At 45.7% G+C, this 56,601-nt stretch overlaps 1 protein-coding gene and 1 pseudogene across 3 annotated transcripts; one reads left to right on the top strand and one right to left on the bottom strand.

Moving 5' to 3' along the window:
- Positions 1-11,246: 11,246 nt before the first annotated feature.
- Positions 11,247-32,415, top strand: LOC143744083 (cadherin-related family member 1a). 3 transcript variants are annotated; one of them, XM_077235474.1, is made up of 17 exons: positions 11,247-11,613; positions 12,020-12,115; positions 12,414-12,559; positions 12,669-12,719; positions 19,094-19,183; positions 19,277-19,363; positions 26,038-26,148; positions 26,323-26,466; positions 26,561-26,639; positions 27,379-27,479; positions 27,577-27,780; positions 29,181-29,333; positions 29,413-29,577; positions 29,795-29,862; positions 30,703-30,931; positions 31,112-31,366; positions 31,622-32,415. In XM_077235474.1, exons 1-17 carry the CDS (start codon positions 11,301-11,303, stop codon positions 32,210-32,212), a joined length of 2,883 nt encoding a protein of 960 aa, XP_077091589.1. In that variant the 5' UTR covers positions 11,247-11,300; the 3' UTR covers positions 32,213-32,415. The 3 variants fall into 3 exon arrangements, with proteins under 3 accessions (XP_077091589.1, XP_077091588.1, XP_077091590.1); XM_077235473.1 differs by having other exon boundaries at positions 11,463-11,613; positions 26,002-26,148; positions 31,622-32,352; XM_077235475.1 differs by lacking the exon at positions 12,669-12,719 and having other exon boundaries at positions 11,463-11,613; positions 26,002-26,148; positions 31,622-32,352.
- A 17,776-nt stretch (positions 32,416-50,191) lies between these two features.
- Positions 50,192-51,912, bottom strand: LOC143744088 (leucine-rich repeat, immunoglobulin-like domain and transmembrane domain-containing protein 2 pseudogene; annotated as a pseudogene).
- Between the last annotated feature and the right edge of the window lie 4,689 nt (positions 51,913-56,601).

Below are 56,601 nucleotides of genomic sequence, written 5' to 3' on the forward strand. Positions count from 1 at the left end.
TCTTCCTCGGGCCCCTCTGCCATGGCCTCTTGCTCCTCTTCCTCGGGCCCCTCTGCCATGGCCTCTTGCTCCTCTTCCTCGGGCCCCTCTGCCATGGCCTCTTGCTCCTCTTCCTCGTGCCCCTCTGCCATGGCCTCTAACTCCTCTTCCTCGGGCCCCTCTGCCATGGCCTCTTACTCCTCTTCCTGGGGCCCCTCTGCCATGGCCTCTTACTCCTCTTCCTCGGGCCCCTCTGCCATGGCCTCTTGCTCCTCTTCCTCGGGCCCCTCTGCCATGGCCTCTTGCTCCTCTTCCTCGGGCCCCTCTGCCATGGCCTCTTACTTCTCTTCCTCGGCCCCCTCTGCAATGGCCTCTTGCTCCTCTTCCTCGGGCTCCTCTGCCATGGCCTCTTACTTCTCTTCCTCGGGCCCCTCTGCCATGGCCTCTTGCTCCTCTTCCTCGGGCCCCTCTGCCATGGCCTCTTACTCCTCTTCCTCGGGCCCCTCTGCCATGGCCTCTTGCTCCTCTTCCTCGGGCCCCTCTGCCATGGCCTCTTGCTCCTCTTCCTCGAGCCCCTCTGCCATGGCCTCTTGCTCCTCTTCCTCGGGCCCCTCTGCCATGGCCTCTTGCTCCTCTTCCTCCGGCCCCTCTGCCATGGCCTCTTACTCCTCTTCCTCGGGCCCCTCTGCCATGGCCTCTTACTCCTCTTCCTCGGGCCCCTCTGCCATGGCCTCTTACTACTCTTCCTCGGGCCCCTCTGCCATGGCCTCTTACTCCTCTTCCTCGGGCCCCTCTGCCATGCCATGGCCTCTTACTCCTCTTCCTCGGGCCCCTCTGCCATGGCCTCTTGCTCCTCTTCCTCGGGCCCCTCTGCCATGGCCTCTTACTTCTCTTCCTCTGGCCCCTCTGCCATGGCCTCTTGCTCCTCTTCCTCGGGCCCCTCTGCCATGGCCTCTTACTCCTCTTCCTCGGACCCCTCTGCCATGCCATGGCCTCTTACTCCTCTTCCTCGGGCCCCTCTGCCATGGCCTCTTACTCCTCTTCCTCGGGCCCCTCTGCCATGGCCTCTTACTCCTCTTCCTCGGGCCCCTCTGCCATGGCCTCTTACTCCTATTCCTCTGGCCCCTCTGCCATGGCCTCTTCTCTTCCTTGGGCCCCTCTGTCATGGCCTCTTCCTCCTCTTCCTCGGGCCTGTCTGCCATGGCCTCTTACTCCTCTTCCTCGGGCCCCTCCGCCATGGCCTCTTACTCCTCTTCCTCGGGCCCCTCTGCCATGGCCTCTTACTCATCTTCCTCGGGCCCCTCTGCCATGGCCTCTTGCACCTCTTCCTCGGGCCCCTCTGCCATGGCCTCTTGCTCCTCTTCCTCTGGCCCCTCTGCCATGGCCTCTTGCTCCTCTTCCTCAGGCCCCTCTGCCATGGCCTCTTGCTCCTCTTCCTCGGGCCCCTCTGCCATGGCCTCTTACTCCTCTTCCTCGGGCCCCTCTGCCATGGCCTCTTGCTCATCTTCCTCGGGCCCCTCTGCCATGGCCTCTTGCTCCTCTTCCTCGGGCCCTTCTGCCATGGCCTCTTGCTCCTCTTCCTCGGGCCCCTCTGCCATGGCCTCTTACTTCTCTTCCTCGGCCCCCTCTGCAATGGCCTCTTGCTCCTCTTCCTCGGGCTCCTCTGCCATGGCCTCTTACTTCTCTTCCTCGGGCCCCTCTGCCATGGCCTCTTGCTCCTCTTCCTCGGGCCCCTCTGCCATGGCCTCTTACTCCTCTTCCTCGGGCCCCTCTGCCATGGCCTCTTGCTCCTCTTCCTCGGGCCCCTCTGCCATGGCCTCTTGCTCCTCTTCCTCGGGCCCCTCTGCCATGGCCTCTTGCTCCTCTTCCTCCGGCCCCTCTGCCATGGCCTCTTACTCCTCTTCCTCGGGCCCCTCTGCCATGGCCTCTTACCCCTCTTCCTCGGGCCCCTCTGCCATGGCCTCTTACTACTCTTCCTCGGGCCCCTCTGCCATGGCCTCTTACTCCTCTTCCTCGGGCCCCTCTGCCATGCCATGGCCTCTTACTCCTCTTCCTCGGGCCCCTCTGCCATGGCCTCTTGCTCCTCTTCCTCGGGCCCCTCTGCCATGGCCTCTTACTTCTCTTCCTCTGGCCCCTCTGCCATGGCCTCTTGCTCCTCTTCCTCGGGCCCCTCTGCCATGGCCTCTTACTCCTCTTCCTCGGGCCCCTCTGCCATGCCATGGCCTCTTACTCCTCTTCCTCGGGCCCCTCTGCCATGCCATGGCCTCTTACTCCTCTTCCTCGGGCCCCTCTGCCATGGCCTCTTACTCCTCTTCCTCGGGCCCCTCTGCCATGGCCTCTTACTCCTATTCCTCTGGCCCCTCTGCCATGGCCTCTTCTCTTCCTTGGGCCCCTCTGTCATGGCCTCTTACTCCTCTTCCTCGGGCCTGTCTGCCATGGCCTCTTACTCCTCTTCCTCGGGCCCCTCCGCCATGGCCTCTTACTCCTCTTCCTCGGGCCCCTCTGCCATGGCCTCTTACTCATCTTCCTCGGGCCCCTCTGCCATGGCCTCTTGCTCCTCTTCCTCGGGCCCCTCTGCCATGGCCTCTTGCTCCTCTTCCTCTGGCCCCTCTGCCATGGCCTCTTGCTCCTCTTCCTCAGGCCCCTCTGCCATGGCCTCTTGCTCCTCTTCCTCGGGCCCCTCTGCCATGGCCTCTTACTCCTCTTCCTCGGGCCCCTCTGCCATGGCCTCTTGCTCATCTTCCTCGGGCCCCTCTGCCATGGCCTCTTGCTCCTCTTCCTCGGGCCCTTCTGCCATGGCCTCTTGCTCCTCTTCCTCGGGCCCCTCTGCCATGGCCTCTTGCTCCTCTACCTCTGGCCCCTCTGCCATGGTCTCTTGCTCCTCTTCCTCGGGCCCCTCTGCCATGGCCTCTTGCTCCTCTTCCTCGGGCCCCTCTGCCATGGCCTCTTACTCCTCTTCCTCGGGCCCCTCTGCCATGGCCTATTACTCCTCTTCCTCGGGCCCCTCTGCCATGGCCTCTTCCTCCTCTTCCTCGGGCCCCTCTGCCATGGCCTCTTGCTCATCTTCCTCGGGCCCCTCTGCCATGGCCTCTTGCTCCTCTTCCTCGGGCCCTTCTGCCATGGCCTCTTGCTCCTCTTCCTCGGGCCCCTCTGCCATGGCCTCTTGCTCCTCTACCTCTGGCCCCTCTGCCATGGTCTCTTGCTCCTCTTCCTCGGGCCCCTCTGCCATGGCCTCTTGCTCCTCTTCCTCGGGCCCCTCTGCCATGGCCTCTTACTCCTCTTCCTCGGGCCCCTCTGCCATGGCCTATTACTCCTCTTCCTCGGGCCCCTCTGCCATGGCCTCTTGCTCCTCTTTCTCGGACCCCTCTGCCATGGCCTCTTGCTCCTCTTCCTCTGGCCCCTCTGCCATGGCCTCTTCCTCCTCTTCCTCAGGCCCCTCTGCCATGGCCTCTTACTCCTCTTCCTCGGGTCCCTCTGCCATGGCCTCCTGCTCCTCTTCCTCAGGCCCCTCTGCCATGACCTCTTGCTGCTCTTCCTCGGGCCCCTCTGCCATGGCATCTTGCTCCTCTTCCTCTGGCCCCTCTGCCATGGCCTCCTGCTCCTCTTCCTCCGGCCCCTCTGCCATGGCCTCTTGCTCCTCTTCCTCAGGCCCTTCTGCCATGGCCTCTTGCTCCTCTTCCTCTGGCCCCTCTGCCATGGCCTCTTGCTCCTCTTCCTCAGGCCCCTCTGCCATGGCCTCTTGCTCCTCTTCCTCGGGCCCCTCTGCCATGGCCTCTTACTCCTCTTCCTCGGGCCCCTCTGCCATGGCCTCTTGCTCATCTTCCTCGGGCCCCTCTGCCATGGCCTCTTGCTCCTCTTCCTCGGGCCCTTCTGCCATGGCCTCTTGCTCCTCTTCCTCGGGCCCCTCTGCCATGGCCTCTTGCTCCTCTACCTCTGGCCCCTCTGTCATGGTCTCTTGCTCCTCTTCCTCGGGCCCCTCTGCCATGGCCTCTTGCTCCTCTTCCTCGGGCCCTTCTGCCATGGCCTCTTGCTCCTCTTCCTCGGGCCCCTCTGCCATGGCCTCTTGCTCCTCTACCTCTGGCCCCTCTGCCATGGCCTATTACTCCTCTTCCTCGGGCCCCTCTGCCATGGCCTCTTGCTCCTCTTTCTCGGACCCCTCTGCCATGGCCTCTTGCTCCTCTTCCTCTGGCCCCTCTGCCATGGCCTCTTCCTCCTCTTCCTCAGGCCCCTCTGCCATGGCCTCTTACTCCTCTTCCTCGGGTCCCTCTGCCATGGCCTCCTGCTCCTCTTCCTCAGGCCCCTCTGCCATGACCTCTTGCTGCTCTTCCTCGGGCCCCTCTGCCATGGCATCTTGCTCCTCTTCCTCTGGCCCCTCTGCCATGGCCTCCTGCTCCTCTTCCTCTGGCCCCTCTGCCATGGCCTCTTGCTCCTCTTCCTCGGGCCCCTCTGCCATGGCCTCTTACTCCTCTTCCTCAGGCCCCTCTGCCATGGCCTCTTACTCCTCTTCCTCGGGCCCCTCTGCCATGGCCTCTTGCTCTCCTTCCGTGCCATGGCCTCTTTGATCCATGCTTGCAAATAGCTACACAGAGGTGGCATCTTTTATAGATGGATGAGGACTGACTGTTGATTGAAGAGTTGTGCAAATGAGTTTCACACAGGTGCATAGAGATTTATAATTATTATAAGTAATTTCTATCAGCTGTGAATAGATGTTTTCCTTTTGTTCAACACAGTGAATCCAATAGAGTTTGGGGTGTTTCAATGAGACCTGCGGTAACTGTTTTGACAAAGGGTATGAAAAATGTATGAAACAAATGAAAAAGTGTTAAAACATTTGCAAGAGAAGACTTCTGCTGTGCAATAATGTGATGATGAAGATCAAGTGGATCCCAGTTTCATTTAGTGTGTCTTAGCAAATGAGAAAAACTGTAATTTAGTTCATTTATCACTCTGGAGAAAACCGTGATGTCATCGTCCAGTTCAGTCTCATATGATCAATGTAGATCAATAATAATGTTGAATATTAAGAAATCGACATATCTCCCCTGTCATGGGTCACCATCTATTTTCTGCACTACAGTCCCCAGAATCCTCTTTGGCGCACCTGCAATCACTTCCCCCTGAATTATCACCTGCACCTGGTTACAATCAATTACCTCATCACCCAGTCCCATAAGAACACTCACCACAGCCTCAGTCTTGGTCAAGCCTCCAACAGGAACAGACCATTTCCCTTGTCTTCCGAAGTCTCTGATATGTCCAGTTCCAGCCAAGTAACGTATACTCACCTGTGAATTACTAACCTCTGCATTCCTGTTCCACTGTCTTCAGAGATCCTGTCCAAATCCGTGTTTCCTGCAATCCTGTCTGGATCCTTGTTCCCCAAAACCCTGTATTCTCTAAATTAGTAGTTTTAGGGGACGTTATCAGGTAAAATAAAGGTCATTGGATAAAGTTAGTACCGCATAACAAACCACGAACAGCCTATTAATGGTTAAACCCGTTTTATTAATGCATGTTTATCCTTTGTTGGATGTTTGTTTAAATTACAGCAAGCCGTGATCTAGATCAAATCACACTAGGCTAAATGGGGTATTATAAATACCATAACTGTATTATATACTAACTACTATATAATTTATCCCGTTTTTGTTTCCTTTATCTCTTTCAACACAAGAAGCACAAAGGGGATTCAGTGGATCCTGAAGACTCCTGCACTGACGCTGTACCCTAACCTTCAGTCTCAGCTCCTTGGATTTTGCAAGACTTTACTTGCTCCTTATTTTTAATAAACATTAAACTTCCCAGTGTTGGTCTTAGGTGTATCTGCACTTTTTCACAAAGTATGATTAGCACAAAATGTTTAGTTCTATTCAAATTGCTCCTGACTCGAGCATATTTTCTGCTCTGTGTCGGACAGTAGGCTACAAGAACAACAAAGAGGAAAGGGCAGGTAACATGCTTGACGTGCAGTTTATTAGACATTTATAAATCCCATTGTGCTAAATCAGTGCAAAAGTCTATATATAAATATATATAGGTCATTGACAAATAAACAAATAAATGTTTTTTTAAAATCTTTTCAAAACTGATGTATATTTTTGTGTCATGAACAATGTATTTAAACAAGTTTCAGTTGTGAACATTTCTAAGTGTTTAAATTCACCTGAAAGTGTACCAACCTGCCCATACTTGAAAGCAGTTTTTACCAGTATTTGATAGAGATCTACAAGGATAATTAAGGCTCCTCTGGACAATGCATTATCATGCACACTGCAATTACCATAATAAGAGAGCCATGTTTGCAGTTGTGCCACTCTGACATGCAAATTGCTAGAAAAAAGGTTTTCAATTATCTCAACAGCTATAAATCTACTGAAATGTATAACATTTGTTTATATGAAAGGGTAACGCATTTATATATGCAATATATGCATATATGCAAACCAACGCATTTATTGACTACAAACTACCAAAAATCCCAGTTCTGCTCTCTAACTCCATCGATTTGAATTGGCGCCGAAGCACTTCCTGGAACTATCTGAGGTCTACGCGAATCACGTGACAACCAAGCATTTCGAACTTCCGTTGTCGCAACTCTCTCTCTATATGGCTCTGAGTAAAACTAAGCAACTTTTCTTCCAGCAGTCACTGCTATTAAACATGCTGAATACTAGCATACTATTATTATCTTTCCTTTATATTTCTATGGCAAAAATGATAAGAATAGTATGTTAGTATGCGGTTCTGAATTCAGAAAGCCTGAAGGGTTTGGTTTCCTCTTTACAGTGTCTAGACTGATGGGGTTTGTAGTCCTACACCAGAGTAATGTAGTCTCTATATTTACTGCCTTCTCCATTACACACAGATTGTTAAATCTCTTAATTCTGACTGGATAAAAACATGAACTCAACCGTGAACAGCCACAGTTTATGAATAATATTACTAGACAGAAGATTAGTGTCATGAAACTGCACATGGAACATGGACAGAGGTGATCCAAACGCGGGCTTTATTAAGAGGAGAATCCAGAGACAGGTACAAGGAAACAGGCAGGGGTCAAAACCAGGTAAGCAGTCCAAACAAACATCAAATCCGTGCAGGGATAAGGCAAACGGGAAACCGGGAACAGGCAGATAATCAAGGAACCGAAACACTAGAATAGAAGGAAACTGGAACAAGGCTAGGTAATGCAGTCAGACACATACAAACACTTACAATACTGAGCCCTGAACAAAGGGAAAACTCAGGCTTAAATCAGGGACGCTCAATCTAAAACAGGTGCAACAAATAAACCATAATCAGTCCAGGGTGAAACATAATGGAAACAATAAACTAGGAAGGAGTGCCCTCCAGAGGCTCAAGCGGGCACTCCAGCCGCAGATCGTCACATAACCCCCCCTCTAAGGAGCGGCTTCCAGACGCTCCTAAGAGCTCCGGAGGGAGGTCGACGGGGGATGGGATGGAGGGCCAGGCCCGTGGAGAGGCAGGGGGCCAGGCCCATGGAGAGACCTGGGGCCTGGAGACCAGAGCAGGGCAAGAGACCACGGGGAGGCACGCTCCGCAAGTAGCCAGGGCGGAGCATGCTTGGCAGGAAGACAGGCTGGAGCATAAGTGACAGGTGAACAGGACAGAGTACACATAACACAGGACCAGGGCAGAGGACACTTAACAGGGGACCAAGACGTGGGGAGCACAGGGCTGGACAGGACCAGTGACATGGTAAACTCAGGCGAAGGTGGTTGTGCAAAGGTCCATGTAGGCACCACCTCCATGACCCTCTCAGGTGTAGGTGGTAGTGCAAGGGTCCACGTAGATGCCACCTCCATGGCCCTCTTAGGGTACCTATTGCCCCCCCCCAAAAAGTTCATGGGGAAATTGAAAGCTAAAGCCTCCGGGCTGGAAACCGCTACTGGAAAAGGCTCCCGAAGCTTGAGAGGCGCAGGTAAGGCGAGGCGCAGAGGCGGGGCCGGCAGGGCGAGGCGCAGAGGCGGGGCCGGCAGGGCGAGGAGTCTGGGAACACCCACCGGAGCCTGGCGAACCAAACGAGTCCTCCTCCTCCTGCGACGGCGAGTCACTGGGCTTGATACACTGACTTGACTGGATTCACTCATTTGGCTCGACTCATTTGATTCACTCGACTTGGTACTAGATTCACTCGACTCGGGACTTGACTCACTTGACTCACTTGACTCGGCGGCACTTGACTCGGCGGCACTTGACTCGGCGGCACTTGACTCGGCGGCACTTGACTCACTTGACTCGGCGGCACTTGACTCACTTGACTCGGCGGCACTTGACTCACTTGACTCGGCGGCACTTGACTCACTTGACTCGGCGGCACTTGACTCACTTGACTCGGCGGCACTTGACTCACTTGACTCGGCGGCACTTGACTCACTTGACTCGGCGGCACTTGACTCACTTGAATCGGCGGCACTTGACTCACTTGAATCGGCGGCACTTGACTCACTTGATTCGGCGGTACTTGACTCGGCAGTTGACTCACTTGACTCGGCACTTGACTCACTTGACTCGGCACTTGACTCACTTGACTCACTTGATTCAGCTGGCACGCGCTCAGACTCAGTAGAAAACTCTTGACGCAGGAATATAACGGAGCTTACGTGAAGTGTTGTAATGTCGGGATTCACATGTTGCGTGGATACGGCGGACCCTTTACGAAGCGCTGGTTCAACTGGGCTTTCATGTAGCGCAAACTCGGCGGAGCACGTGTGATGCGCTGGTTCACCGGGAGACAATTGATGCGTGGATTCAGTGGGTACCTTGTAAAGTGGCGAATCGTCGGGTCCTTTGTGAAGCAAAAGTTTCAAAAAATCCACAGTAAAAGCCGAACCGCTCATGGAAAGGGCCAGGTCAATATATTGGGTTAGAGTCCAGCTTGAACACGGAAATGGTATAGCAGAGCCGAGCGGTTCAGACAGTCCTCCCCGAAAGAGCATCATCAAACAGAAATCATTCAAGTAGGACTGACGAGAGAGCTTCAAAAAATCTGTCACAAAAACCTTGAGAGGACGTTCTCCTTGACGGAGGCTTACGATCGGCGCTGTGGGATCCATATCGAGGTCCGTGTTCCTCTCAGCCGCTGGATCAGTTGTGGCTCAGTATTCTGTCATGAAACTGCACATGGAACATGGACAGAGGTGATCCAAACGCGGGCTTTATTAAGAGGAGAATCCAGAGACAGGTACAAGGAAACAGGCAGGGGTCAAAACCAGGTAAGCAGTCCAAACAAACATCAAATCCGTGCAGGGATAAGGCAAACGGGAAACCGGGAACAGGCAGATAATCAAGGAACCGAAACACTAGAATAGAAGGAAACTGGAACAAGGCTAGGTAATGCAGTCAGACACATACAAACACTTACAATACTGAGCCCTGAACAAAGGGAAAACTCAGGCTTAAATCAGGGACGCTCAATCTAAAACAGGTGCAACAAATAAACCATAATCAGTCCAGGGTGAAACATAATGGAAACAATAAACTAGGAAGGAGTGCCCTCCAGAGGCTCAAGCGGGCACTCCAGCCGCAGATCGTCACAATTAGTTTATTCCAAATATTGATGTTAGTTATTGAATAGTGTTATTGAAAACACATACAGTAACTTCAATGTCCATATTTTCACACAAGTAGGGGCTGGGTTGGCTCAGTATAGACAAAAACTACAAGCTACAGGCAGGGCAGTTAGCAGCATAAACCCTCATTCCCACATCACAATATATAGTACGTAAAGTACTATACATAGATATACATACTATACATAGACACATACCTGCACATAATCCTCGCAGCGCAGATCCTTGACCCTGACACTGTTCCTCTCCAATGGCACCCTGTACAGCGGCTTCATTCTGAAGTTATGTTTCTGTAGGATGCGACTTACTGTAGAAATGCTGACCCTGTTCATATTTTTGAACACATTTCTATTTTCAATTATGCGTTGTTGCAACTCACGAAGTCGGATTGCATTATTTTCTCGCACCATTTCAATAATGGCAAGCTCTTTTTGGTGAGTGAAGAGCCGTTCCGTTCCACCTTGAGGAGGTCGTCCAACCATTCTGTAGAAAATGCCACCACAAGATGTCATTGGTTAGGTTCTTTTTCACATACTGTACTTTCAAACTGTACACAGTACTGTAACATCACAATGGTATCCCTGTGTAGCGACTGAGGTTAGGGTGGACTCTTCGCCCAGCCTCCCTCATGGACAGGCCACGATTTATCCACCACATGGTCCACCAGAGTAGCCCTAATGTCATCTGAAACACGTCTCTCTCTTTGTCCTCCTCTTACTCTGACTCGCATTGCCTCTATGCTTGCAAAGTTCTGAAAATGGCTTACCTGAGGCCTATTTGTAGTGCTAAGGCTCAGACCGATTGGTGTTCTGTTTTCTGTGCAAGTGTTTTCAGGTCTGTATGTAAGCGCCTACAATTGCCAGATGAGTTTTGCATTTTGAACAGAGTGTTTTCCCAATGGTAACAGGTGATTTAATTTTTAAACAAAGTGTCTACTGTAAGAAAACGTGTGTAGTGTTTTGCAATAAGTGTGTTACAGAATTGCAAATAAAGTGTAAAGTTGACAATGTGTTTAAGCTATGGTTACACTGCGTTTAGGGTATGCTACAAGAAGTTTAGGTATTGAGGCTTTGGTCTAAGCATTCGGTTTTAGTGTGTAAGCAATGGGCAAAAACTGTAATAAAGCAATAGTCATTCTGCAGGAGGAACGATGTAAGAACACAGACGCATATAAACTGATCAGACAAAAAACACAATATTCCTCAGTGAGCTTCGAATGATCCGACCCTTTTTCTGAGCTGTTGGGTTGAGAAGAGAAACGGTGACCTGATTATTCTATCATAGTAAACAGAGGCAGCCTTATGTTTTTATATTTTAGAGCATCAAAAAGAAGCTCCATCAATCCAACACTTGAACACACTGAACACACGACTCACTGAAACTGCAAGTTTCATGCAGAAAAGCCATCAGTGTGTTTAGAGTAAAGCTAGAAGTCGTATCTTTCAACTACTCTTCATCAAATAAGAGTTTCGTCTGTGTTTGCCTGCAATGTTTTCATTATAAGCACAAGATTCTGTTCTTCCTGCAACACACTTTATATAGCGGAGCGATTCTCGTGATGTTCTGCGTGACGTGTGTGTGAACACACACCAAACTCTGAAGAACGTCTCCTTCACCCTAGAATAGCTCAGTGACAGATGTGCTTTATCAGGAGCTGATGCTAATGTTCATATAGCAGAATGAGGATGTATTAAAGCTTCTGTCCTTCAGTTTCATTTGGTTCTGATGTTACAGAACAAACTTTCTCAATCAGACCTGTTATATTTCCCGGTGAGGAGCAGGTGTGTGTGTGTGTGTGTGTGTGTGTTGTTCCAGGTCTCAGTCATGAGCTGCAGTGAGTCACAGGATTACTGCGTCTGCTTCTCCTGCGCTCTCACACACACACACACACACACACACACACACACACACACACACGCTCGCGCGTGCGCCTCTAAAGACGTCTTCAGATGGGCAGCGGCTGCTTCTTCACTCTCTCTCTACAGAATGAGGAATAAACAGACTTTACTTCTTCTCCTCTCGCTGTGTGTGTATACAGGTGAGTAACAGTGTTTCTGAGAGACTGTAGTTTAATCACATTCAGATCTCGAGAGTCTCAGTAATCCTTTAAGTATAGTGGACTGAGCAGAGCTGTGCTTCTGGGTTACTTGTCCTTTACTCTACACCTTTAACTTTAAACATGATAATTTACTGTGGAACGCTTGTTTTATTTTTAGAGTAGTTTTCTAAAATACATGTAATTCTCACTTACTAAGAATTGGAACTATTTAGAATTGGTCCAAATGATGATTCTGTGTCACTGATTTCACTGAATGCTGTTTCAATCTGACAAAGACATCACAACCTACACTGTATTTCTTCAAGTTTTTTGTGTGAACATCCAGATGTTCAACATTTGAAGTGTATTTCTGTGTTATTTGATGCTGAGTTTTCTGTGTTTTCAGGCAAATCGGATTTCGCACCGTATTTCTATGATAATGGATCTGGCAGCAACAACGGAAACATGGCGCTTTTCAGCATCGCTGAAGACACAGCTGTGGGTTAGTGTTCACACACACCTCTTTAGTGTTCACACACACCTCCTGCTGTGTCCGAAGAACAGAACATCTCATACTGTATATGCACAGACCACAGAACAGAGATATAATGAGACAAATCTCTGATCATGCTGAATTCATATTTGTTGTGTGCAGAAATTCATTTCTCTAAATCATTTTCATGAAATCAGATATTTAGCTCATTGTAATGGGACACGAGTGGCAGTGGGATTAGGGGTTAGGGGTTAGGGGTTAGGGGTTAGGGGTTAGGCTGTATATGAACACATCTGGTTCTCCACAGGGACTCATGTGTACACGCTGAACGGCTCCGACCCGGAAGGGGAACCCGTGACCTACGGCATGACCTTTGATAAGGGATCCAAAGAGAGTTTCAGCGTTGAGCCCAAATCAGGGAATGTGACGCTCGTGGAAAGTTTGGACAGAGAGGTGAGTATGTGTGTGTGTCATTACAACCGCACAATATAAGGACATTAATCAGATTACCAGCTGAAGTCTGAGATTTGTGTTAATAATAAAACTTGTTTTGATTGTTAAGTTTCAGGATGAGATCGTTGCATGTGTGACCATCACAGACGGAAGAAACAAGGTGAAAAAACACCATTACAATTAGATTTAATTACAGACTAACTTCTTAAAGTGAAGCGTGTCATTGTTTGTATGTTCAGCTGTTAGAGGCGTGTCGGTTTCAGTCGCTTTCAGTCATTGGTCAGTTTGACTGTAAAGAGTGAAACACTGTCAGTGTGTTTGACTTCATGTGCGCAGACCGATCGCCTCTGACCCGAAGAGGTGCATGTTGGGTAGAAATGTGCAGACCGATCGCATCTGACCCGAAGAGGTGCATGTTGGGTAGAAATGCACAGACCGATCGCCTCTGACCCGAAGAGGTGCATGTTGGGTAGAAATGCACAGACCGATCGCCTCTGACCCGAAGAGGTGCATGTTGGGTAGAAATGCGCAGACCGATCGCATCTGACCCGAAGAGGTGCATGTTGGGTAGAAATGTGCAGACCGATCGCATCTGACCCGAAGAGGTGCATGTTGGGTAGAAATGCGCAGACCGATCGCATCTGACCCGAAGAGGTGCATGTTGGGTAGAAATGCGCAGACCGATCGCATCTGACCCGAAGAGGTGCATGTTGGGTAGAAATGCACAGACCGATCGCATCTGACCCAAAGAGGTGCATGTTGGGTAGAAATGCACAGACCGATCGCCTCCGACCCGAAGAGGTGCATGTTGGGTAGAAATGTGCAGACCGATCCGATCTGACCCGAAGAGGTGCATGTTGGGTAGAAATGCGCAGACCGATCGCATCTGACCCGAAGAGGTGCATGTTGGGTAGAAATGCGCAGACCGATCGCATCTGACCCGAAGAGGTGCATGTTGGGTAGAAATGCGCAGACCGATCGCCTCCGACCCGAAGAGGTGCATGTTGGGTAGAAATGCACAGACCGGTCGCATCTGACCCGAAGAGGTGCATGTTGGGTAGAAATGCACAGACCGATCGCCTCCGACCCGAAGAGGTGCATGTTGGGTAGAAATGTGCAGACCGATCCCATCTGACCCGAAGAGGTGCATGTTGGGTAGAAATGCGCAGACCGATCGCATCTGACCCGAAGAGGTGCATGTTGGGTAGAAATGCGCAGACCGATCGCATCTGACCCGAAGAGGTGCATGTTGGGTAGAAATGCGCAGACCGATCGCCTCCGACCCGAAGAGGTGCATGTTGGGTAGAAATGCACAGACCGATCGCATCTGACCCGAAGAGGTGCATGTTGGGTAGAAATGCGCAGACCGATCGCATCTGACCCGAAGAGGTGCATGTTGGGTAGAAATGCGCAGACCGATCGCATCTGACCCGAAGAGGTGCATGTTGGGTAGAAATGCGCAGACCGATCGCATCTGACCCGAAGAGGTGCATGTTGGGTAGAAATGCGCAGACCGATCGCCTCCGACCCGAAGAGGTGCATGTTGGGTAGAAATGCACAGACCGATCGCATCTGACCCGAAGAGGTGCATGTTGGGTAGAAATGCGCAGACCGATCGCATCTGACCCGAAGAGGTGCATGTTGGGTAGAAATGCGCAGACCGATCGCATCTGACCCGAAGAGGTGCATGTTGGGTAGAAATGCACAGACCGATCGCCTCCGACCCGAAGAGGTGCATGTTGGGTAGAAATGCACAGACCGATCGCCTGTGCACTGTGACTGACACTTTCACAACACTGATGTGTTAGCAGGACGGCTTCTGCTTATGTTCATGTTCATGTTTATATTCATGTTTATGTTCATGTTCATGTTCATGTTCATGTTCATGTTCATGTTCATGTTTATGTTTATATTCATGTTTATGTTCATGTTCATGTTTATATTCATGTTTATGTTCATGTTCATGTTCATGTTTATATTCATGTTCATGTTTATGTTCATGTTTATATTCATGTTTATATTCATGTTTATATTCATGTTTATGTTTATATTCATGTTTATATTCATGTTTATGTTTATATTCATGTTCATGTTCATGTTCATGTTTATATTCATGTTCATGTTTATGTTCATGTTCATGTTCATGTTCATGTTCATGTTTATATTCATGTTCATGTTCATGTTCATGTTCATGTTTATATTCATGTTCATGTTTATGTTCATGTTTATATTCATGTTTATATTCATGTTTATGTTTATATTCATGTTTATATTCATGTTTATGTTTATATTCATGTTCATGTTCATGTTCATGTTCATGTTTATATTCATGTTCATGTTTATGTTCATGTTCATGTTCATGTTCATGTTTATATTCATGTTTATATTCATGTTCATGTTCATGTTCATGTTTATGTTTATATTCATGTTCATGTTCATGTTTATATTCATGTTCATGTTTATGTTTATGTTTATATTCATGTTTATATTCATGTTTATGTTTATATTCATGTTCATGTTCATGTTCATGTTCATGTTATATTCATGTTCATGTTTATGTTCATGTTTATATTCATGTTCATGTTTATATTCATGTTCATGTTTATGTTCATGTTTATATTCATGTTCATGTTTATATTCATGTTCATGTTTATATTCATGTTCATGTTTATATTCATGTTTATGTTTATGTTCATGTTTATATTCATGTTCATGTTCATGTTCATGTTTATGTTTATGTTTATATTCATGTTTATATTCATGTTTATATTCATGTTTATGTTTATATTCATGTTCATGTTTATATTCATGTTCATGTTTATGTTCATGTTTATATTCATGTTCATGTTCATGTTCATGTTTATATTCATGTTCATGTTTATGTTCATGTTTATATTCATGTTTATATTCATGTTTATGTTTATATTCATGTTTATATTCATGTTTATGTTTATATTCATGTTCATGTTCATGTTCATGTTCATGTTCATGTTTATATTCATGTTTATATTCATGTTCATGTTCATATTCATGTTCATGTTTATGTTTATATTCATGTTCATGTTCATGTTCATGTTCATGTTCATGTTCATGTTCATGTTCATGTTTATATTCATGTTCATGTTTATGTTCATGTTTATATTCATGTTTATATTCATGTTTATGTTTATATTCATGTTTATATTCATGTTTATGTTTATATTCATGTTCATGTTCATGTTCATGTTCATGTTCATGTTTATATTCATGTTTATATTCATGTTCATGTTTATATTCATGTTCATGTTTATATTCATGTTCATGTTTATGTTCATGTTTATATTCATGTTCATGTTTATGTTCATGTTCATGTTCATGTTCATGTTTATATTCATGTTTATATTCATGTTCATGTTCATATTCATGTTTATGTTTATATTCATGTTCATGTTCATGTTTATATTCATGTTCATGTTTATGTTTATGTTTATATTCATGTTTATATTCATGTTTATGTTTATATTCATGTTCATGTTCATGTTCATGTTATATTCATGTTCATGTTTATGTTCATGTTTATATTCATGTTCATGTTTATATTCATGTTCATGTTTATGTTCATGTTTATATTCATGTTCATGTTTATATTCATGTTCATGTTTATATTCATGTTCATGTTTATATTCATGTTTATGTTTATGTTCATGTTTATATTCATGTTCATGTTCATGTTCATGGTCATGTTCATGTTTATGTTTATGTTTATGTTTATATTCATGTTTATATTCATGTTTATATTCATGTTTATGTTTATATTCATGTTCATGTTCATGTTCATGTTCATGTTATATTCATGTTCATGTTTATGTTCATGTTCATGTTTATGTTCATGTTTATATTCATGTTCATGTTTATATTCATGTTCATGTTTATGTTCATGTTTATATTCATGTTCATGTTCATGTTCATGTTCATGTTTATATTCATGTTCATGTTTATATTCATGTTCATGTTCATGTTCATGTTTATATTCATGTTCATGTTCATGTTCATGTTCATGTTCATGTTCATGTTTATGTTTATGTTTATATTCATGTTTATATTCATGTTTATGTTTATGTTCATGTTCATGTTCATGTTCATGTTCATGTTCATGTTCATGTTCATGTTTATGTTTATGTTCATGTTTATATTCATGTTTATATTCATGTTTATGTTTATGTTCATGTTCATGTTCATGTTCATGTTCATGTTTATATTCATGTTTATGTTCATTTTCATGTTCATGTTTATATTCATGTTCATGTTCATGTTCATGTTCATGTTTATGTTTATGTTCATGTTTATATTCATGTTTATATTCATGTTTATGTTTATGTTCATGTTCATGTTCATGTTCATGTTTATATTCATGTTCATGTTCATGTTTATATTCATGTTTATGTATATATTCATGTTCATGTTTATATTCATGTTCATGTTTATGTTTATGTTTATATTCATGTTCATGTTTATGTTCATGTTTATGTTCATGTTTATATTCATGTTCATGTTCATGTTTATGTTTATGTTCATGTTTATATTCATGTTTATATTCATGTTTATGTTTATGTTCATGTTTATATTCATGTTTATATTCATGTTCATGTTCATGTTTATATTCATGTTTATGTATATATTCATGTTCATGTTTATATTCATGTTCATGTTTATGTTTATGTTTATATTCATGTTCATGTTCATGTTCATGTTTATATTCATGTTTATATTCATGTTCATGTTCATGTTTATATTCATGTTTATGTATATATTCATGTTCATGTTTATATTCATGTTCATGTTTATGTTTATGTTTATATTCATGTTCATGTTTATGTTCATGTTTATGTTCATGTTTATATTCATGTTCATGTTCATGTTTATGTTTATGTTCATGTTTATATTCATGTTTATATTCATGTTTATGTTTATGTTCATGTTCATGTTCATGTTCATGTTCATGTTTATATTCATGTTTATGTTCATTTTCATGTTCATGTTTATATTCATGTTCATGTTCATGTTCATGTTTATGTTTATGTTCATGTTTATATTCATGTTTATATTCATGTTTATGTTTATGTTCATGTTCATGTTCATGTTCATTTTTATATTCATGTTTATGTTCATGTTCATGTTCATGTTTATATTCATGTTTATATTCATGTTCATGTTCATGTTTATATTCATGTTTATGTATATATTCATGTTCATGTTCATGTTTATATTCATGTTCATGTTTATGTTTATGTTTATATTCATGTTCATGTTTATATTCATGTTCATGTTCATGTTCATGTTCATGTTCATGTTTATGTTCATGTTCATGTTCATGCTTATGTTTATGTTTATGTTTATATTCATGTTCATGTTTATATTCATGTTCATGTTCATGTTCATGTTCATGTTCATGTTCATGTTCATGTTTATGTTTATGTTCATGTTCATGTTCATGTTCATGTTATATTCATGTTCATGTTTATGTTCATGTTCATGTTCATGTTCATGTTTATATTCATGTTCATGTTTATATTCATGTTCATGTTTATGTTCATGTTTATATTCATGTTCATGTTTATATTCATGTTCATGTTCATGTTCATGTTTATATTCATGTTTATGTTCATGTTCATGTTTATATTCATGTTCATGTTCATGTTTATATTCATGTTTATATTCATGTTCATGTTCATGTTTATATTCATGTTTATGTTTATGTTCATGTTTATATTCATGTTCATGTTCATGTTCATGTTTATGTTTATGTTTATATTCATGTTTATATTCATGTTTATATTCATGTTTGTTTATATTCATGTTCATGTTCATGTTCATGTTCATGTTTATGTTCATGTTTATATTCATGTTTATATTCATGTTTATGTTTATGTTCATGTTCATGTTCATGTTTATATTCATGTTTATATTCATGTTTATATTCATGTTTATGTTTATGTTCATGTTCATGTTCATGTTCATGTTCATGTTTATATTCATGTTCATGTTCATGTTTATATTCATGTTTATATTCATGTTCATGTTCATGTTTATATTCATGTTTATGTTCATGTTCATGTTCATGTTCATGTTTATATTCATGTTCATGTTCATGTTCATGTTTATATTCATGTTTATATTCATGTTCATGTTTATGTTCATGTTTATATTCATGTTCATGTTCATGTTTATGTTTATGTTTATAATCATGTTTATGTTTATGTTTATAATCATGTTTATGTATATGTTTATCTGCTTCGACTGGAATGTTTGGGAAATAATCGTTCATTTAGGATTTTGTTTAATGCTGTTAGTTGTGCCAAAATTAAAAACTTCACTTCTAAGAAGTGGTATAGCCTTTGACGCTGGATTGCAATTATAATTGTTCATTAATTATTATTTAGTCCCATAGTCCTCTGCATATTATTGTGTTTAAATGTGCTTCAATGTACATTTCTGACGTTTTTGATGCATATGCAATTTTTCAGATCAAATTTACTTTATACCTCGTTTCTCCAGGTGGTAGAAAATGTTCGAGTGTTTATCACAGATGTTAATGACGAAAAGCCTGAGTTTTTAAATCGACCCTTTATAGTGGACGTCCCTGAGGTAAGAGTCAAAATCAGTTTGGAAATTAATATATATATATACATACGTGTGTGAAATAAAACACAGTCCGCATGATTGTGATCTGTGTTGAAGGACGTTCCCTCGGGCAGCAGCTTCTACAGAGTCCAGGCCGTCGACAGAGACATCGGCTCCGGGGGAAGTGTTTCCTACTTCCTGCAGGTGAAGAGAAACTACTTCCTGTGACATCAGTGTCACTCTCAGGGGAATGAGATTAATATAATGACCACTGATGATGAGTTTAATATAATGACCACTGATAATGAGTTTAATATAATGACCACTGATAATGAGTTTAATATAATGACCACTGATGATGGGTTTAATATAATGACCACTGATGATGAGTTTAATATAATGACCACTGATGATGGGTTTAATATAATGACCACTGATGATGAGTTTAATATAATGACCACTGATGATGGGTTTCGATGATGGGTTTCGTCTGTCGAGGACAGTCATGTGGGACGCTGTCGAACAGACACTAAAGTGCCATCAGAAAATGTGCTGCTACTGGATTAAATTTCAATTACATTTATGCAGGTTGAGGTTTAGCCTGGTTTACACACACACACACACACACACACACACACACACACACACACACACACACACACACACACACACACACACACACACACGAGTGTCTGGCCTCTAGTGGAAAAACTAGAAAACTCAATGTCTAATATTCTTCTACTTTTTTTAAACAACCCTTTTCATCATTCCTGATATAATTATTACACACTCAGCTTTTATGAGCTCAAATCAATAGAAAGACTAGAAGGAATATTTGTACTTTTACAAATCCACTTGTCACACAGGGCCGTTTACTACTCATATACTACAGATACACTACTCATATAGATACACTACACATATACTACAGATACACTACTCATATACTACAGATACACTACACATATACTACAGATACACTACACATATGCTACAGATACACTACACATATACTACAGATACACTACACATATACTACAGATACACTACTCATATACTACAGATACACTACTCATATACTACAGATACACTACACATATACTACAGATTCACTACACATATAGATACACTACACATATACTACAGATACACTACACATATACTACAGATACACTACACATATACTACAGATTCACTACACATATAGATACACTACACATATACTACAGATACACTACACATATACTACAGATACACTACACATATACTACAGATACACTACACATATACTACAGATACACTACACATATACTACAGATACACTACACATATACTACAGATACACTACACATATACTACAGATACACTACTCATATACTACAGATACACTACTCATATACTACAGATACACTACACATATACTACAGATACACTACACATATACTACAGATACACTACTCATATACTACAGATACACTACACATATACTACAGATACACTACTCATATACTACAGATACACTACTCATATACTACAGATACACTACACATATACTACAGATACACTACTCATATACTACAGATACACTACTCATATACTACAGATACACTACACATATACTACAGATACACTACTCATATACTACAGATACACTACACATATACTACAGATACACTACACATATACTACAGATACACTACACATATACTACAGATACACTACTCATATACTACAGATACACTACACATATACTACAGATACACTACACATATACTACAGATACACTACTCATATACTACAGATACACTACACATATACTACAGATACACTACTCATATACTACAGATACACTACACATATGCTGCTCATACACTTCACATATACTACACATATACTACAGATACACTACACATATACTACAGATACACTACACATATACTACAGATGCACTACTCATATACTACAGATACACTACTCATATACTACAGATACACTACACATATGCTGCTCATACACTACACATATACTACACATATACTACAGATACACTACTCATATACTACAGATACACTACACATATGCTGCTCATACACTACACATATACTACAGATACACTACACATATACTACAGATACACTACACATATACTACAGATGCACTACTCATATACTACAGATACACTACACATATACTACAGATACACTACTCATATACTACAGATACACTACACATATGCTGTTCATAGACTACACATACACTACACATATACTACAGATACACTACACATATGCTGCTCATACACTACACATACACTGCGCATACATTACTCATACACTGTTCATAGACTACACATACACTACTTATACACTATACATACCCTATTCATACACTACTTAACCTAAAGGACACTCACCTAAAGGATTATTAGGAACACCATACTAATATTGTGTTTGACCCCCTTTCGCCTTCAAAACTGTCTTAATTCTACGTGGCATTGATTCAACAAGGTGCTGAAAGCATTCTTTAGAAATGTTGGCCCATATTGATAGGATAGCATCTTGCAGTTGATGGAGATTTGTGGGATGCACATCCAGGGCACAAAGCTCCCATACCACCACATCCCAAAGATGCTCTATTGGGTTGAGATCTGGTGACTGTGGGGGCCATTTTAGTACAGTGAACTCATTGTCATGTTCAAGAAACCAATTTGAAATGATTTGAGCTTTGTGACATGGTGCATTATCCTGCTGGAAGTAGCCATCAGAGGATGGGTACATGGTGGCCATAAAGGGATGGACATGGTCAGAAACAATGCTCAGGTAGGCCGTGGCATTTAAACGATGCCCAATTGGCACTAAGGGGCCTAAAGTGTGCCAAGAAAACATCCCCACACCATTACACCACCACCACCAGCCTACACAGTGGTAACAAGGCATGATGGATCCATGTTCTCAATCTGTTTACGCCAAATTCTGACTCTACCATCTGAATGTCTCAACAGAAATCGAGACTCATCAGACCAGGCAACATTTTACCAGTCTTCAACTGTCCAATTTTGTTGAGCTCTTGCAAATTATATCCTCTTTTTCCTATTTATAGTGTAGATGAGTGGTACCCGGTGGGGTCTTCTGCTGTTGTAGCCCATCCGCCTCAAGGTTGTGCGGGTTGTGGCTTCACAAATGCTTTGCTGCATACCTTGGTTGTAACGAGTGGTTATTTCAGTCAAAGTTGCTCTTTTATCAGCTTTAATCAGTCGGCCCATTCTCCTCTGACCTCTAGCATCAACAAGGCATTTTCGCCCACAGGACTGCCACATACTGGATGTTTTTCCCTTTTCACACCATTCTTTGTAAACCCTAGAAATGGTTGTGCGTGAAAATCCCAGTAACTGAGCAGATTGTGAAATACTCAGACCGGCCGTCTGGCACCAACAACCATGCCACGCTCAAAATTGCTTAAATCACCTTTCTTTCCCATTCTGACATTCAGTTTGGAGTTCAGGAGATTGTCTTGACCAGGACCACACCCCTAAATGCATTGAAGCAACTGCCATGTGATTGGTTGATTAGATAATTGCATTAATGAGAAATTGAACAGGTGTTCCTAATAATCCTTTAGGTGAGTGTACATACCCTACTCATACAGTACACATACCCTACTCATACACTACACATGCACTGTACAAGTCAAGTCAAGTCATCATCATTTATATAGCGCTTTTAACAATGTAGATTGTTTCAAAGCAGCTTTACAGAGATAAACATATAGTTTAAGGTAACAGAGATTGGTTTGGTTTTATAGTGGTTCTTGAATAATGTTTTTTCCAGCTAAAGTTAGTTTTGATTGATTCACTTCCGTCTAAATGATCATTTGTTATTAAATTAGGGGCCGCTAAGACGACACCGTTCTCTCTAAACAGACTTTAAACGTGAACCTGTGATAGACGCTGATGGCGTTCACATGTGCATTAAGAATTGATTTCATAGTTATGTGCGTTTGAATATATGTGCGCAGGTTTGTAATTCCCTACAAACCATGCCTAAACAAACTACTTGTCTTGCCTATAAATTGCCTATAAATCTTGCCAGAATTTTATTTTATTTTAACAGTTCGGGTAGGTACGCAAACCGAAAAATTCCACAAGGCTTTATCTGTAGAGTGGTATAGGGATCCTCCATAGGGAGAGGCTAGTTGGCACTTCAGCACTGCATTGTCATCCGGTCCAGGCGAAAGTCCTTCGTCAGATCTGGAAACGGCCTGGATCCGGCAGGCTGCGGGAAAACCTTGGGATAAACAAAGACACTAAAATTAGCATAGATGCCATTCTTCTTATGATGTAACGAGTACATCAGGATTTAAGGGAAGTATTCATATACATACACTACTCATACACTACACATACCTTACTCATACACTACTCATATACTACAGATACACTACACATATGCTGCTCATACACTACTCAATTCAAGTCACCTTCATTTATACAGCGCTTTTAACAATATGGACTGTTTCAAAGCAACTTTACAGTGATAATAGGAAATTAAAGTAACAGAGATTGTTTAGGGTTTACAGCTCTAGAATAAAGTTTTTGTCCAGATAAAGTTAGTTTTGATTGATTCACTTCCGTCACAGCGATCACTAGTTTTTAACTTAGCTGCCGCTAACACGACACCGTTCTATCATAAAATTCTTTAATGCGATCCGGCCGCTCATTTGCATAAAACAGTGCCTGGTGGCTCTGAGAATTTTTAGCGCTTCCGCGTAGCCGCGTGAACCGGAATTATCCCAACAATGTTTTATCATTACAGAGGTAAAGGGAAGGAGGCGTTCACAGGGTAGAGACTAGTGGACACTTCAGGACTGCGTTATCGTCGTGTCCGGGTGCAGGTCCTTCATCAGATCCGGATACGGCCTGGATACGGCAGACTGCGGTAAACCTTGGGATAAACCTGCTTCCCGGACAATGTTAGGAAGATTGTTCCAAAGTTTTGGTGCTAAATAGGAAAAGGATCTACCGCCAGCAGTCGATTTAGATATTCTAGGTATTATCAACTGGACAAAATTTTGAGATCGCAATAGACGTGACGGACTATAATGCGTTAAGAGCTCGCTGAAGTACTGCAGAGCTAAACCATTTAGTGCTTTGTAAGTAATCAGCAATATTTTAAAATGTATACAATGTTTAATAGGGAGCCAATGCAGTGTTGACAGAACCGGGCTAATATAGTCATACTTCCTGGTTCTGGTAATTCTCTAGCGGCTGCGTTTTGGACCAGCTGTAGTTTGTTTATTAAGCGTACAGGGCAACCACCCAGTAGAGCATTACAATAATCTAGCCTTGATGTCATGAACACATGAACTAGTTGTTCTGCATTTTTCATTGAGAGCATATGACGTAATTTAGATATATTTTTTAGATGGAAAAATGCGGTTTTACAGATACTATTCACGTGACTTTCAAATTAAAGATTGCTATCAAAGAGCACACCCAGGTTCCTAACCAACGACGTGGACTTGACAGAGCAGCCATCAAGTGTTAGACAGTATTCTAGGTTATTACGTGAGGAAGTTTTTTGTCCAATAATTAGAATCTCTGTTTTTTCAGAATTAAATAGTAGGAAATTACTAGTCATCCATTTTTTATATCAGCTATGCATTCCGTTAATTTGGTGAATTGGAAAGTTTCGTCAGGGCGTGAAGAAATATAGAGCTGAGTATCATCAGCATAACAGTGAAATCTAATGCCATGCTTCCTAATAATATCTCCTAAGGGTAGCATGTACAGAGTGAACAACAGCAGCGGTCCTAGTACTGAGCCTTGTGGTACACCATATTGAACTTTTGACCGATAAGACATCTCTTTATTTACTGCTACAAACTGACAACGGTCAGATAAGTATGATTTAAACCATTTTAATGCAATTCCACTAATGCCAACATAATTTTTGACACTATTATCGTCAATAGTGTCAAATGCAGCACTAAGATCGAGTAACACCAATAGCGAGATACAACCACGATCGGATGATAAGAGCAAATCATTTGTGACTCTAATGAGAGCAGTCTCAGTGCTATGATACGGTCTAAATCCTGACTGAAAATTCTCACAGATACCATTTCTTTCTAAAAAGGATACTGCCGTTTCTAGTATCTTTGACAGAAAAGTAGATTTGATTGTTGGGTTTTTTAACAAGTGGTTTAATCTACACATTAGGGTTAGACTGTGTAGACTACACATGTGAAGACTACACATTACATTTAACCTAACACTACACATACACTATACATACACTACTCATACACTACACATACACTACACATACACTACTCACACACTAACAGCGGCAGTCCGAACCTCCTCATGGTTAAAACTCTAGATATTTGGATCTAAACAATGCATAAAGGGCATCAGTGTTGCTCTGAGAAACCAGATTCTTTATAATGCGTACTTCATGATCATATTGTTTCAGATATCACCTGTGTCACATTCATCGTCACTGTCACCTGAGTTCTCGCTTGTTACCATGGTTTCTAATAAGTTTGGCACCTGTTCCCTCTTCTGCTGGTTATTTAAGCCTTTCTATTTTTTCTCAGTTCAGTGTCCTGCATTAATTGCTGTAGTAGTTATAGTTCTGGGTGTTCATTAAAGCCTCTTGTAAATAGTGACATCTCATTCTTGTTGGATTCCCTACACGCATGCTTGTATCTACTACACGCTTGTAGTGGGGTTCAGCGTGTGCCATTTGATTTTTAGTCATCTGTCAGAATAGATTGGTCTGAAACGGTTGAGTTTAAACACAAACTGACTGTAATCTTGACAGACATGTTATATATTTCAGGAAAGAAATCTTCATCAGTTGTCGTTTCGTTTGCAGTCCAGCAGTAAGTTCACCATCAACGGTCACAGTGGCGTTCTGCGCATCAGACCTGGTGAATCGCTGGATTACGAACTCGCCAGGACTCATTTTATCACTGTTGTTGCAAAGGTGAGCAGAAAAATCCTAGTTTGGGGTGTTTGCTTTGATCTTTCCTAAATGGCTTTATGTTGTAAAAATGAAGTTCAAAGATGAGAAGAATTTCCTCGGAACATCGATTCCCATGTGGTCATTTAATTAAGTATCAGATTATTTGTATGTTTCTGTGCTATATGTCTGTTTCAGGATGGAGGAGGTAAATATCATGGGAAATACCAGGTTATGACCTCGACAGCTATCGTAACCATCAATGTCCTTGATACCCAGGATTCTCCTCCAGTATTTGTTGGGACTCCGTATTTTGGATTTGTCTATGAAGTCTCTGTACCAGTAAGTATGACACTATTTCATATATACATATATATTTCTACAATCCCTGAGCTTTTATGACAATGTTCTGTCTTTTTGTCTGCGTTGTGTCCAGGGTTCAGAGATATTCACTGTTTTTGCCAAAGATGGGGACCAGAACAGCCCCAATCCCATCCATTATTCCATTCTCAATGGTCAGCTGCGTTTATTGCTTCAGCGCTGAACATCTGCATTCATGTTATCTAGTTCATTTTATCTACCAAGTTCTGTCTTAATAATGTTAGATTGTGCTAAATAGTGTCAGGTGTGGGTGGTGAAAGGAGCGAGGACTCAGGTGCAGAGTTGACGGGCTTTTTTAATATTAAAAATAAAACAAAATACAAATAAAAATACCCAGAAGGGGAAAATTGGACCTTGACTTGACGACAGCACAGGACTGAAAACACAAGGAGAATAAATAGGGAGAGCAAACACAGCAGGTAACGATGGAGGACAGGTGGGGCAAATGAATCAATAATCAGGTAACAACATGGGCGGAGTTAGACAATCACAGGAGAGCACATGGCACAAGGAAACGCACAATCCATGTGTTCACACCAAACATGACTAAAACACAAGCACATGGCCAGTAAAACAAATCACAAGCCATGTGCTCAAACAAAACGAGACATGAACACGCAGCTAATAAGAACACTCATAAGCCCCATGTTCACACAAAACATGACAACATGAAAGCACACAGCTAGTGTTAAACAAGCTGTGTGCTACACAGTACAAGACAAAACAAGAGTGTCAGGGCTCTGTCACAAAACCAAGAAATAGACTACACATAAGTGACAGAACCCTGACAAAGAGCTTCATAGTTTCACTAATGCTTTGGAAGTTCATCTAAATCTATCGTACGACGTCTGTCTCTTCTTCTGTTGGCTAAAGGCAGCGACGGCTTCTTCATCATCAACAGCACCAGTGGGAGTATCAGCCTGACATCATTTCCAGTACAGCTGAGGAATGAGTTATATGAGTTAAAAGTCAAGGTTGGCTGTAGTTATAATATGAATATCAGTAAAGATTGAGTATGTTTTTATAAGTAGTGTCATGCATGACATAAGACTTTCTTCATGTTAAATCAAGGCTTCAGAGGTTGGACCTGACAGTGAGTTTGTTGACTTCGCCGTGACCACAGTCACGATTCGTGTGGTGGACCTGAACAACCACCCCCCCACCTTCTACGGCGAGAGCGGGCCACAGAGCCGCTTCGAGCTGACCATGTACGAACACCCGGCGGAGGGAGAGATTCTCCGAGGCCTGAAGATCACGGTCAACGACTCGGACCAGGTGCAACAGTCAACATTAACCATTAAACATAAGTTTAATTGCATTCACTAGGGGTCGGCAGCCATTCACCGCGGCGAGAGACAATCTTGCCATTCATGTAGAGAACGTCCCTGCATTCCAATCTACATTTTGATAATATATGTGCAGAGCTATGAATTAGGGCTGCAACTAACGATTACTTTGATAATCAATTAGTTGGCCAATTGTTTCTTCAATGATTCTTCGGATTTAGTAAAAAAAATAATAATTTTGTTTTATCAAATTGACAAAACACACTATTCCACATTATGCTCAATGCTGTCCTTCAAACAAACGTGCCAACTGAAAGCTATGAAAACATATATAGTGAATCTATATCTATGCTATATGCAAAAGAGCTATAAAGCAAAGGGACAGTTTAAATCCCTACATTGAAAAAGAAGATAATAATTAAGATAATAAAGAAAAAGAAAAAAAACTCATTGTTAACAGATAAGAGGAATGTTCTGCAGGAACACACACATTCACTCTGGATACAGTAATCCATTTCTGTGTTTTCTTTATCCTGCTTACGGCTTACATTTTTCAGTCTGAGCGCGTAACAGGGAAGCCATCATTATCACGCTAATGCTCATGTTTAGGGCAGCTCGGATCACACAACTTTCCAGCTCACTGTTTCCTACACTGTTTTTACACGCATTAGTTCCATAGAAATGCGTTATTCAGTGCTGAAATTTGACACGACTGGTGGAAGTTTTCCGTGCACGGTGGGCAGACGCGACTAATCAATAATGGCATTGGTTGTCGATGATATTCATGGTCGATTATTATGAATACTCTGAGTGTGAGAATGAAACTGCAGGTGGACAGAAGATCAAGGCTGTACTTCCAGTGTGAATCGCACAACTCAAGTTTTGTTTCAGTGTGAGTGCATGAGGCTCACAGATTGTTCTGCTTTCAAAAAACTAATGTTGTACGCATTATACACACACAATGATGGTGATGCTCAAACTGCAACATTCACACATGCTTCACATTGGAAATCAAAGTCTAATTTAGACTCGTAAAGTTTTAATTTTTTTTAGAATTCTGCACTGATTGATCATATCATGCTGGGTTAACATCAGGTTTCATCTGTGCACACACGTCACGCACACACACGCACGCACGCACGCACGCACGCACGCACGCACGCACGCGCACACACACACACACACACACACACACACACACACACACACACACACACACACACACACACACTTTCACACACACACACACACACACTTTTATCTTTTAACACTAACCTAACCCATGTCAATTTTTTTCAGAAGTTTCTTCTAATAAACAGTTTTCTGTGGGTGTTTTAGGTCTTCCCAGTATTAATGTACCGTATTTTATGACCTCTGCCGCTTCATCAGGGAGCGAATGCGAAGTTCCGACTGTTTCTGGTGGGACCGTCTCGAGTTCTACGTGTGGTTCCTCAGACGGTTCTCAATGAAGCCCAAGTCACCGTCATCGTGGAAAACTCAACCGCCATCGACTACGAGAAATACCAGTTCTTAACATTCAAGGTGTGATCCTGATCCTACTTTTGCTCCTGATGATCCTTCAGTGTGTGTTTGATTCTGAGCGTTTGGTGCTGTGTTCCAGCTGTTAGCGGTCGAGATCGACACTCCAGAGCGCTTCAGTGCCACCGCAGATATAGTGATCAATCTTTTGGACACAAACGACAACGTTCCAAAGTTCTCATCAGAGTTTTACATCGCCAGGATCCCGGAAAACTCCCCAGGAGGATCCAACGTCGTCTCAGTGACCGTGAGCAGCGTGTGAAATGATGTTCAGCCTTTACCGAGACATGAACCCTAAGTGCTAAATGTAGGCAGAGTTCTCAGATGGTTTGCTCAGCCGGTGATCGAACAAATGATCCAGTTTGTAATCAGGGCAATATTTTCAGCTCCAGATCTTATATTCTTATATTGAGTGTTTTCATGCATTCTGTGTCCACGTTTAACGCGTATGTGGTGTTTTCCAGGCAGCCGACCCCGACTCAGGGCTTTGGGGAGAAGTGAAATACTCCATCTACGGCTCTGGTGCAGATCTGTGAGTTATCTCTCAACACTGAACACTGTGGATTCAGATTCGTGATTATATGCTGAGCCTTATTCAGAGCTCCAATTACAGAGACGGTCTGCCTTTACATAACATTTGGTTCCGTCATCTGTTTGGATTAAGCTTTTCTTAATAATAGATGTAACTCTTCAAACTCATGAGATTTTTGCACTAAAGATACCTAAATGATGGATTCAATGGCAAATCTGACACAGAATGGGACCAAACTCCCGTGTGTTAGTTTAGTCAGGTCAGAGATGCACAGATGCGCCCGCTGTCCCAGTGTTAATGAGGCCAGTAAAGGACTAAAGGACGAGCACAGAACAGCTTACACACAGACTCCAGTGAGGGAGCAGATAATCTTGTTATGGGATTGGAGGAGTAAAAATAGCATCTCCACACCCCGCTAGTGAGTCAGGCCCAATTAGCGCGTGATTTGACAGCTGGAGGCAGAACACATACGGATAATGAAAAACCTGTAAATTTATGCCTTGATTCTTCCCCAATACAGAAGGCAAATTATAATGGTGTGAAAAATAGCAGGTTTCTGTCTGACTGTTAATTTTCACACTGACAACTAGAAAAACAGCTGCTTAAAACCCAGACTAAATGACAAGTTCTTATATCGGCTTTAACATCAGACACATACCTGCATGTTTATTTTGGATCTTCTGTATTTTAACCCATCATTACCACACTGAAATGGTTCTTGTTCAGTGCAGGATGGTATTCATCTCACTTTTTAGACATTTCTCATGAGTTAGACATCATTTGAGATGTTAACTACCTCATAGTTTTAAATAAAGTCCTGTGATTATTTGTCTGTTTCAGGTTTCTCATTCACCCCACGTCTGGCATCATTTACACGCAGCCCTGGGCCTCTTTAGATGCTGAAGTCAAGTCAAAATATAATTTCTATGTAAAAGCTGAAGACACTGAGGGGAAATACAGCCTTGCAGAGGTTTTTGTAACTGTGCTCGACCAAAATGACCATCGGCCAGAGTTCAACCAGAACTTCCTGGAAAAGACCATGATCATCGGGGAACCGGTGCAAATACAGGTTTGTGGGCTTGTAGTTTTCATTCTTTAACTAAATTGGCCCCCATAGTTGATTAGACCGAATCTCTCATTGTGCCTTACGGCATGAACTCCCATGATCCCACAACCAGATGAAGCAGATCGTCACTAATGGTGTAAATGTGAATGCTAGGATTGAGACTTGACTCCAGTTTGTGTTCAGGCTGTGGATGAGGACGCAGAGGAACCCAATAACATCATTGAATATTCCATCATGAAAGCCGATCCAGACGGCATCTTCGACATCAACTCGTCCACAGGAGAGATTAAGCTCAAGCCGTACATCAGGTCTATGGAGATCGTGCAGAACATCACCAGACAGAAGGACTGCAGGTGGTCAGTTCTGGTCCAGGCCCGGGATCGAGGCTCTCCGTCCTTCAGCACCACAGCGGTCGTGAACATCGACATCACCGAGCCGGTGAGACCAGGGTGTGCGCTGGGGGAATAAAACGACTTTGAATGATTCTTTTTTTTAATTTTTGTGTTTGTGAAGAATACATATTATTACCATGTACAGCACTTTGGGGTATGATGCGATTGCCTTGATACAGGAATCTGGAGTGTGTGTGTATATACAGTTGTTTTATTGTGCCATGGTACAACCACGGTACTTCTTCATGTTGTGTACATTATTTACAACCCTTTCTTGTAATATCTCTTTCTCTTTTCTCAGAATGGGCTCAAAGGGCCCATGGGCGCGTTTCTAATGCAGAGCCGAGAGAATCCACTGAAAGCTCTTGGCCTGGCGGTCGGTTTCATCTCTGTTATGGTTCTGGTGACAGTTTTGATCTCCACTCTTCTGTTCTTTCGCAACACAAAGTCCAATAGGATCAGACCAGCGCGGCGCATCATTCGCAGGAGGGCCAAAGAGCCTCGGCACTGGAGCTTCAGGCCAGCGTTTGGACACGACCGTGACCGCGATGAGGATGATGAAGACACGAGTGACAAGATCAAGGGAAACAACAGCAGCTCCAGAACCAAGCGACCCATTCCCAGCGCTCCGGTCCTCCCTCCTCCTCCTCCAGCAGCGACCGGGCCTCAGCGGATCCAGCTGGACCCGCGGGACCACCAGCGGGACGTGGCCTCGGTGTCCGGGCCGACCGGGCCTCAGCGGGACCAGCGGATCCAGCCGGACCAGCGGGACCTGCCCTCGGTGTCCGGGTCCATCAGCCGCACAACTGGAATCAGCTCCGCTCTCGTGTCGGAGCTGAAAATGAGAATAGAACAGAAAATTATCGAGGCAAATCGAGGTTATTATTACTGACACACTCCACATGTTTTACGTGTGTATTTGATGGACCAAACGTTTGATGTCACAAGCAGCTCTTAGTGAAGAATGTTTATTTTTGTGTGAAAGTGTTTTTAAAGTGGCCATCTGGTTCAGCTAAAGTGTTTCTGTTTTTCAACATGGCACACAGTCTTTGTGATTATATGATCTAGCTCTTGTTCTTAAAAAAAAAAAAAAAATCATAAAAATGCTAAGTAACTTGCCAATACTGGTCTATGCACAAATGTGTCTGTAAGCAGAAAACCGTTTCAGTAATGTACACCTCGAGCTCTTCATCGAAATCACAGTCCTGCTGCTCTTAGACCCGTTTATGCTCTAGTTCTGGTGATCTCTCAGTAATCTCATAATTAGCTCCATACCGCCATCTTTAGGTTTCATTCCATTCAGTCTAAACAATCGAATCATTAATCCCTGTAACGACCCTCTCTGTCCATCGTTGTTCTATAGATGTACGTAGATGTATGTCAGACTGTCTGACTGTATTTCTTCTTTGAACAACTTTTGCCTTGAGGATCTTTGGTGAAAGTCTATGACTGTACGGACATCTGAAACCAGACTCTCTCATCTAGTTATTGCTGTCAAAACTGTTTTTTTTTTAATTCTTTTGTAAAGAATTATTCACTGATATTTTGAAAGTGATTTAAGAGCAGATGAAAATCCATGTGCTATTTGTACGGCATATCAAAATGTCAAGTGTGTTTATTATGTAAACTCTGTGCTCTAAATCTGTTTAGAAATAAAACGTTTTTAAGGTGTTATTTAAAAATGAAAAAATGAAAAGAGTCTAATATCTTCTTCCTACTATTAAATTTTTTACTGTAAAATTTACATTATCTCATTTATTAAACATTTGTATTCAAGGCAACTTGAAAAATAAGTTTTTCTAAGTAATTCATCATCGAAAAAAAAGTTTTTGCAGTGCAACAATATACTAAAGTTGAAGAGTAAATCAGAGCAGTGCAGAAGCTACCCACTGAAATATTTTTCACATCTTTAGATCATTATAATATTAATTGTAATTGTATGTGGGGGGAAAAAAACATTCATGGGAAAACAAAAGTGCATTTTTGCATCTATTCAGTCCACACACTAAAAAACCTCTGGAACTCTGGTGTATGAGATGCAGATGTGCATTAATATAACTGTGCGCTGCTGTTCCCTTTCTGAGCTCCTCGTCATCTTCACCTCAGCAGATTCTCCACACACACCGACACACACCCGCGTGTCTCGCGTCTGCTGTTCAGCTCGAAGCAGTGCATTCTGGGCTGGCTCGTGCAAACACAAATCCCAGCAGCCACTGCCAGCACCAGGCCACACTTTCACTGACACAGACACTGCCCGTCACAAACACCACACTGCCCGTCACAAACACCACACTGCCGTCACAAACACACACACTGCCGTCACAAACACCCCACACTAACGTCACAAACACACACACACTGCCCGTCACAAACACACACACTGCCGTCACAAACACCCCACACTGCCGTCACAAACACCCCACACTGCCGTCACAAACACCCCACACTGCCGTCACAAACACCCCACACTGCCGTCACAAACACACACACACACTGCCCGTCACAAACACCAAACTGCCGTCAAAAACACACACACTGCCGTCACAAACACCCCACACTGCCGTCACAAACACACACACTGCCGTCACAAACACACACACTGCCGTCACAAACACCCCACACTGCCGTCACAAACACACACACTGCTGTCACAAACACACACACTGCTGTCACAAACACCACACACTGCCGTCACAAACACACACACTGCCGTCACAAACACACACACTGCCCATCACAAACAAACACAAACGGCCCGTCACAAACACACACACTGCCATCACAAACACACACACACTGCCCGTCACAAACACACACACTGGCCGTCATAAACACACACATACTGCCCGTCACAAACACACACACTGCCCATCACAAACACCATACACCGCCCGTCACAAACACACACACTGGCCGTCATAAACACACACACTGCCCGTCACAAACACACACACACTGCCCGTCACAAACACCATACACCACCCGTCACAAACACACACACCGCCCGTCACAAACACCCACTCACTGCCCGTCACAAACACACACTCACTGCCCGTCAAAAACACACACACACTGCCCGTCACAAACACCATACACCGCCCATCACAAACACACACACACTGCCCGTCAAAAACACACACACACTGCCCGTCACAAACACCATACACCGCCCGTCACAAACACACACTCACTGCCCGTCACAAACACACACTCACTGCCCAGCAAAAACACACACACACTGCCCGTCACAAACACCACACTGCCGTCACAAACACACACTCACTGCCCGTCAAAAACACACACACACCGCCCGTCACAAACACACACACACTGCCCGTCACAAACACACACACACTGCCCGTCACAAACACACACACACTGCCCGTCACAAACACAGACTCACTGCCTGTCACAAACACACACACACTGCCCATCACAAACACCACACACTGCCTGTCACAAACACCACACACTGCCCGTCACAAACACACACACTCTGCCCGTCACAAACACACACACACTGCCCGTCAAAAACACACACACACCGCCCGTCACAAAGACACACACACTGCCCGTCACAAACACACACACTCTGCCCGTCACAAACACCACTCACTGCCCATCACAAACACAGACTCACTGCCCGTCACAAACACACACACTTTGCCCATCACAAACACCACACACTGCCTGTCACAAACACCACTCACTGCCCATCACAAACACAGACTCACTGCCCGTCACAAACACACACACTTTGCCCATCACAAACACCACACACTGCCTGTCACAAACACCACTCACTGCCCATCACAAACACAGACTCACTGCCCGTCACAAACACAGACACTCTGCCCGTCACAAACACCACACACTGCCTGTCACAAACACCACACACTGCCCGTCACAAACACACACTCACTGCCCGTCAAAAACACACACACACCGCCCGTCACAAACACCATACACCGCCCGTCACAAACACACACACCGCCCGTCACAAACACCACACACCGCCCGTCACAAACACCACACACCGCCCGTCACAAACACCACACACCGCCCGTCACAAACACCATACACCGCCCGTCACAAACACCATACACCGCCCGTCACAAACACACACACCGCCCGTCACAAACACAAACTCACTGCCCGTCACAAACACACACACACTGCCCATCACAAACACCACACACTGCCTGTCACAAACACCACACACTGCCTGTCACAAACACACACACTCTGCCCGTCACAAACACACACTCACTGCCCGTCAAAAACACACACACACCGCCCGTCACAAACACACACACACTGCCCGTCACAAACACACACACACTGCCCGTCACAAACACCATACACCGCCCGTCACAAACACACACTCACTGCCCGTCACAAACACACACACACTGCGCATCACAAACACCAAACACCACCCGTCACAAACACACACACCTCCCGTCACAAACACCATACACCGCCCGTCACAAACACCAAACACCGCCCGTCACAAACACCACACACTGCCCGTCACAAAAACACACACACTGCCCGTCACAAACACCAAACACCACCCGTCACAAACACACACACCTCCCGTCACAAACACCATACACCGCCCGTCACAAACACCAAACACCGCCCGTCACAAACACCATACACCGCCCGTCACAAACACACACACCGCCCGTCACAAACACCAAACACCGCCCGTCACAAACACCATACACCGCCCGTCACAAACACCATACACCGCCCGTCACAAACACCAAACACCGCCCGTCACAAACACCATACACCGCCCGTCACAAACACACACACCGCCCGTCACAAACACACACACCGCCCGTCACAAACACCACACACCGCCCGTCACAAACACCATACACCGCCCGTCACAAACACACACACCGCCCGTCACAAACACCACACACCGCCCGTCACAAACACACACACCGCCCGTCACAAACACACACACCTCCCGTCACAAACACCATACACCGCCCGTCACAAACACCAAACACCGCCCGTCACAAACACCATACACCGCCCGTCACAAACACACACACCGCCCGTCACAAACACCACACACCGCCCGTCACAAACACACACACCGCCCGTCACAAACACCACACACCGCCCGTCACAAACACCATACACCACCCGTCACAAACACCATACACCGCCCGTCACAAACACACACACCGCCCGTCAAAAACACACATTCACTGCCCGTCACAAACATACACACACTGCCCATCACAAACACCACACACTGCCTGTCACAAACACCACACACTGCCCGTCACAAACACACACACTCTGCCCGTCACAAACACACACTCACTGCCCGTCAAAAACACACAAACACACGGCCCGTCACAAACACACACACACTGCCCGTCACAAACACACACACACTGCCCGTCACAAACACCATACACCGCCCGTCACAAACACACACTCACTGCCCGTCCCAAACACAGACACACTGCCCATCAAAAACACACACACACTGCCTGTCACAAACACCACACACCGCCCGTCACAAACACCATACACCGCCCGTCACAAACACACACACCGCCCGTCACAAACACCATACACCGCCCGTCACAAACACCATACACCGCCCGTCACAAACACCATACACCGCCCATCACAAACACCACACACCGCCCGTCACAAACACCACACACCGCCCGTCACAAACACCACACACCGCCCGTCACAAACACCATACACCGCCCGTCACAAACACCATACACCGCCCGTCACAAACACAAACACCACCCGTCACAAACACCACACACCGCCCGTCACAAACACCACATACCGCCCGTCACAAACACCACACACCGCCCGTCACAAACACCATGCACCGCCCGTCACAAACACACACACCGCCCGTCACAAACACCACACACCGCCCGTCACAAACACCACACACCGCCCGTCACAAACACCACACACCGCCCGTCACAAACACCACACACCGCCCGTCACAAACACCATACACCGCCCGTCACAAACACACACACCGCCCGTCACAAACACACACTCACTGCCCGTCACAAACACACACACACTGCCCATCACAAACACCACACACTGCCTGTCACAAACACCACACACTGCCCGTCACATACACACACACACTCTGCCCGTCACAAACACACACTCACTGCCCGTCAAAAACACACACACACCGCCCGTCACAAACACCATACACCGCCCGTCACAAACACACACACCGCCCGTCACAAACACCACACACCGCCCGTCACAAACACCACACACCCACCATACACCGCCCGTCACAAACACCATACACCGCCCGTCACAAACACCATACACCGCCCGTCACAAACACACACACCGCCCGTCACAAAAACACACACACTACCCATCACAAACACCACACATTGCCTGTCAAAAACACCACACACTGCCCGTCACAAACACACACACTCTGCCCGTCACAAACACACACTCACTGCCCGTCAAAAACACACACACACCGCCCGTCACAAACACACACACTGCCCGTCACAAACACACACACACTGCCCATCACAAACACACACACACTGCCCATCAAAAACACACACACTCTGCCCGTCACAAACACCACACACTGCCCGTCACAAACACCACTCACTGCCCGTCATAAACACACACTCACTGCCCGTCACAAACACACACACACTGCCCATCAAAAACACACACACTCTGCCCGTCACAAACACCACACACTGCCCGTCACAAACACCATACACCGCCCGTCACAAACACACACACCACCCGTCACAAACACCACACCGCCCGTCACAAACACCACATACCGCCCGTCACAAACACCATACACCGCCCGTCACAAACACCATACACCGCCCGTCACAAATACACACACCGCCCGTCACAAACACCACACACCGCCCGTCACAAACACCACACACCGCCCGTCACAAACACCACACACCGCCCGTCACAAACACCACACACCGCCCGTCACAAACACTATACACCGCCCGTCACAAACACACACACCGCCCGTCACAAACACACACTCACTGCCCGTCACAAACACACACACACTGCCCATCACAAACACCACACACTGCCTGTCACAAACACCACACACTGCCCGTCACATACACACACACACTCTGCCCGTCACAAACACACACTCACTGCCCGTCAAAAACACACACACACCGCCCGTCACAAACACCATACACCGCCTGTCACAAACACACACACCGCCCGTCACAAACACCACACACCGCCCGTCACAAACACCACACACCCACCATACACCGCCCGTCACAAACACCATACACCGCCCGTCACAAACACCATACACCGCCCGTCACAAACACACACACCGCCCGTCACAAACACACACACACTACCCATCACAAACACCACACATTGCCTGTCAAAAACACCACACACTGCCCGTCACAAACACACACACTCTGCCCGTCACAAACACACACTCACTGCCCGTCAAAAACACACACACACCGCCCGTCACAAACACACACACACTGCCCGTCACAAACACACACACACTGCCCATCACAAACACACACACACTGCCCATCAAAAACACACACACTCTGCCCGTCACAAACACCACACACTGCCCGTCACAAACACACACACTCTGCCCGTCACAAACACCACTCACTGCCCGTCATAAACACACACTCACTGCCCGTCACAAACACACACACACTGCCCATCAAAAACACACACACTCTGCCCGTCACAAACACCACACACTGCCCGTCACAAACACACACACTCTGCCCGTCACAAACACCACTCACTGCCCGTCATAAACACACACTCACTGCCCGTCACAAACACACACACACTGCCCATCAAAAACACACACACTCTGCCCGTCACAAACACCATACACCGCCCGTCACAAACACACACTCACTGCCCGTCACAAACACACACACACTGCCCATCAAAAACACACACACTCTGCCCGTCACAAACACCACACACTGCCCGTCACAAACACACACACTCTGCCCGTCACAAACACCACTCACTGCCCGTCATAAACACCATACACCACCCGACACAAACACACACACACTGCCCATCACAAACACAACACACTGCCCGTCCCAAACACTACACACTGCCCCTCACAAACACACACACACTGCCCATCACAAACACCATATACTGCCCGTCACAAAAACACACACATTGCCCGTCACAAACACACACACGCTGCCCGTCACAAACACTACACACTGCCCATCAAAAACACACACACACTGCCCGTCACAAACACACACTCACTGTCCCTCACAAACACACACATTGCCCGTCAAAAACACCACACACTGCCTGTCACAAACACACACACAGTGCCCGTCACAAACACACACACACACCGCCCGTCACAAACACTACACACTGCCCGTCAAAAACACACACACACTGCCCGTCACAAACACCACACACTGCCTTTCACAAACACTACACACTGCCCGTCACAAACACACACACACTGCCCGTCACAAACACACACACACTGCCCGTCACAAACACCCCACACTGCCCGTCACAAACACACACACACTGCCCGTCACAAACACCACACACTGCCTGTCACAAACACACACACACTGCCTGTCACAAACAAACACACACTGCCTGTCACAAACACACACACACTGCCCGTCACAAACACACACACAATATCCGTCACAAACACCCCACTCTGCCTGTCGCAAACACACACACACTGCCTGTCAAAAACACACACACACTGCCTGCCACAAACACACACACACTGCCCATCACAAACACACACACACTGCCCATCACAAACACCATATACTGCCAGTCACAAAAACACACACACTGCCCGTCACAAAAACACACACTGCCCGTCACAAAGACACATTCACTGCCCGTCAAAAACACACACTCACTGCCCGTCACAAAGACCATATACTGCCCGTCACAAACACACACACGCTGCCCGTCACAAACACACACACACTGCCTGTCACAAACACACACACACTGTCCCTCACAAACAGACACACACTGCCCGTCACAAACACCATATACTGCCCATCACAAACACACACACGCTGCCCGTCACAAACACACACACACTGCCTGTCACAAACACACACACACTGTCCCTCACAAACACACACACACTGCCCGTCACAAACACCATATACTGCCCATCACAAACACACACATGCTGCCCGTCACAAACACACACACACTGCCTGTCACAAACACACACACACTGTCCCTCACAAACACACACACACTGCCCATCACAAACACACACACACTGCCCATCACCAACACCATATACTGCCCGTCACAAACACACACACGCTGCCCGTCACAAACACTACACACTGCCCCTCACAAACACCACACAATGCCCATCACAAACACCCCACACTGCCTGTCACAAACACACACACCGCCCGTCACAAACACTACACACTGCCCCTCACAAACACACACACACTGCCCATCACAAACACCATATACTGCCCATCACAAAAACACACACACTGCCCGTCACAAACACACACACGGTGCCCGTCTCAAACACTACACACTGCCCATCAAAAACACAAAAACACACACACACTGCCCGTCACAAACACACACTCACTGTCCGTCACAAACACACACACTGCCCGTCACAAACACACACACACTGCCCGTCACAAACACACACACACTGCCCGTCACAAACACAACACACTGCCCGTCAAAAGCACACACACACTGCCCATGACAAACACTACACACTGCCCGTCAAAAACACAAACACACTGCCCGTCACAAACACACACACACTGCGCGTCACAAACACACACACACTGCCCGTGACAAACACACACACACTGCCTGTCACAAACACACACACACACTGCCCGTCACAAACGCACACATAATGCCCGTCACAAACACACACACACTGCCCATCACAAACACCCCACACTGCCTGTCGCAAACACACACACACACTGCCCATCACAAACACCATATACTGCCCGTCACAAAACACACACACTGCCCGTCACAAACACCATATACTGCCCGTCACAAACACACACACACTGCCTGTCACAAACACACACACACTGCCTGTCACAAACACCCCACACTGCCTGTCACAAACACACACACACACTGCCCGTCACAAACGCACACATAATGCCCGTCACAAACACACACACACTGCCCGTCACAAACACCATATACTGCCCGTCACAAAACACACACACTGCCCGTCACAAACACCATATACTGCCCGTCACAAACACCCCACACTGCCCGTCACAAACACACACACACTGCCTGTCACAAACACCCCACACTGCCCGTCACAAACACCCCACACTGCCCGTCACAAACCCCCCACACTGCCCGTCACAAACACACACACACTGCCTGTCACAAACACACACACTGCCCGTCACAAACACCCCACACTGCCCGTCACAAACACACACACACTGCCTGTCACAAACACACACACACTGCCTGTCACAAACACCCCACACTGCCTGTCACAAACACACACACACACTGCCCGTCACAAACGCACACATAATGCCCGTCACAAACACACACACACTGCCCGTCACAAACACCCCACACTGCCTGTCGCAAACACACACACACTGCCCATCACAAACACCATATACTGCCCGTCACAAACACACACACACTGCCCATCACAAACACCATATACTGCCCGTCACAAAACACACACACTGCCCATCACAAACACCATATACTGCCCGTCACAAAACACACACACTGCCCATCACAAACACCATATACTGCCCGTCACAAACACACACACACTGCCCATCACAAACACCATATACTGCCCGTCACAAAACACACACACTGCCCATCACAAACACCATATACTGCCCGTCAAAAAACACACACACTGCCCGTCACAAACACCATATTCTGCCCGTCACAAAACACACACACTGCCCGTCACAAACACCATATACTGCCCGTCACAAAACACACACACTGCCCATCACAAACACACACACACTGCCCATCACAAACACCATATACTGCCTGTCGGAAACACACACACTGCCCATCACAAACACCATATACTGCCCGTCACAAAACACACACACTGCCCGTCACAAACACCATATACTGCCCGTCACAAAACACACACACTGCCCATCACAAACACACACACACTGCCCGTCACAAACACCATATACTGCCCGTAACAAACACACACACACTGCCTGTCACAAACACACACACACTGCCCGTCACAAACACACACACACACACACACACACACACACACACACACACTGCCCATCAAAAACACACACACACTGCCCGTCAAAAACACCATATACTGCCCGTCACAAACACACACACTCTGCCCGTCACAAACACACACACACACACACACACACACTGCCCATCACAAACACACACACACTGCCCGTCACAAACACACACACACTGCCCGTCACAAACACACACACACACACACACACACTGCCCATCACAAACACACACACACTGCCCGTCACAAACACACACACACACACACACACACTGCCCATCACAAACACACACACACTGCCAATCACAAACACCATATACTGCCCGTCACAAACACCATATACTGCCCGTCACAAACACACACACACTGCCTGTCACAAACACACACACACTGCCCGTCACAAACACACACACACACACACACACACACACTGCCCGTCACAAACACACACACTCTGCCCGTCACAAACACCATACACCGCCCGTCACAAACACACACACACACACTGCCTGTCGCAAACACACACACACTGCCCGTCACAAACATACCACACTGCCTGTCAAAAACACACACACACTGCCTGTCACAAACACTACACACTGCCCGTCACAAACACCCGACACTGCCTGTCGCAAACACACACACACTGCCCGTCACAAAAACACACAATGCCGTTCACAAACACCCCACACTGCCTGTCACAAACACCACACAATGCCGTTCACAAACACCCCACACTGCCTGTCACAAACACACACACACTGCCTGTCGCAAACACACACACACTGCCCGTCACAAACACACACACACTGCCCGTCACAAACACCCCACACTGCCTGTCACAAACACACTGCCTGTCACAAACACACACACACTGCCCGTCACAAACACACACACAATGCCCGTCACAAACACTCCAAACTGCCCGTCAAAAACGCACACACACTGCCTGTCACGAACACCCCACACTGCCTATCACAAACACACACACACTGCCCATCACAAACACACACATACTGCCCGTCACACACACACACACTGCCCGTCACAAATATACTGCCTGTCACAAACACTACACACTGCCCGTCACAAACACACACACTGCCCGTCACAAACACACACACTGCCCGTCACAAACACCACACACCGCCCGTCACAAACACCACACACCGCCCGTCACAAACACCATACACATCCCGTCACAAACACCATACACCGCCCGTCACAAACACCATACACCGCCCGTCACAAACACACACCGCTCGTCACAAACACCATACACCGCCCGTCACAAACACCATACACCGCCCGTCACAAACACCATACACCGCCCGTCACAAACACCATACACCGCCCGTCACAAACACACACACCGCCCGTCATAAACACACACTCACTGCCCGTCACAAACACACACACACACTGCCCATCACAAACACCACACACTGCCTGTCACAAACACCACACACTGTCCGTCACAAACACACACACTCTGCCCGTAACAAACACACACTCACTGCCCGTCAAAAACACACACACACACCGCCCGTCACAAACACACACACACTGCCCGTCACAAACACACACACACTGCCCGTCACAAACACCATACACCGCCCGTCACAAACACACACTCACTGCCCGTCACAAAAACACACACACTGCCCATCACAAACACCACACACTGCCTGTCACAAACACCACACACTGCCCGTCACAAACACACACATTCTGCCCGTCACAAACACCACTCACTGCCCGTCATAAACACCATACACCACCCATCACAAACACACACACACTGCCCGTCCCAAACACAACACACTGCCCGTCCCAAACACTACACACTGCCCCTCACAAACACACACACACTGCCCATCACAAACACCATATACTGCCCGTCACAAAAACACACACACTGCCCGTCACAAACACACACACGCTGCCCGTCACAAACACTACACACTGCCCATCAAAAACACACACACTGCCCGTCACAAAAACACACTCACTGTCCCTCACAAACACACACACTGCCCGTCACAAACACCACACACTGCCTGTCACAAACACACACACACTGCCCGTCACAAACACACACACACTGCCCGTCACAAACACTACACACTGCCCGTCAAAAACATACACACACTGCCCGTTACAAACACCACACACTGCCTGTCACAAACACTACACACTGCCCGTCACAAACACACACACACTGCCCGTCAAAAACCCACACACACTTCCCGTCACATACACCCCACACTGCCCGTCAAAAACACACACACACTGCCCGTCACAAACACCACACACTGCCGGTCACAAACACACACACACTGCCTGTCACAAACACACACACACTGCCCGTCACAAACACACACACACTGCCCGTCACAAACACACACACAATATCCGTCACAAACACCCCACACTGCCTGTCGCAAACACACACACTCTGCCTGTCACAAACACACACACACTGCCTGTCACAAACACACACACACTGCCCGTCACAAACACACACACACTGCCCGTCACAAACACACACACAATATCCGTCACAAACACCCCACACTGCCTGTCGCAAACACACACACTCTGCCTGTCAAAAACACACACACACTGCCTGTCACAAACACTACACACTGCCCGTCAGAAACACACACACACTGCCCGTCACAAACACCCCACACTGCCTGTCACAAACACACACACACTGCCCATCACAAACACACACACATTGCCCATCACAAACACCATATACTGCCCGTCACAAAAACACACACGCTGCCCGTCACAAACACACACACACTGCGCGTCACAACACACACACGCTGCCCGTCACAAACACACACACACTGCCCATCACAAACACCATATACTGCCCGTCACAAAAACACACACTGCCCGTCACTTACACACACTCACTGCCCGTCAAAAACACACACTCACTGCCCGTCACAAACACCATATACTGCCCGTCACAAACACACACACGCTGCCCGTCACAAACACACACACACTGCCTGTCACAAACACACACACACTGTCCCTCACAAACACACACACACTGCCCGTCACAAACACCATATACTGCCCATCACAAACACACACACGCTGCCCGTCACAAACACACACACACTGCCTGTCACAAACACACACACACTGTCCCTCACAAACACACACAGACTGCCCATCACAAACACACACACACTGCCCATCACAAAAACCATATACTGCCCGTCACAAAAACACACACGCTGCCCGTCACAAACACACACACACTGCCTGTCACAAACACACACACACTGTCCCTCACAAACACACACAGACTGCCCATCACAAACACACACACACTGCCCATCACAAACACCATATACTGCCCGTCACAAGCACACACACGCTGCCCGTCACAAACACTACACACTGCCCCTCACAAACACCACACAATGCCCATCACAAACACCGCACACTGCCTATCACAAACACACACACACCGCCCGTCACAAACACTACACACTGCCCCTCACAAACACACACACACTGCCCATCACAAACGCCATATACTGCCCATCACAAAAACACACACACTGCCCGTCACAAACACACACACGGTTCCCGTCACAAACACTACACACTGCCCATCAAAAACACACACACACCGCCCGTCACAAACACCATACACCGCCCGTCACAAACACCATACACCGCCCGTCACAAACACACACACCGCCCGTCATAAACACACACTCACTGCCCGTCACAAACACACACACACACTGCCCATCACAAACACCACACACTGCCTATCACAAACCCCACACACTGTCCGTCACAAACACACACACTCTGCCCGTCACAAACACACACTCACTGCCCGTCAAAAACACACACACACCGCCCGTCACAAACACACACACACTGCCCGTCACAAACACACACACACTGCCCGTCACAAACACCATACACCCGCCCGTCACAAACACACACTCACTGCCCGTCACAAAAACACACACACTGCCCATCACAAACACCACACACTGCCTGTCACAAACACCACACACTGCCCGTCACAAACACACACATTCTGCCCGTCACAAACACAACACACTGCCCGTCATAAACACCATACACCACCCATCACAAACACACACACACTGCCCATCACAAACACAACACACTGCCCGTCCCAAACACTACACACTGCCCCTCACAAACACACACACACTGCCCATCACAAACACCATATACTGCCCGTCACAAAAACACACACACTGCCCGTCACAAACACACACACGCTGCCCATCACAAACACTACACACTGCCCATCAAAAACACACACACACTGCCTGTCACAAAAACACACTCACTGTCCCTCACAAACACACACACTGCCCGTCACAAACACCACACACTGCCTGTCACAAACACACACACTGCCCGTCACAAACACACACACACTGCCCGTCACAAACACTACACACTGCCCGTCACAAACACTACACACTGCCCGTCAAAAACACACACACACTGCCTGTCACAAACACCACACACTGCCCGTCACAAACATTACACACTGCCCGTCAAAAACACACACCCACTGCCCGTCACAAACACCACACACTGCCTGTCACAAACACACACACACTGCCCGTCACAAACACACACACACTGCCCGTCACAAACACTACACACTGCCCGTCACAAACACACACACACTGCCCGTGACAAACACACAAACACCGCCCGTCACAAACACCCCACACTGCCCGTCACAAACACACACACACTGCCTGTCACAAACACACACACACTGCCTGTCACAAACACCCCACACTGCCTGTCACAAACACACACACACACTGCCCGTCACAAACGCACACATACTGCCCGTCACAAACACACACACACACACACGCTGTCCATCACAAACACCATATACTGCCCGTCACAAACACCCCACACTGCCTGTCGCAAACACACACACACTGCCCGTCACAAAACACACACACTGCCCGTCACAAACACCATATACTGCCCGTCACAAAACACACACACTGCCCATCACAAACACCATATACTGCCCGTCACAAAACACACACACTGCCCATCACAAACACCATATACAGCCCGTCACAAAACACACACACTGCCCATCACAAACACACACACACTGCCCATCACAAACACCATATACTGCCTGTCGCAAACACACACACACTGCCCATCACAAACACCATATACTGCCCGTCACAAAACACACACACTGCCCGTCACAAACACCATATACTGCCCGTCACAAAACACACACACTGCCCATCACAAACACACACACACTGCCTGTCACAAACACCATATACTGCCCGGCACAAACACCATATACTGCCCGTCACAAACACACACACAATGCCCATCACAAACACCCCACACTGCCTGTCACAAACACACACACACTGCCCGTCACAAACACACACACACACACACACACTGCCCGACACAAACACATACACACTGCCCGTCACAAACACCCCACACTGCCTGTCGCAAACACACACACACTGCCCGTCACAAACACACACACACTGCCTGTCACAAACACTACACACTGCCCGTCACAAACACACACACACTGCCCGTCACAAACACCACACACTGCCCGTCACAAACACACACACTCTGCCTGTCACAAACACCACAAACTGCCTGTCACAAACACCACACACTGCCCGTCACAAACACACACACACTGCCCGACACAAACACCACACAATGCCGTTCACAAACACCCCACACTGCCTGTCACAAACACACACACACTGCCTGTCGCAAACACACACACACTGCCCGTCACAATTAAACACACACTTTGCCTGTCACAAACACACTGCCCGTCACAAACACACACACACTGCCCGTCACAAACACACACACAATGCCCGTCACAAACACCACACAATGCCCGTCACAAACACTCCAAACTGCCCGTCAAAAACACACACACACTGCCTGTCACAACTACACACTGCCCGTCACGAACACCCCACACTGCCTATCACAAACACACACACACTGCCCATCACAAACACACACACTGCCCGTCACAAACACACACACACTGCTCGTCACAAACACACTGCCCGTCACAAACACACACACACACACACACTGCCCGACACAAACACATACACACTGCCCGTCACAAACACCCCACACTGCCTGTCGCAAACACACACTCACTGCCTGTCAAAAACACACACACACTGCCTGTCACAAACACTACACACTGCCCGTCACAAACGCACACACACTGCCCGTCACAAACACACACACAATGCCAGTCACAAACACCACACAATGCCCGTCACAAACACTCCAAACTACCCGTCAAAAACACACACACACTGCCTGTCACAACTACACACTGCCTATCACAAACACACACACACTGCCCATCACAAACACACACATACTGCCCGTCACAAACACACACACACTGCCCGTCACAAACACACACACAATGCCAGTCACAAACACCACACAATGCCCGTCACAAACACCACACAATGCCCGTCACAAACACACACACACTGCCTGTCACAACTACACACTGCCTATCACAAACACACACACACTGCCCATCACAAACACACACATACTGCCCGTCACAAACACACACACACTGCCTGTCACAAACACTACACAATGCCCGTCAAAAACACACACACACTGCCCGTCACAAACACACACACTGCCCATCGCAAACACACACACACTGCCCGTCACAAACACCACACAGTGCCCGTCACAAACACCCCACACTGCCTGTCAAAAACACACACACACTGCCTGTCACAAACACACTGCCCGTCACAAACACACACACACTGCCCGTCACAAACACCCCACACTGCCTGTCACAAACACACACACACACTGCCCGTCACAAACACACACATACTGCCCGTCACAAACACACACACACTGCCCGCCACAAACACACACACACTGCCCGTCACAAACACCCCACACTGCCTGTCACAAACACACACACACTGCCCGTCACAAACACACACATACTGCCCGTCACAAACACACACACACTGCCCGCCACAAACACACACACACTGCCCGTCACAAACACCCCACACTGCCTGTCACAAACACACACACACTGCCCGTCACAAACACACACATACTGCCCGTCACAAACACCCCACACTACCTGTCACAAACACACTGCCTGTCACAAACACTACACACTGCCCGTCACAAATACACACACACTGCCCGTCGCAAACACACACACTGCCCGTCACAAACACCCCACACTGACCGTCACAAACACATACACACTGCCCGTCACAAACACACACACACTGCCCGTCGCAAACACACACACTGCCCGTCACAAACACCCCACACTGCCCGTCACAAACACATACACACTGCCTGTCACAAACACATACACACTGCCCGTCACAAACACACACATATTGCCCGTCACAAACACCCCACACTGCCCGTCACAAACACACACATATTCCCTGTCACAAACACCCCAAACTGCCCACCCTATGTTTGCTGGTTCCTCGCTGACACACAAACTTCATATCTTGTCAGCGGGAGCAGGTCACTGACAGAGTAGCTGTGTGTTCCTGGACCCACATGAATGGCATCTTTCATGGATTGGTCGTAGTGGCAGAAATAAATGGTGAAACAGGTTTCTGCAGGGTTCTCAGTCAATGCAATCCACTCGATGGTGATACCAGAGACGGTCTGCTTGGCTATATGTACGTCAATGTTCACGTGTTCATGGACTGATGCCAGCAGGAAGGAGGGTGAGTGCGGGAACGTGGAGTTGTGGAACAGAAGGATATCAAGTCGGACACTGACAGAGGAGTTCCCGATGAAAGGGTTGGCAGAGCAGGTGTAAATGCCTCGATTGGCCACACGAACAGCTGGAATAATCAGCGCAGAGCTGATGGTGTCGTCACTCACATGAGTCTGAAAAACTGCAGAAGAGGGAGAAAGACCAGAGGGAGGTCCCAGGGTTAGATCAGTGGTTACAATAAACAGCACTAGTAACATGATTATGATGCACTTCAAGTCAAGTCAAGTCAAGTCACCTTTATTTAAACAGCGCTTTTAACAATATGGACTGTTTCGAAGCAGCTTTACAGTGATAATAGGAAATTACAGAAAAAAGTAACATAGATTGTTTTGGCTTTACAGCAGCTCTATAAAAGTTATTGTCCAGCTAAAGTTAGTTTTGATCGATTCACTTCCGTTGCAGAGATCAGCTTAGTGGCCGCTAACACGACACCGTTCTAACAGAAAACTCTGGCCCGTTCATTCGCACAACAACAATGGCTGGTGGCTCGAGAACGCAAACCTTTAAATAGGTTCCAAGGTGCAACCCTTGAAGAAAAGAAAAAAAATTATATATATATATATATATATATATATATATATATATATATACCCCACATATATATGTGTATATATATTTTTTTCTATTTTTTTTTTTTGAATCTGCATCAGGTTGTAGCACCAGCAATCAAAGTCCAGGCCTGGACTTCACCAAGCACCTGAGGGTGACCTTTGACCCCAGAGGGGGGTGACATTAGTTTGAGGACTGGAGGTTTCTGGCTCTAACCCATGTCTTCAACTCTGCTCTGGATTCAGGCCCTGAACACACCATATATGAGTTCATCAGGATTATCTCTGGGCTGATAGTGTTGATGAATTCAACAAAGCATTTGAGTCTGCAGTAACAGAGCCAGTGATTATCATGCAGCGCTACCGACCCGATCCTCTGCGTTCTGCGTCTGCATGCAGGGCCAGTCGAGGAACCCATCTCTGGAAATGACGGGAAAGCTGATTGAAGGATAAATTGGGCAGGTGGCACAGGGCATGTTCTGGGAGTCTATTCGGTTGTGTTTCAGGTCCAAAATGTCAAGGATGTGAGTGTCCCGAAAAGCAGTCCATGGTATTGAACGCATTTTGTTGCCCTGCCCTGACTCTGTCAGGTTGTGCAGTTCCTCCAGGCTTCTGACATTCACTAGAGTTATATTGTTTAAATTCAGCCATAGGAAGACCAAGGCACTGACCTTAGCGAACGCCGCTGGAGGGATTTCAACTTGGTGGGAGTTTTCAATACAGATTATTTTGATGCAATTCTCAGGAATGTTTTGGGGGTTCCTATCTAAGGGAAGCTCCATAGATAGCGAAGACAAGTACGCTAGCAGGAAATAAAGGGACATTTTGGTCTGTGTTAACTGGAAAATATCAATACACATAAAAGACACTTAAAGTTATACCTTAAATAAGTTGAATTGAGGGCTTCCGGTCGGAACATCAGCCATGACGGTCGCACAGTAGAAAGCTCCCGATTGAACCTGCGAAATTCGATCAAAAGCCCCCTGTATATCGAAGATACAGTAAGAATTTATTTTAAAGATTGGGGCAAATCAATACCGTAAACATTTAACTTGTTTCTGATGCGTCTTGAGTAGTGAAATACAGTTTTACCCTCGACGGTCAAGGCTAACTAGCTCTATTAGCAAATAACAGAAGATGACGGACTCAGAGATTCTGCAGGAACTGAGACAATTCCGCCAGGAGAATAGACAGCAATTTGAGGAAATAAGAAGTGACATATCGGGTATCAACAACAGACTGGGAGAGGCCGAAGACCGGATTGAAAAGGCCGAAGAATGGATACAGACCTCAGAAGATGCAGCATTGGAGATGCTAAAGCTACACATGAGGTTAGATGAGAAGCTAACAGAAATGGAGGGCCACAGCAGACGCGATAATCTAAGGATTTATGGGGTAGCCGAAGAGACCGAAAAAGAATCCGTTGACATGCTGTCTTTTGTGGACAAACTTCTTCGCGAGGGCTTTCAACTGTCTGATGAAGTGCCTGATTTGCAAATTCAGAGGGCGCATCGCTCACTAGGCCCTCAGCCGACAGCGGGTGCACCGCCTCGCTCTATTGTGGTCAAGTTTTTGAGCTTTAAGGTGAAGGAGATGCTACTGCATAAAGCGCGGCAGACAAGAGGATTCAAGTGGAAAGACAATCAGGTAAACCTCGATCATGATTATCTGCCATCCATCATCGCTAAACGGAAGGAGTATGTCGAAATCCGGCGGGTTCTGAAAGCTAACAATGTGAAGTTTCAAACGCTATTCCCCGCAAGGCTACGCGCGATGCACGAAGATGGAACCAGAATATATGATTCACCAACTGAAGCAGCCAAAGACCTTGTGAAAAGAGGCTATGTGATCACGACAATGCCAGCACCGCCACCGGCATCTTTGGCCGAACGGATAAAACAGCTGTCCTGGACCCGAGTGAATCGGCACGCCAAGAAAGCCATACGCGACCCCACTCGAGACATCAGCTACAAAGATAAGCTTCGCACATTCCGGAGGAACACCCCAGGCACGACAACGGATTAAATTGAAATGAAGTGACGTGGAAAACCTCCAAGCGATTTCAGTTATTATTAAGACAAGGTGGTGAAAGAATTGTGAAGTCTGAATAGACGGGTTATGGAGGTAGAGCTTTCAAGATGCTGGGAACCAATAAGGACCCCCTTCGCTGAGTCTCAGCTGAAGGGCTATGCCTTAGAGCACCCCTGGGGGATATTAGGGTCTAAAGGGAAGACCCCCACATAGGAAGTCACCTTTTTATTATTTTGGTACTTTATGTTGTTCTGTATGTTCATGTTTGGAATATGTTTTTTTTTTCGTTATACTCTGCTGTTTTGTGCAGGGAAGGGAGGAGCACCGTGTCCATTTGTTTGGTTAACTATTGATTTAGTCACATGTTTAATAGATCTATAAAACTTGTATCACTTAAAATAAATGTCATACTTAATCCAGTTAAGAGGTTAAAAATGTTACCTCAACTGAAAAGGGACAAGGTCCAGATAGCATATATACAAGAATCCCACCTTAGTGATAGTGAACATGCTAAATTAAACAAAATGGGATACACAAAAGTATATTTCTCTTCACATAAATCAGGTAGACGTAGAGGAGTGGCGATTTTGTTGTGCAATGCACTAAATTTCGAATTCATATCTGAACACAAAGATGTAGAGGGGAGGTACATTATGGTAATTGCCAAAATTGAGGGAACCTTAGTAAGTCTGTTCAATGTTTATATTCCACCAGTAAGTGACTGGTCATTCTACAAACATGTACTTGAAACAATGACAACAAAAAGTCAGGGAGTGTTAATAGGTGGGGGAGATTTTAACATTCGATTAAATCCGAAAAAGACAGTTCAAATGGCAAACCCCATAAGAAAAAATTACATAAGAAAGTAAATAATTTCATGAAAGAAGTGGGAATAGTAGATGTATGGAGGGAATTTAACCCGACAGGGTGGGACTACACGCATTATTCTGGGGCGCACAATGTTTACTTCAGAATAGACTTAATCCTGATGTTCAAAAACGATATGTTTCGAGCGATAAATTGTGACATAGGAATAAGTGGACTCTCAGATCACAATCCTGTATATTTGTCACTTAACCTTAACGGTAAAATAAAGTCTACCCTATGGAGATTAAATAAGAACATTCTGAATGACAAGGGAATCAAGAATAAATTGAAATTCGAAATTGAATTCTATCTGGAATATAATGACAATGATGCAGTCGCGCCAGGTATATTATGGGATGCTTTTAAAAGCAGTGCTCCGTGGGAAAATTATTGCAATTTCTTCTAATGTAAACGTACTAATGTAACGGGTATATATTATCTAATAATTATTATTATTTATAGGCGGACTTATATTTTGACAGGTTGACTGGTTTTCGGCGTTCAGTGTGTGCTGCGAGAGGAGAAGAAGAAGAGCGCGGAGTATGAGAGGGTCGCACAGACAAAAAGTGAGTATTGTGTCGTGTTCGAGAAGCTCGTTCGATAAAGCGACTTGAACAGAAGTTGATCGGGGCTTTGGTCGAATAAAGGACGACAGCAAGTGATTTTTTGTGAATTGTGTCCCGTGTTTCGCAGTTTGTTTTATGTAGTTTTGATCCGTGGATCGCATTGCGTTGCACTGCTCGAGTGACGCAGTAATGTTTTGTGAAGGCTACGAGAACTGTGAGTGCATATAAAGTACAAGTTTTGCTTGATTAGTGACGATTGAAGAAATTTTCCACATTTTTGCTGAGTTTTACACTCCTTACATCTCGATTGAGAAGCAGCCTAATGAACTAACGAGTCAAACAGACTGGTCACGTGTATTTGAGTTTGAGTGTTCTGCACATGTCGTCGTTGGTGCTGAACATAGTTTCGAGAAGATTTGAGTTTCAGACTATTTTGTATTACCCTGCCATCCAACGACATCTCAGTTTGATACATCTCAGTGAATTTCATTTTGATTCATCTTAGTTTGATTCATTTTCTTTTTGACTCATTTTTGATACATTTCATTTTTGGGACATTTCATTGAGCTTGAGTGATTAAACTAAGCAATCTTAAGTTGATTTCAACGCACGCTACGTCGAGTCAACACATCTCAACTCCCCAACTTATTCCTTTTTGATATTTTGAACAGTGAACTGTGAGTGTTCAGTTGAACTACAGAACTTAAAGTGAACTGAGAGTGAACACATAAAGGGACATTTCACGTAATTGCTCTTCCTAATGGACATTTCAATGTGTATGCCATTGTTGTTGTTGTTTTTTTCAAATGTGATTGTTTGATCATTTGAAGTTGATCATTTGAAAACTGAGAACTCATTCTAAGTGGTGTTTACAAGAAATTACAAGTGTTTTTTTCATTTTTGAAGTGGAATTTATCAATGTACAAGTGAGAGGTTTATAACTTTTACACTAAAGGTGGTTATGTTATAGTGAGTTTAAAAGAAAACACAAAGACCATACATTTTATTTATTTTATTTTATTTAGTGATCATTGACACTGAGGTAGCTAACACTTGGTTGCAAGGAAGAAGAAAATACGCTAAATACAAAAAATAAATATTGTTTAATTTTTGTACTTACCTGCAGTGTACCTTTTTGTTTAGAGCTGTCCAGGAGTAGGGGCGTCTCAGCTACTTTATTAGACCAGGGGAGGGAGGAGTATATTAGACTGTCTCTCACATATACTTTTACTTCAGGAGGCCATCTTGTGACATTACTTAAACTGAAGCCTACCCTTGTCGGTCTGTAGTGTGCATCTCAATAAAGTAGGACACAACATACATACATTGAGTGTGTAACGAGACTAAAAGCACTGGAAGCGGGGACTTCGTTATTCAGTTTTCCAGGGCAGCGCTAACAAATTTCCCCTACAAGGCGGGCTAAATAGCCCGTTACAAAAGTGGCGTCACGAACAGGATAGAATAAGGCACCTTTAATTAGTCACACGTCTCCAGGCCCTCAAGTTGTTTGTCAAGTAAGAAGATGTCTGAGCTTGACGAACTAAGACGGGAGATGGCAGAGATACAACGGCGGTTTGCAGAGCAGGCAGGGGCACTTGATCAAGCCCGAGCAGGGCAGAGAGAGGCCCTGTCCCTAGCAAAGGTTGTAATTGAGAGCCAGGCCACTGCACAAACGACCCCAGCTGCCATTTATATCCCACGAGACAGAAAGCTCCCTGAATTCAGTGGTTGCGTGTCAAAACCAGGAGAGCTGAGTATTGAAGAATGGGTGGCATCGATGAAGTCTGCATTTCAGGTCATGAGAGTTCCCACTGAGGACCGGATTGAGCTGGTAAAACAGCACCTTAAAGACGAGGCCAAAGCCACAGTGAAGTTTATGATGGATGGAAAGGATGAGACAGTTGACAACATCTTCACTGTTCTCCTTGACACATATGGAGATAAAGTGCCCATTGGTACGAGGCTTAAAGATTTCTATGATCGTGCTCAGAATGCAGGAGAAACAAT

This window comes from Siphateles boraxobius, unplaced genomic scaffold (assembly GCF_051911475.1).
Source record: "Siphateles boraxobius isolate OS27281-9 unplaced genomic scaffold, OSU_SipBor_1 193, whole genome shotgun sequence".
Classification (NCBI taxonomy): Eukaryota; Metazoa; Chordata; class Actinopteri; order Cypriniformes; family Leuciscidae; genus Siphateles; species Siphateles boraxobius.

Bases quoted from the DNA above. Each gene is read 5' to 3' on its own strand.
- LOC143744083 (XM_077235474.1), top strand. From the start codon at position 11,301: ATGTTACAGAACAAACTTTCTCAATCAGACCTGTTATATTTCCCGGTG. The intron at 19,364-26,037 runs GTGAAGAGAAAC...TTTCGTTTGCAG, and splicing joins GTGTTTCCTACTTCCTGCAG to TCCAGCAGTAAGTTCACCAT. The intron at 27,480-27,576 runs GTTGGCTGTAGT...TGTTAAATCAAG, and splicing joins TATATGAGTTAAAAGTCAAG to GCTTCAGAGGTTGGACCTGA.